At 44.9% G+C, this 72,089-nt stretch overlaps 2 protein-coding genes and 1 long non-coding RNA gene across 3 annotated transcripts; 1 reads left to right on the forward strand and 2 right to left on the reverse strand.

Moving 5' to 3' along the window:
• The first annotated feature begins 6,028 nt into the window (after positions 1-6,028).
• Positions 6,029-16,606, forward strand: RpS20 (ribosomal protein S20). Its single transcript, XM_045770026.2, has 3 exons — positions 6,029-6,185; positions 11,927-12,042; positions 16,331-16,606. The coding sequence occupies exons 2-3, from the start codon at positions 11,928-11,930 to the stop codon at positions 16,582-16,584; spliced, it is 369 nt and encodes a 122-aa protein (XP_045625982.1). The 5' UTR covers positions 6,029-6,185; position 11,927; the 3' UTR covers positions 16,585-16,606.
• LOC138359701 (uncharacterized) lies at positions 8,862-10,367 on the reverse strand. Its single transcript, XR_011226007.1, has 3 exons — positions 9,591-10,367; positions 9,321-9,449; positions 8,862-8,940 (listed from the first exon to the last, which is right to left on the reverse strand). It is a non-coding gene; the product is annotated as an uncharacterized lncRNA (long non-coding RNA).
• A 4,718-nt stretch (positions 16,607-21,324) lies between the features above and the next one.
• LOC123775127 (splicing factor 3b subunit 1) lies at positions 21,325-38,657 on the reverse strand. The gene is given in 13 exon segments (XM_045770023.2): positions 21,325-22,631; positions 22,912-23,624; positions 23,627-24,290; positions 24,292-25,317; positions 25,319-25,507; positions 25,509-26,084; positions 26,086-26,184; positions 27,970-28,049; positions 32,723-32,752; positions 32,755-32,848; positions 33,902-33,985; positions 36,484-36,683; positions 38,521-38,657. Coding segments are annotated over 13 exon segments (3,963 nt in total). The 5' UTR covers positions 38,549-38,657; the 3' UTR covers positions 21,325-22,451.
• Between the last annotated feature and the right edge of the window lie 33,432 nt (positions 38,658-72,089).

The raw sequence follows: 72,089 nt of genomic DNA on the forward strand, positions 1-72,089 counted from the left end.
ACAGTGAAGGAGGCCCGGGCGGCAACGTCACGGTACAGTGAGGGAGGCGCGGGCGGCAACGTCACGGTACAGTGAGGGAGGCGCGGGCGGCAACGTCACGTGGTACAGTGAGGGAGGCGCGGGCGGCAACGTCACGGTACAGTGAGGGAGGCGCGGACGGCAACGTCACGTGGTACAGTGAGGGAGGCGCGGGCGGCAACGTCACGGTACAGTGAAGGAGGCGCGGGCGGCAACGTCACGGTACAGTGAGGGAGGCAACATCACAGTACAGTGAAGGAGGCGCGGGCGGCAACATCACAGTACAGTGAAGGAGGCGCGGGCGGCAACGTCACGTGGTACAGTGAGGGAGGCGCGGGCGGCAACGTCACGGTACAGTGAAGGAGGCCCGGGCGGCAACGTCACGGTACAGTGAGGGAGGCGCGGGCGGCAACGTCACGGTACAGTGAGGGAGGCAACGTCACGGTACAGTGAGGAAGGCGCGGGCGGCAACGTCAGGGTACAGTGAGGGAGGCGCGGGCGGCAACGTCACGGTACAGTGAGGGAGGCGCGGGCGGCAACGTCACGGTACAGTGAGGGAGGCAACGTCACGGTACAGTGAGGAAGGCGCGGGCGGCAACGTCAGGGTGCAGTGAGGGAGGCGCGGGCGGCAACGTCAGGGTACAGTGAGGGAGGCGCGGGCGGCAACGTCAGGTTACAGTGAGGGAGGCGCGGGCGGCAACGTCACGGTACAGTGAGGGAGGCGCGGGCGGCAACGTCACGGTACAGTGAGGGAGGCGCGGGCGGCAACGTCACGGTACAGTGAGGGAGGCGCGGGCGGCAACGTCACGGTACAATGAGGGAGGCGCGGGCGGCAACGTCACGGTACAGTGAGGGAGGCGCGGGCGGCAGGACGTGGGACACGTGGGAGTTATTTTACCCCAGGGAGGCAGTGGTGCCAGATTCGGCTACAAATAGCGAATTGGGCTACTTTTGTGAGCCCCGCGCTCCCAAATTTTTAATTTCGCTACTTGCTACTTTTTGGGCTAATTTAAAATCAAGTTGTGCTAATTTGGGCTATTAAAGTTAAAAATGTACGATTGCGAGTTACATGAAAGTAACTAAGCTATAAATAATTGTAATTAATAATAATTGTAAATATTAATTAATACTAAATAATATTATTTAATAAATTAGTCCCAATTTAATGCAGAGTTTTCTTCCAAGCACAGAAACTTGTAAATATAAATACAAGATAATAGATAGATCGATAAATAAATAGACAACTTTCAAATATTGCACCAAGTAATGGCGAGAGGAAAAAAAACTAGACAGTATACATTACATTTAAAATTAATAATGGATGAATGGTAATAAATTGGTGTATGTTTGTATGTATACCAGACAAAGTCCATTTAATGGCAGAATTTAGCCATTTTGTGTAAAAACTTTTATATCTCATATTATTAATTATAACAGTAATCGAAAAAAGTCATAATTTGTATATACAAGAGATGAAACAGAGAGCCATGAGCTAGAGCGATGTGCTGAGTCCATAAGGAGGCCGAGCTTCCAGAAATACCTTCCTGTGATTGGCTGTTGCGGGGAATACCAACACTCTTTTATGAATAAAATTTAAACTAAGAAATAGGTCCTTGTGCACAACAACAAGGTTGTTGTGAAAAAGAACAACAATTTCTGATTTGCACCTGACAGAAATCTCCATCTAACTGAATAATTTACTCGAATAAGAGAGCAGAGCAGTGTATCATTATTTGTGTCAAGGCAACCCCCAATAATAACGTCTCAAGTTAGGTAGCCAGCCCATTTTTATATAACATCTGTTATATCCTGCAATATTTAATTATCATTTTATTAACACTTTAAATAATTAACACTTCACTTTTTTGGGGTAAATTAAAGTTAAAGCAGAATTCCATAAGCAGGACTAGTGGGCTGAACTAAGATGATTTACTAAGTGAATGGCACCCATAGCTGATTCCTTCCTGTGATTGGCTGTTGTGTGAATGTCAACAAAGAATATTTATCAATGATGTGCCATTTATTATGCACCCCATACCATCTTGTGGGCGGAGCTTGGAACCTCCTACCCGAGCACAATAACCCGCCTTATGGGTTGCTGTTTGGCTATTTATAGTGCGTTGGAAAAAAAACAGATGGCGTTAGTTGTATTTTGTGGGGTAATTTGTTATTAGTGTAATTTGATGTCAACAGATGGCGTAAGCTGTATCTTATGGCCACTATTGACCAGCCAGTTGATAGTGTTCTTATCTGCCGACAGATGGCATCAGCTGTGTTATTATTATTTTAATAATATTATTACATTAATAATAATGTATTATTATTACTTTAAACACTGATCTATACGTCTGGTAGCTTATAATAAGGTTTTATACCAGGCTGGTATTAGGTAACTAGAATTCTGCAATTACTTTTTTTATCAACTGTTGAGGATATGTAAGACAAATGTAAGGTTTTGAGGCTAAATAATGAAGATAGTTACAAGATACGACCCAGATGGTGTTGAGATTGCAAAAGGGATTATGATAAGAACTTAAGCCAAAAAATCAATGCATAAATGTACGCAAATATGAGACTGGGATTTATTTCTCGAAAGGTTAGCAATAAAATACGCTTTCTAGTTCTTTATTTTTAAAATTAAGAATGGATTCTGTCTACCGAAGCTGCAAGCTAAAACACCGTTATCCTATAATGTTCATCTGTAGCTTGACCCTAAATACTTGTTTATTAAACGAATTTATTGTTAGAGTTCATTAGGAATCAACTTTGTTGAAGACAGAGTTTCCAACAAATACCTTCCTGTGATTGGCTGTTGCGGGGAATGCCAACTCTTATATGAATAAAATGCAAAGTAAGAAATACGTCCTTTTGCTCAATAACCTTGTTGTTGTACAAAAGAACAACAATTTCTGTTCTATACAAGACAGAAATTTCCATCTAAGTGAATAATGTAGACCAATAAGAGGGCGGCGGCATTGTATCGCCGATATTATTTGTGTGAGGCAACTCCCACTGATGACGTCACAAGCTAGGTAGCCAGCCCATGTTTTTGTAACACTCGTTACATTCTGCAGTATTTAATTATCACTATATTAATACTTTTAAATACTTAACATTTCACTTTTTAGGTAGATTAAAGTTGAAGCAGAATGTCATAAGCAAGAATGGTGTGCTGAATAAAGATGATTTATTAAGTGGATGGAACCTTTAGCTGATCCCTTCCTGTGATTGGCTGTGGTGAATGTCAACAAAGAATATCTACCAATGATATGCCATTTATTATGCACCCCATACCATCTTGTGGGGCGGAGCGTGGAACTTCCTACCCGAGCACAACAACCCACCTTATGGGTTGCTGTTTGGCTATTTATAGTGCGTTGGAAAAAAAACAGATGGCGTTAGTTGTATTTTGCAGGGTAATTTGTTATAAGTGTAATTTGATGTCAACAGATGGCGTAAGCTGTATCTTATGGCCACTGTTGACCAGCCAGTTGATAATGGGTACAAGAATTCCACCAACTACGAACCACTTAGTTTGATGAACGGGGGCGGTAGAACAACAGAGGTGCACTTACATCGCATCAGGCTTGGATACCCATGTGCATGGGAAATAGGCTTACGGGTTCCGGAAGGTGAGAGGAAATGTCAACACTGTGGAGAAATGCCCGACAGACCACTGGAACATTATCTAACACAGTGCACAGTTACAAACCCGTTAAGATTTCACCTTCGATTCGACAGAGCAGAGGAAGTTGTTCAACACATATGGCAAAATCTTACTGAAGCGACCATACGGGTCATACATACTCATCCTCCGCCCAGGTAAAACAGAAACGAGCATCACTTAGTGGGCCAGCCAGAGGCTTAGGGCCCGCGCAGGATTATCCCTGCTAAAAAGAAAGAAAAAAAAAGTTGATAATGTTCTCTTCAGCCGACAGATGGCATCAGCTGTGTTATTATTACTTCCGAATTTATGATACCATTATGATATGATACCATTATACCATTTATGATAAGTATTAGATAACTGGAGTTCCGCAATTACTTTTATTAATCAACTGTTCAGGGTATCATCATATAACGTCTGGTTAGGACGTACTGCTCTCGATTGAGCCACCCAAGAGGTGGCAGGGGCATGAATATCCCGTAAATACTGCTCTCGTAATATTATTCAGGGGGGTGGGGGAACTATCAAGTGAAAGCGCCAAGCCATTACGATTATATATCACTCGGAAGGGGTCAGGATACGGATTTGGGATGGAACGGGGGAAAGGAATTTTGCCCAACCTTTTGGGCGGTCGGGGATTGAACGCGGACCTGTAGGAAATGAGACCGTCGCTCTACCGTCCAACCCAAGTGGTTATAAGCGTAATATTATTAAAACAACAATTTATGCATATAATAACAGCATTTCACACTAAAAATACTTGTATATATTGAAATTTGGTAGTGAATTCCAATCTAGGAATCTCCTATGACTAAACTGTACTTTTTAATCATTTTTATGTACTTACTACTTATTATTAAATTATTAAGTACTTATTATAATAATTAAATAAATTATTTTATTTAATATTTAAATTAAATGATAAAATAATAGGTAATAATAAATCATTGTGTAGGGGGACAGGCAGCCAGTGTATATATACATGTTAGGCTTATACCAAGGTGCCACAAAGGTGCCAAATTAAAGACTGGGTGCTGCCGGGGCGGGCCCAAGGGCTGCTGGCGGCCCTGGCCAGGCTGAACTTCCGCGCCCTTATAATCACCATTGTTTAATAATCTTCACAGGGAGAAACAACTGTAAATATAGGAATAGTTTATTACAACATACACGGTAAAGAAAACAGCTCGGAAACTAAGGAAATAAAGCTGCTGAAAAAACATTAAAGTCCACTTCAAGTTCAAGTATGTTTATTGAGACAATAAAAAAATACATCTCAAAGGGATAGAGTAGCTTAGGCTATTTCTACCCCCCCCCCCTCTACGTCAAGTCCCTCAAGGGGCGCACAAATTCAGTGAGTACAAATACACAAATCACAATACAAGATTCCCATTTAACATAGCAGGTTAAAATAGGAAGCCCAGCATATAAGTGTTGCAAGAGAGCTACAAGTTACAAGGGAACAAGTGATATATATATATATATATATATATATATATATATATATATATATATATATATATATATATATATATATATATATATATATATATATATATATATATATATATATATATATATATATATATATATATATATATATATATATATATATATATATAATATGTGTGTGTGTGTGTGTATGTATGTGCAGAAATAATATTAATAAAACAATTAACATAGTGAATTGATAGGATAGATAAAGACAGACTATTTAACTCAAGGGGCATACACACACACTAGGGAACACAGGTGGAAACTAAGTACCCAAATGAGCCATAGAGACATAGTATATTTTTTTCAGCGTCAGAGAAGTTGACAAATGGAATGCATTAGGAACTGATGATGTACTAGGGGGCAGACTCTATACACAGTTTCAAAAGAAGATATGATAGAGCACAATTGGTTCAGGAACCTATACATCAATTGATTGACAGTTGAGAGGCGGGACCAAAGAGCAAGAGCTCAATCCCCGCAAGCACAACTAGGTGAGTACAATGTAGAACTGAGAACAGGAGGTGCCTAATCACCTACAGGATTAACCCGTGGAGCCGCTTACCTGCCATAGCCGTAAATGCCAAAACTCTGTTGAATATTAAAATTCAGCTGGACAAAAATTATCAGGTCAAATGAGTGTACTTTTGATAAGCCGCCGGCTTCCTTAAGTGTCCCTCAGGTAAATTAAGGTAAAGGATAAGTTTCAAATAAACCGCGTAACGGCGTCCGCGATCATTCAGAAAAACTATAGTAATTCAGTAAAATATTTTTAATTTGCAAAACTGCCTATAAATTATATAAATAAGATTATAAAAATCCAATGAAATATTAAAATTTCGTGTTGGCTAAGGGTAAAAATAAATTATAATGTGTGTAATATAAATATTAAATGTTAGTGTTGAGGGGAGGAGCTTGTGTTGGTCTTTACCAAGCTGAGAGCGACCCAGCAACACAACTCCGGTTCAGCGCTGATTTTATCCAATTATCTCGACCGGAAAACCAGCAGGTAAGTTCATTTACTAGGCCAGTACTAGGAGCCAGTGATGGTTGTAGCAGGTGGTGGCGCGGCAGGCCGCCAGGGCCAGCTGGTAGATGGTATAGGTGCCAAGATATGGTGGAGCCACAACACGTGTGGGCGCCATGGCTCCCATAAGCCTTAATTTTATTTACACTTCAGATTCAAATCATTAATCTTTTTTTAAGTTTGTTCATGTTTACATGCGCACCGAGTAATTCTTAATTTGTTGTATTAAGGTGCCATATTTAATTAGCTTGTTGGGTGAAGCTAGAGCAGGGAACATTACCCTAGGGTAGGCCTAGGGGGCATGTAGGGTGAAGATAGACCAGGTACATTACCCTAGGGTAGGCCTAGGGGGCCACACTGAACCTGAATGGTACTAGAGAACAAGAGACTGGTACACTACTCTCACACACTACAAATGTTTATTTTTGCTAGGTTTGTTTGGCGAGGCGGCTCGAGGGCCTCCTGGCACCACTCGGTGTGTACACACATTGGCTCTTTAATACAATTGTATTATATAAGCTGTATACGTCAGTTGGTTAGGCCACGATGGGTTACGTGGGTTTTAAAATCTGTTGATGAACCGTGTTGAGTACGATGTGACTTGCTGTGTCTTCAGGTTGGGGTGAAGGTATGCCAGGTTATGCCTGCAGGTTGGGGTGAAAGTATGCCAGGTTATGCCTGCAGGTTGGGGGGTGAGGGTATGCCAGGTTATGCCTGCAAGGTAAGTAGGTTTAAAGAATCAAAAGTTATTCCTTAACCCATAACATAACATAGCCACCAAAACTTGGTAATATATCTTTAATGTACACTGAAACACTCGAGTGCTCCCACATCAATTATGCTCATCAGTTCCACAAATCAATGACCTTATTTCCAAACCAGTAACTAAACTACCCAATTGTTTCCTAAATCTAAACTTACCCAATGTACAGTACTGTATATGCATTGTTTGTTCTATTTTATGTTGACATCTTTAACACCTTATTAAGTACTTACCTGGAACACTATGTGTGCTAGTAGCTGTTCAAGAATGTAAGAACTCTTGTATATATAATAAATAGAAAAATGTATTGAGAAAATTAGTAGGAGCCGCCATTCTCTTGGCTGCTGCTTGTTTTCTCATTAATACATACCGTTAATGTGATTTCATTGTGCATCTTAACGAGAAGCATTGGAGATATAACTACAGTACTGACAAATGGGGGAAAACATGTGAAACCCTGATTGGGAGTCTGTAGGCATCTTGGGACCCCTAGAGGATTCAATGGAATCTAGGGTCATAAGGGATACACATTTCTTATCTGCTTGCCATAGAGTTGGCACACTGTATGAGGTGAATTACTAGGTATTTCTCTGCTTTGAATGTCTAAACCATGTTTTCTTGCATAACCACTGCACTGTGCACCTGGTTTCGACAAAAACTAAATAGTACAATTGTCCAGGGCATATTTTTGGTTTTATAAATGTTCAGATAAAGTTAATGTCAATGTTTCCAACTTAACTACTTCTATTTCAAAATGGTGGTGAAAATATTAAACATTAAAATATAGCCTAATTAAAAAAAAATAGTACAACTCACAAGAGCTCCTTAGGGCACTATGCGCAGTACAGTGGTTAAATTGGCACAACACTGGGATCTCTGTTATTTGCAATATATATATAGATTATTTAGATTTAGGTTTAAGCAGCAATATTTGCAAATTTGTTGATATGAAAATCGAGATAGCGTAGTTTACCGACTGTGTGGCCACCTGTTATTGCCTGCATTCACCATACCAGCTCAGTGGTTCTCTATGGTGAACACAAATGTAGATACTTGTATATAATGTGTGTATTAGTTTAATAACAGCAAAAGGATTATGTTGGGAGGAGCCATTTGGGTGACAGAGGTGGCGTCGTCTGCATGACTTGTTTAGCTGTGTAGAGGGTGGCCACTATGCTCTTTGGGCACCCTACAAGCTTAGGTGTACAGCTATGGTGCACACAACATGTAGATACTTGTACAGTATATAATGTGTGTATATAGTGTAATAACACCACAAACAGTATTGTTGGGGGAGAAATTTTAGTGTGCCTGACCTTGAATGAGTGAGGGAGGCAGCCGCCAGCTGACTGTGTAGCGACGTCTCATAATGCCTGAACTAACTATATCAGTTTAGTTGTACAGTTGTGGTGAACAAAACATGTAGATACTTATATATAATGTGTGTATAGTGTAATAACAGCAAAACTATTTGTTTATTGTTTTATGAACGTAATAATTGATTCACGAATATGAACACCATACTTTTGAGTATAACGATGATTTACACATGTTATTATATAAATCTATCACACTACATACTATTGAATATTACTGCAAAAAAAAAAAAAAATTAGGTAACAATATCTTTGTGGCAACTCCCACCTGACAGCTCTGGTGATGCTGATCGCCTCTGACGACTGCTCTGTCAACTCCCACATTTTGCCAGACTTCCTCGGCCTATTGCGCCCAAAATATGCCACCTATGATTTTTTTTATTCCGTGCTCAGGGAACACAAATTAACATTTTTAGAAGACTAAAAAAATGTTATAAATTTTTTCTTGTGCACAGTGGTGTAAAATCTCCTCAGGTCCCCTTAGTAGCTTAAGGGGGCGATAGTTAGGGTTCATAAAAGTTGTTCTAGTGCAATGAAAATTTATTGACGTGTTACACGTGAAGAGCGCTGCAAGTGGTCCAAGTTTCAGCATCGCAGCCTAAATAGAGAGGGAGAAAAAAAAAAAAAACTTTTTTTAACCATTTTTTTACATGTTTTAAAGTTGATATAACAAATACAAATATCAACTGATATTATTTCTATGATACTCAGCTATCACAATACTATATAATAAAGGTTGTCTAGTGGCATTATTATCCCAAACCTATTTAGTGCAATAATACAAATTTTCAAAGTTCACCCAAAAAATTATGCAACAAAATGATGTTTATAAATATATATAAAATCAATAAATGATCTTAGGGGAAATATATAACTTGAGTTTTTAGAGGCACAGACTCTACATATAATGTGCAAGTTCCATGTAAATTGAATAATAAATAAAAAAGTTATTCAACCATATAGTTGCAAATTAGTTACCTGTAAAAAATGAAGGTCAAAGTTCAGCCACCTTTGGCTGAGGTTGATGAACTACCAATTTCAATCAAAATTACCACCCTTGTAGATTGGCATTCCTTCAGTAAGGTGTGTAAGTTCCATGAAGATCGCCTGATAAAAAAAAAAAAAAAAAATTATTAAAAAAAAAAAATAAAAAAAAAAAATAAAAAAAAATAAAAAAAAAGACAGCAGCTTTATATTTACAATTATTTATGATATAGTATCAAGATATAAAACATAATACATACTAACCTAATATAATTGGTCTGAAATATGCAACATCTTGCAACATCAAGAGGGAGAACGTCTTGAGTTGCAGGTCTAAGATCTTGAGTGGCAGGTGCCGCAGGTGGTGTGGCAGGTGCCGCAGGTGGTGTGGCAGGTGCAGCAGGAGGTGTGGCAGGTGCCACAGAGGTGTGGCAGGTGCCACAGGAGGTGTGGGTGCCTGGGTGTGAGGCGAGGTAGTGTGTTGTGGGGGCGGGAGGCTGCCCTCTCTCTTCACTCAAGGGAACTCTTGTTTTGCCTCAGTGTGGCTTTACGCTCCTTCTTTACTTGGCTAACGCGTAGAGCTCTTGCCTTTAGAGCCTTCTTCTTGTCCGATACTATATCCATTGTGCAATATATGCAAGAAAATACGATCTGTGCGAGCGCGTCAGGCATGCGACCGCCGGCACAGACACTGAGAGGGTGACTAAGCCAGAGTAATCGGATTATAGCCCCTCCCTCTCACAGAAGACAGTTGCCAGCGAGTGTGTTTATAATTTGTATATGCATAACAAGATATTCTCCACTCTATTGCGAAATACTAGACGCTTACAACGTATGACGCATCACCCTACGGCGCACCCGAGCCGCGAGGACCAGATTTCGGGCAATTGCGGCTGGAAAATTTGCTCTAATTACGTTATTTATTATCATAACATTAAACGGTTTGCACCACGGTGTTGCCAGAACGTTGTAGTATTTTTATAAATTTTTCGTGTTTGGCCGAATTTTTTCGGCCAAACAATTATAACGCCACCTTAAGGGTTGAAGTATCAACACAAGACAGAACACAAAACAATGTGTATAAATTTGATAAGTTTAGATTTAGGAAAGACTTGGGTAAATACTGGTTCGGTAACAGGGCTGTTGATTTGTGGAACAAATTACCACGTAACGTGGTGGAGGTGGGGTCCCTCGATTGTTTGAAACGTGGGTTGGACATGTATATGAATGGGATTGGGTGGTTACAGGAGATATCTCATATGGGCCAACAGGCCTTCTGCAGTTACCTTTATTCTTATGTTCTTAACACTTATTCGACCACACACGCCTCTATGCAAGACGCTGCAGACTGGTCTCCAGTGTCCTCTTTTACAGAGGCATGGATACTTATTGAGCGCTGGATTATGTACTGTGCACACATTACTTGAATCGATGCAGGAATGCTAGTACTTTTATAATATTTAATTTTAAATTCTAAAGGTTGATTAAACAACAGTATGTGGTAAGCCTAGGCCTGCTTCTTCCAAATTTGTGTTATGCTCAGTGGCCAAAATTAGCAGTGTCAAGTCAGCAGGCCACATAACTCCAAAGTTTGACTAATATGGGCACATATCCCCAAAAATCAAACGTGGTCATTTGTTTGTACATGGCACAGAAGACAAGTATCAGTAGTCACATTCACCAAAATCATAAAGGTTTTCATATTTACTACAGTGTTAGGAAAGAACAAGACATTGTATGGTTAAGGGGTACATCCCATAAGTGGTCTGTTCCTTTGTGTAAAGTCCTGGTGTATATGACACTTAAACTGATGTCAAGCTATGCTGTATTTGCAGTTGCACATGGACAACGAGCTACATCAATAGTTCGTATTGAAAATATTCATGTCATACTTAATGTTAGAACTGGGGATACACCCATTAGTCACAAAAGTCTAAACCGTCATCCGAGAACCATTATTTAAAATCCCATAGGTAATCCTGCAATAACATACGCGCGCGTGTGTGTGTAGGGTTAACGAACTGCAAAACAATATACTGTATTAAAATAAGCCTCCTTGTTCCAAATACAGAACCTCAAAACCCCCAACATTCATCATAGGATATAATGGTTGAGCACTACCTATAAGTGTAAGCAGCACAGTGGTTTCATACTCAGCTGTGTTAAATATGGGGCTGTAAAATTTGTGTATGTTAGGATATTTGACAGGATAGTACCAATATCCTGCTACTACATAATAAAAGCTGGAGAGTTTGTAGATTCCCAGCATACATTTTCAAAATTCTATAGTGTATAGTACCTAAGTGCTATATTGTACATTACAGCTTTCAGGGCTTGCTTTCTTATGGCAATTGGTGGCTTTTTCTGTTGCACATTTCCTTAATTCTAAACTCTTGCAGAAATTAACGAAAAAAGGTATTAAATTTACTCTTGGAACTTTACTGATGGTAAAGTACAAACCAGTAATACTCTCATTAATGTCTGGCTCATTCTTCATCTGTTTTGGACTACTGTACTAAAATATGCAATATCATTAGGCATGTAAAATTTATATTCATGTTGCATTATTTTTCTGAAAATAATTTTTGTATCATTACTAGGATGGCTTCAATGTACGATAAAGGTGACATGAAGGGGGGGATGATGGATGATGGAGCCCCCATCCATCGCATCCGCATCACACTCACGTCCAGCAATGTCAAATCACTTGAGAAAGGTGGGTTGGTTACTGCATGTCCTCCAGCCAGTCTCTCTAGCTTCATGTAACAGGGACCACTTCCTGTGATCTTGAATTTCCCTTTAACCTACATAATATTACATAAAAATAGTAATAATATATGTATAATAAAATAGTACTTTAACTAACAATATAACTACTATATAATGCAATACTAAAACTATTTACTTAAATTGGTAATACCTGCACTTGTTCCACTTGCCACACCCCCAGGTACTTTAAACGTTGTTGGAAAAGAAACACTATTGGTATGAACTCTCTTCACTGCAAAGAAGCCCCCACCCCCTTACACTTGAGTACACCCACTCTCTGGAGTGGGTGAGAAGCTATTAGCTTCTCACTGGCAAGGGCGTTATCAACTTTAGTCCATCTCCACTTCTAACTTTCTCTCTGGATCTTTCTCATTTTTATTCATGGGGATACTAATTAATTTTGACCTGATTCTAACAAGTGTTGGGTTTAGCATACCCACCATTGTTCCCCTCTGCAGGAGGCTGGGGAGTGGCACACCCCTCCAGCCCTTGCCTACTCTGCTGCCCTAGTGTTAGTCTCTAAATTGTGTACCTACCTTACCTTACAAGTCTCCCCCACTTATTAACCTGTCAAATGTAAACTTTTAAACACTGAGAGAAGTTAGTTTATTACTATTGCATGTGGTATTTTAAGATTAACTATACATAACCTTTTTTGTCAATTTTTAAACACTTCAATGACCAGTTTGCCTGTTAAAGTAATATGAACATGTGAAAAAGATCATTGGCTTGAGTTGGCATGGAAAGGCAGTATCTAGTCTGTCAGTACAGGTAATATATATTTATAGTACTAATCAAGTGCACTTCTCGCACTATTCAATAAGAATACAGAAAGCTGCAAAAGGTCATAATGACCTATGGTAGGCAGCTCCTATTTATTGTAAAACTCAACCCATAACCTAAACTTTAAAATATTTAGTGACCTGCTGGCATTTGTTAGCTAGTAACATGTTCACAGCTTGTATCTGAATCTAAACTTGGCCAATTTGTCCATTTCTGTGGATATCAAAATATCCATATTTTGAACCATTAATATTTCCTTTGTTATATTTTCTTTTGCTATATCAGTTCTCCCTGTACTTCCTCCCTCAAAGGTCTACTCTTGTCGGTGTGAACAGGGCTCTCGTAACAACTCTTTGGCCTGGTGGGGAATTATCTTGGCACCCTTTCCATGATCCATGCACTGTTTGGCCTCGATTTTTTATCATATAAGCACCTTATTGACTGGAAAACTGTGTTGCTTTTAGTCCCCCAATTGGTCTGGTGCACACATTTTGCAGCCCCTTCTAAAGAGGCAGCCAGTCACCTAACTGCTTTGTCCTGCACTAGTGTGATCCCAGTTCATGTCTCCAAAAATGAGATGAATTGTATTTCCTGAGTAGGGATTCCTTATTTTAATTTATCTGTAGACTTTCATTCTGCAATATGTGACCATTGGCAAGGTTGTAGGTCTGGCATAAGATATCAAACTGTGCACTTTGATGATCTTGCTACTTGGGCTTCCCACCTACCACCATAATGGACAGTGGGAAATGGTTGTGGTTTGGCTGTGTATCAGCCGCATATTAACTCATGGATACTTTTGGAAACTGTCCTGCTCCTTGTTGACCGAACCCCATTGTCCCAATTAGTCTTACACCTTGTATGTCCTGATTTTCAGGTTGATGAGATATCTTGCTTTCAAAGTCATTTGTTTAATTGGTGAATCCAGTACCTTTGATGTTCAACTTTTGTCCCTTTGTTCTGGTATTGGCATCCTGAGGGATATTTAGTATCTTTTGAACATCCAGTGACATACATGGTGGCATAGTCTTCCTGGCTCGGCACCTTCTTTTTGATCATTACTTACTTACCCCTTTTTTTTGCCTCTTAAATACAAGTTAAGCTTTCTTTGCATACTTTAAAGCTACACTTGTCCATTATATAAATTGTAAATAACATTGCAGTGAATGAGTTTTAGAAAAGTTACCAAAAGGAAAACAGGTTAAATTGCATGTGTAGATTAGACATCACTAGGCTTAGGTGGTGGGAGTGTCCAATGCCAACAGCTGTGACCCAGTTATTGTGATTATACAATAGATGAATTTTAGAGCACATTTAAAAATAATGTTCATACTCGGGGAAACTATTCTTAATTATTAAATTTAAATTTATGAACATTATATTAAAGGCTCTTAATTGAGAAAAAATGCACGTCTTTTATAAGCGAATTATCGTAGAAACTTTTAAATTCCTTAAAATGAGAATGGCATGGGAAGTAGACAAATAATGTCAATATGTCTGCTGTTACACAAGCAGACTAGAATAGTTACTAGAGAAATTTTTATAATAAACTAATAAACCTTTGAGGTGCACACATCCTTGTGTGCACCTCAAAGGTTTGGACCACCAAGCCTTGACAAAGTATGTTCAGAACTTGTTTTAGGGTTGCTTATACTGTGCATAATCGGTCCATTGATGCTAAAAAATAATCTTGTAAGGTGATTTCAGGGTGGCTTACTTTTTGGCTACAGTATATAGGTACAGGTATATAATTCAGAAACCTCGGTATTTTAGGACAATAAATGAGGAATGGTTAAATGTTTACACTTTGGTAAATTCTGCAACTACTCTATGAACTGAAATGCATATACAGGTACAGTACTGTACTGTACCATTTTTTATTCGTCTTTAGAACTTCATTTCGGTTTACTGCTGGGTGCAAGGCGATGGGATGGGTTGTAAAAGTGCTAAGTTAAACAGTAGAGCACAGTGCTGAGATCCCCCCCCCCCCTTCCTTGGAGGGGAAGGGGGGTGGTACTGTAATAATGGTTTTTAAATAGGTAATAAACCCTCAGCTTTAAACTAGTTAAATTTGTGTAACATTAATTGTGGGAGAAATAATTAATGAGATCATTTACAAATGACTTTTGTACATTTGTCACATTAGCAGTGGAGCAAGGACTGTGCCCTGAGGTACATCTCTGTACCTTGGACTCTTCTGTGCTTGGAATAGTCTTTACCTCTATTCCTGCAATTTGGTACCACTGTGCCAAATGCTTGTACTATATTTTATTTGATCAACTGTTGCTCTTTTGTGTTCTGTTTAACAAAATTTAATATCCAGTGTCCTACTTTACCTGTTATATCTATTGATCTCATTTTATGGACTATCACTCCGTGGTCGCATTTATCAAATGCCTTTGCAAAGTCTGTATACCACATCTACATTCTGTTTTTCCTCTTAATACCTCAAGTGATTGTCATATTGTTCGAGTAGTTGCGAGAGGCATGATCTGCTCTAAATCCATGTTGGTCTGGATTGTGGAGGTCATTGGTTACTGAAGCTGCTGATCACACTACCCAACCCATGTACCATACACTACCTGTTTTATGGCTGACAGACCAACAACAGTATAAATATCTTGACCCATGCCTCATTCTATGTATTCCTGCATTACATAGATGGACTCATGAGCATCTGCCCTTGATATATATCTCATTCTGGGCATATCTTCATTTATTTTACAGCTTCACTCCATGAGCTGTCTAGATTCTAGTGAAAGGTGCTAATGTAGAATTCATCCCTTTGTCTCCAGTAAGGGTTTTCAATCCAATGGCGATTTGAGCACAGGAGGATATAGCAAATAAGTGGTGAAATGTAATGATTAAGTTAGCAGTTGTCCACTATTTCTAAAAAATTCTTGCTTCTGCATTCCTAATTTTATTCAACTATAATTAGTCACCTACAGTGGAAACTTATTTAAACCTAGACATTTGTTCCAATATATGCCTTCCATTCTGTTAGATTTTGTAAGTCTCGTAGTTGCTGTTTAAACCCCCCCACCCTTTTAAATTTCCTCATACCAAAATTACCCTTTCTCCATATCTAATTTTGTCTATACATGTACATATCTTTATTTAGTATTTAAAGTGTTTATATTCAGTGATAAATGGGTGGACTACTATACAAAGTGTATTGCTACCTTGGAATGTTAACCCTTTGGTGTTTGTTGCAGGCATAAAATGCAATAAAAGTTTATGGCTCCCACATTAGTGTTTTTTTGTGGTAGGAAAGGTTGTGTTTCCTGATGACTTATTGATTGGCAATAGTGAGAGACTGCTCCATTCCCTAGAGATAGAGTAGTCCTGTTGAGGTATGATTGAATCTGAGATAGTGTGGAAACAAATTATGCTAACCTAAGCTAAATGAGCGAAATGTTTCATCTTGTAATAAGACTTTCTTCTCCCAACAGTGTGCTCCGAGCTAGTGCGAGGAGCAAAGGACAAGCAGCTGAAGGTGAAGGGGCCAGTGCGCATGCCAACCAAAACACTGCGAATCACCACTCGTAAAACCCCCTGTGGAGAGGGTTCCAAGACCTGGGACCGTTTTCAGATGAGAATACACAAGCGTGTTATTGATCTGCACTCCCCTTCAGAAGTGGTGAAACAGATTACCAGCATCAGCATTGAGCCCGATGTGGATGTTGAAGTCACCATTGCAGAGTAAAGCCGATTAAAGAGTCGTACAACCTAATGTATCATTATCCTAAATTAGCAAGCCTCTGAAAGGGAAAGTTTACATACTCTCTTGCAGTGTTCATGTCTGCAGCAGCCATTCTGAGAATACATAATCCGTATAGTACACAAGAACAATCTTGTTATCCCCATCTGTCCTGTTCGTTGTCAGCGTGAGGGGGACTCTTTTTGGTTTTTGTTTATGTGCAAGAGTTTTAGATTCTTGTAAAGTCAGTATCACGCATATCGTTCAGGGCAGGTTCTTAACCAAATTTTCCCCGGAAAATTACCCGGGTTAAACCCGCCAAATTGTTTAACCTCCAGGTACCCATTCACTGTGCGAACAGATGCGTATAGTTAAGGATTAGCTCCTAGTTAATCCTTCCCGGCCAGGATCCGTAATTTTCCTTTTCCCCCCTACCTATTTTGTCTCATTCCTCTGCTGCTCGTATCTTTGTGAATAAATGGTACACAGTCTGTTCCATTTATCCCCCTAAATGTTCTGCATTCTTTTCCAGATCTTAAACATTTTGCCTGTGCACCTTTTGGGTGATTTTAAGTGCATGCCCTATTGGGTGATGATCGTGGCCGCCTTCTCAAACCTTTCGTCCTGTCCTTGTCTTCTGAATTCAGGTGAGCGAACCCATGTTGATGCACACATCTGCACTTTTCCTTTCTTCATCTTTCTCTCTCCTATATATTTATTTATTTATTAGAGATCACTTGGAGAATTCTTGATGACCTATAACAGTGACCATTTCCCCATCCTCGTATCCTTTTCTTTCCACTCGCCCATATCTTCCTAAGTGGCGGTTGGAATCTGTTCATCCTTCACGCTACTCTTGCTGACCTGTTTGATAATCTATCTCCCTTGGGCTCTCCTTCATGACGGCGTACCCTCAGCTCTGTTCCCTACTACCTCGCGGGGCACACAGAATTTGCTTCCCTGCTGGAATTTGAACCGTGCTCGGGCTGTAAGCGTGCAGCTTGAAAAAGACGCCGGCTCCGACACATGATTCCTCCTATTTGTTTCAGGAGGCGAGTGCAGTGGCCCGCAGGGCTGCACTCGCTAAGCGCGAGCTGGAAATCGTGTGTCTACCCTTACAGTTGACACCGCTTTCACTCAGATCTTTAAGAAAATCCTAAAGCTAGCAGGGAAGTTTGTTCCAGGTATTTCACCTATCCTTCACCTTCATGGTTCTGTCGTAGCGGATCCGGTGACGGTTGTAAATGAATTGGGTTCTCACTTTTAGACTTAGTTCAGGTTCTCATCTTCTTAATTTTCTTGCTCGTGAGCCCTTTATTGAATCTCGTCCTTTAGACTTTTGCACCCATCTATTGTGCTAAGCTTTTGGGGTTGATTTTTGACACTCGTTTGTCTTGGTCACAAAACAAACAACAAAACGCATAATTCGGGCTATATCAAAGTTATCAGATTCAATCGAGGAACAGTAGGAAAGTAAGAAATAGGATCGGTCTGAAAATCTGGACATTCTGAAAGGTGGTGCACGACTGTAAAGAGGGACAATGCAGTATTGACGGTTAGGAGCAGGGTAGTGTTTGGTCAATACGTAACATCTTCAAAGCGGTTTATTAATATTAGTTGGAGGAGGAAGGGCCTGGAAACAGATTACCTTTAAGAGTGCACAGGTTTTTACCTAGCACACATGCACAAAAAAACCAACCTGCCAGTGGTCTCAGATTGAGGAATGAACGGTTATATACTAATCTGAACAAGGAACGCCTTTCAGGGAAACTGGACAAGCACGGACTGCCTCCTTAGCATTAATACCAATAAGGCTAGAGGTAAAAGCTACTAGAGATAGTCAATATTAGATTTCTACTACCATAGGGTTAAATGACAAATGCCATGAGGGTACTGAGTCAACCACAATGACAAAAGTACTGACATCGGGAAGGCAGTTGACAAGTGTATACAAAATTACATAATGTTCAGCAGTGAAAATGCTAGTCTCCGGAGGCAGGAGAGAGGTGTTAGGAAAGACAAGTGTTGCCAAAATTAGAACTATCTTTGAATACGGCAATGAAATGCGAGTGCGAAAATGTGTTTGAGAAGTTTCAGAACTATAGGGTTGATAAGTCTTTATCGTGTTGGGCAAGGTCTTGCAAAACATGTGCGATTGGGGGGGGGGGGGAGAAGGGAAAGAAGGTTAGGTTGGAATGACATGAAGATATATATTGCAAGTAAGACATCTGTACAGAAAATGTTAGGTGGTAAAAGAGCCCACACGAAGTGTAACAGTTAATGTACAACATAAGCGCGTGAGGGTGTTGCAAGGTCACGAAGGTAGTAACTGTCACGACAATCCTATACAAAAATGATACCTATTTCCAGACAAAAGGAGTACAAGCTCAGGGTAGTATTATAGACTGTGGGTTGGTTGGTGTTGTCGTCGTTGATCCTTCTCTACGGACAACCCAACCCACAACTAGGTAGAGTGCTTATACTAGGAGATCACCCTTGGCGCTTCTGGCTCCTGGAGAGGGGCTCAACGTCACACGTTTAGGGGATGCGGCTCCAACACTTAGCCTCGTTGTCACGTGCACACACCCACTCGAGCCGCTGCGACTCCCCACTCTCTCCTTATGAGATATGATCTCCTCAATCCCCTATGACTTACTAGTATTACCTCCTACCCTGTCCACAGCAGTGGTTCTTGGTTCTTTCTCTCTCCTTCTTTACTACCTCCTGGGAAGCCTCACTAGGACAAGGGCAAACACCAGCAAATTGTGACACATTTACTGGACAAAGCACATACACGATACATACACACATATAATAATAATGAATCCTATACTCTATGATATCACAATCAGGTTGCACTCCAACACCATCAGAACTCTATTATCAGCTTATCAAGTGGTATCCTATCTCCTGGTTCACCACCTGATACTATCAACCTCCTCAAGTTGATCAAGCCTACGTACACTGTTGCACCATCAGCAAGATAACATATATATAGAAAATCAGCATTTGAATGCAATAACATATACCAGTATAAATGTTCATTGATACTTCAGTATAAAAAAACTCCTTGACATAAGAATGCCAACAGTCACTCACCTCTCACTGCGTCTTGCACGCTAATGACAACCAAACACTATCAACTCCCTACTAGTACTCCACCAGAACTTCCCCTTCCACCTCTGGAAGTTCACAACCCTAATATCCTTAGGTTCTTCCGGGCTTCACTACCAGGATCCTCTGCAGCTCCTCCAGGCTGCTATCATGAAGTTTCCTTGTGCAACTACGGTGCTTCACCCTTCTGTTAGGTTCTTCCACAGCTCTCTTGGCTGCTACACCACCTCTACAGAAGCACGTGACACTCCTCTTCACTGCTGCTTCTCCTCACAGCTCGAGGTCCTCTGCTCCACTACCTTGGAGTCTCATCAGCTACATCATCTGCTGGCTTCGAAGTTCTCAGCAACTTCTTCCCCAAAGAACAAACCTGCAACCCATCGACACTCCAATAAAATGTTCCCCTTTAACACATAAACAAAAATAACCACACAATATGCTTGCCTCAAACCTCTATCTGTCCTCTACATACAGTGAGAGTGGACTCCCCCGTTTTGGGCGGGTCCATACTCCACCTCGCCTGGCGGCGGTCCTCACTCGCTGGGAGGGTCTTCCTCCATCCGGAGCCAGGCTCCCTCAGTCGTCCGCCAGCGCTCAGAGGGGACGGACGTCGCTCCGTGTTCCTCCCTCTCCACTCTCTTATTTCAGGCTTTCTGCCTTATTAAAATATGTCTAACTTATAAATAAACATCGCTACTGTCGCTGGGCACACGACCAACTACAAGCAATCACTATGAACTGGCGTTTATCGTGCTTACCACAGATTAATTGGTCGAGGGCGCTTTCCCTCTGACGGCGTCTGGTCAGGGCGCTCCACACAGCCCACAATAATGCTTCTGGGCGATTTAATATCTGCTCGTCGACCAGGACTTGAGACCACAACGTTCCCAGCTCGATTCCACAGCTGGTACGTCCGCACACTTCTCTTCTCTTAGAGATATATCACTAGGGGTTCCCTTCTGACGGGAGCTCAACGGAGCGCGGCTTCCCCCTGCGATGTCTGGCACTCAAGTGAGGTCAAGGTCCTCCAGAAGCGAGCCTCACGCCTCCAGCAAAATGTCCACATCTCCTAGCCAGTCATTTATCTATTTTCTTCTGCATTGCCCATAATCTCAAACTGTTACACATATCCAACCAACTATTTTACATATGCGTTATCACCTCAATACTTGCTAGACCTTCTAATCAGGTCAGGCTTGACGAATAACTCTCAATGAGGGAGACTCGTTTCTCCTGTAGGCTGAGATCATAACAGTAGTGGACGAATGAAAGGTACCAAAGCATGGTGCAGAGCATCAAGACGACGGTAACAACCAGTCACCTCTGGGACACCATGCGTATTTCTGAAGGTTGTACTAGAAAATAGTAGTTATGGAATTCAACATTAGTCCAACCAGGCTTACCGTTCCTATACATTTGTTGGAATATGAATGTTATTAAGTTGAGCCTTAGCAAGGATAACTGTAATCAGTGGTTAGGTAAGGTTTGGAACTCTCCATTCCATTATAAAGTTTGTCGGAAGACCATTATCTAAGGGTTGAATTCCAACAAGGTTTCTCAACATTATTATAACAATCTAATTATCAACTGCTGCAAATACAGTAAAACATTTTGGTAAAATTAAAAAAGTGACCCACATATTTTTTATTAATTCAAACAAATCTGGTCATGTAGAGAAGTACAAGACAGGACTAAATGTCACCAAGTTTATATTTGAGATAAACATATAATCCCAGTACTGAACTCTCTTCTGGTACATGTCACCCCCCCCCCCTCCCTCACATACACACACACATTTTCTATATTACAGTACTTCAATCTTAAATGTGAGTATCTAATCAAAAATACAAATCATCTATAAACCTTATCCCAAATCTGAAGTTGTATTTACAATACAACAATTATGGACTTTAATGAACCTTGAATTGCTCTCCGCACATGGAAATAAAATTGGTTGACCAATATGAATTTAAAAATGTGAAAAATTGTAAAAAGAAAACCATTAATCAACTGTTACAGGAAAGAGTTTTAACCATATATAAATATATACAAATGACCAGCAATTGAGTGGTCACTTCACAAACCAATGATGGATGTGATAAATTAATGTTTTGTATGGACCTGTCAAAAATAGCACAATGACCAGGACACCATGGTAACACCTACATTTCTGTAACATGAGTAACAGTTTTCTGTAATGAGTGACCATACAAAATCTATGAAATAAAGTACAATAAACTTACTTTGGGAGAAAAGAACATATTTACAAAGGATTTTCGTTTAAAGGAGTGTCTTGAAACATCAAGAATTATTATTTCAGTGCTCTCTAGATGTCAAGTTTGTACTCGAGCACATCTGACACTAACTTAGTGCCTGTTTTCTTTCAAGGGCAATTAAAATTGTAAGATGGACAATTATATATTACATAACCGAGCATCTGATGCAGTGAGACACAGTACAAGCACACTGCACAAGGTACCAATGTTACGTTATGATAAGCCTGATGAACTATACGTTATTTACTTTTTTTTGTACAAAACCACAAGTTGCTAAAAATTTAAGTCTTGTATTGCTTTGAGGGGTAGAAACCCCTCCATATCTATGGTGGCTGCTGCCTCAAATGGCAAGTTAAATGGGGGAAAAAAAAAAATCACAGGAGCTAACATGCTAGTTCCAGCCTCAGCTTCATACAGTCTCAATAGACAGATGTACAGATGTCACACACACTACAGCTTATTTTAAATAAGAATACTAGCAATTTACAGAATAATGTCCAATTCGTCTCTGGTATAAACATTACTCCCCATGTTCATTATCCGTGGGTATCCAGCCACAAGGGCATCTTGTGCACCAATGTAAAGATTGTTGTAAATTTTCCAATAGACATCACGTACTTTTCTGGCTGGGTGGAAGAGTCCTTGCAGTACATACTGTAGAATCTGCAAGCAAAAGAATTTTCCTTTAGGGATATGTATTGCTTACAAATAATTAAGCTACAAATTTTGATATAGTTAATAGTCCACAAGAACATGTACTGTCTGGATGAGAAAGTACATGTTAGGTAATTCTTGACTAAAAAAAAAAAAAAAAAAAGCAAGTGGAACAGAATGATCTTTGCCACAATTGTGAAATGTTTGGAAAGAATGGTTTAAGTAGGAACAAAAAATAGCAATTACCTCTAACACTAAATACACAAACAAAAACAAACAGCTCACTTACTTTCTGAGGTCCTAGTGCCACACGAAGCCCCTCAATGCTATCCATGAAGGCTTGAACCAGGTGAGGAGAAGTTTCAAATATATTGGGCCAAACATAATTCAAGAGATGAACCATTGCATCTTCACAACCAAATCCATAGACTCCAATAGCCATGTGCTTGATAGCAGCACAAGCAGTCTGTCTGTGAACCAGGTCTCTATCCATGAGGGCATCTTCCAGCAGGGATGTGACAGCATATATATAATCTTTCCCCATTTCTCCAATGTATTCAAAGAGAAATGAGAGAGATTTCAGAACACCATTTTGAACATTCAGCTCAGGAACTCTATATTCATTCATAAGTCCAGGCAGGACAGTGAAAGGGGAACATGTCTCTGCAACTATGGCAATAGCAACAGTTGTGCACACACGATTTTGGCGTTCCTGAACTTTGAGATTGTTTAGTAGTGTGGCTAACACATCATGTGGGCCAATAGCTTTGGCAATATAACCAAATGTGTTGACAGTGGCTCTTCTGATGGCTTTCTTATGAGCCTTCAGAAGTTCTAACAACTCGAAACAAATCCTCATCCATTCGCGAGGACTCACATACTCTGGCCCACGATCTGCAATGCGTCCCACCAAATCAATACAGTTTTCTTGCACTTTTTCATGTCTGTTCTTGAGAATTGGAGTGAGACGAGGTAACAGGTCCTTGATAGGTGGATTCATTTGTGCATGCCAATGACATTAACAATGCCTTTTAGGGCGCCCAAGATAGACCCGAGTACCTCTGGGTACTCCTCACCGAGATACTCATACAACACAACTCCCAAATGACCCATCAGTTTCTCTTCCTGACATGTTTTCATCACGACGGCAATGCGGGATATCAAATCTGCAGCTTGCTGACGCACTTTTGCAGATTTGTTGTTCAGTCGCCACAAAATTGTACCACAAATCTGAGGGAGGTAGGCCTTAACTCGAGATCCTAGTGCATTCACAATTGTGCCAAAGCCATTGAGCATAACAACATCTTCAGTTGTCTGCTCTTGGAAAGCATACAGAATGCCATCAATAAGTTGTTCTTCAAGTCGGGAATCTATATCGGCAGCTCCAAGGTTTGCCATAATTTTTTCGATAGTTTCCATAACCATTTTTCGGTACTGTTCATTTTCATCCTTTAGGTCATCAACAATGCGGTTGACTATCTCTGACGTCCCCACCTTATTTGCAATTTCAACCGTGGTGTCAACGAGCTGGCGATAGTTACGACGATCAAGAGCCATTCTGTGGTTCCAGAAGTGCTTAAAGAAGTGTGGCAAGATCTCTTCCTTAATGTACCCAGGTTCAACACCATCAGTGGCACAACACTGTTTCACCACTTTTAACACAATTTTTCTTCATCTCTTCGTCAGGACTCTGAAATTCACGGATGAGAATCAGCATCACTTCCCTTGTGTAGTAATCAGCATATTCTCCATCCATAAGTGGAATAAGGTATCCAATTGCTTTAAGGAAGGCAGCAAGACCTTTTCCTCGGTGCTGACGGATACCACGCCACAGAGGTTTCAAAACAGAATCAAAGCTCTCAATACCATATGGAGTAGCAGCTTCAGCCAGAGCCGCTAAAGCCAAAGCAGTGATTGTACGTACTTTTTGCTGCTCATCAACTAGACCATGTTCAATAATTTCCACAAGAGAACGAAGGTGGGGCAATATAGCACAACCCATTAAAATGGCAATCTGCTGCACTATTTTGATGCCTGTATGCCGAGCCTGCCAAGATTTCTTGCTTTTGCACACAGCTTTTAAGAATGGCAAGAGGGAAGGAATACCTAGAGCAGATGCCACAACAGCAAAAGCTCGAGCAGTTGTATTACGTACATATTCATCGATGTTGTCAATATCAGGCCTCATTGTGGAAATCATTGTTGCTAAACCAGCTGCCTTGGCTAAATTACTGATAATTTCACGGCCTTCTACACGAGCATAATAATCTTCATCAATAAGCAAAGGTTCAATAACCACCAAAATTTTGTGAACGTAAGGACGAACAAGATCATCCAATTTGTAGAGAACTCTGTCAATGACTTTAACCAGAAGATGGCGTTCTTGATCTTCCAGTGTTGGGGACATCAGAAGTGGCAAGATCTGGTTGAACAGAGGACCAGCACCAAACTCACGGGCCTTATCTGTAATCTGGCGGAGAGCTGCTTTACGCATAGGTGGTGTACCATTCTTTATCTTCAACAAAAGTTTCATAATTTTCCTTTCTTTCTGTTCTTCAGGGCTCAAGCTTTCCTCATCAACATCCTGAAGTAGCTTATCAAAATACTGTGCATCCTCAGGTTTTAGCAATGGAAGATTTCCCTTTGGCTGAGAATCTTCGTGTTTAGGAGTCATGCCTTCTTTCTGCATGAAAAAAGCCTTGTGGTGTACCCATCATAGGTGTAGGCGTTGCTGTGAGTTTACGGGCTGGTGTCCTGATAGGTACATATCCCTGTGGAGGGGGTAGAATTTCATATCCTGGTGGAAACAATGCATCAAGTTCCTCATCTGTCATGGGGCGATTTCTTTCATCAATTTCTCTCTCCCAACGGAAGGCATGAATCTGTTTCAGGAGTCATGTTCACCAGCTGTCCAGGTGATGGTGTTGCCATTCCAATGGCTTTAGGTCCTACTGGTGTTGTTCCTCCTGGGGTGATAGCACCTGGAGTCATCATTCCTGGAGTCATGCTAGGAGTGTGGGGTGTGGATGGAGTCAAAGCCCCTGATGGTGTGGCAACTGGAGTCTGTGCTGCAGGAGTTTCATCCCACCTTGAACGTCGCTTGCTTGCACTTGGAGTTGGGGTTTCTTGAATAAGATCACCAGCTCCACGATCAGTGCGAGGAGTCTCGGCCCACCCACTATTGTGTCCTGGAGTTTCTCCTCTATCTGTTTTTGGAGTTTCATCCCACCGATTTCGACGAGCAGAGGGTGTCAACTTATCATGACCCGGAGTTTCATGACCAGGGGTAGCATGTCCAGGGGTAGCATCCCACATGCGGGTACTTTGCCCAGGAGTTGCTCCAGGTGTTTCGCCCCCCTTAGCTCGACCAGGAGTTTCATCCCAACGAGCAATGGATGGAGTTTCCGCTTCCCAAGTCGATTTCTTCTTCGGTTGAGGAGTGTCGTCAGCTGTCTGATCCCAAACGACCGCGCTTTCTAGGGGCAGCTTTTGGAGCCTCACCATTGGTCGCCACAGCCTGGAGAGTTCCTTCTTTTGAACGTTCTTGCATTGTCTTCCGAATCTGAAATAAAAATATGTAAAGTTTTCTGAATTAGATGCAATGAACAAGTAGTTTGTTATAAAAGACTGAATGATAGGCATTTTATCTTGACAATTCACGCAACATTATTCACACTCAATCTTAAATGGCCAAGATGTGTCCAGATATACATAGCATGTGTGGGGGGCACTATTTGTGTGTAATACTACTGAATGAAGAGGGCATCCATCATGGACAGTGTGGCTCTCTTGGGAAGTGCCTCCCTATACTATGAAAAAGGGAACAAAGTAACGATAGTTAACTTCCAACACTAGTTCAAGCAAACACTGGGCTATTAACTACAACAGCACTTGTTTACAAGATAATGCAAGAGATACTAATACGCAAGTCATGCCTCAGAAGGACATACCAGTCAAGGACAAGCCTTTAGTGCACACTAAGTTTTGCTCAGTGAAGAGTTTTCAGGTTCAGTTACTTTACTAAATATTTCTGAGATTATAATGTCTACCACTTTTAATTAACATGAAAGCATTAAAAGTGGCCCAGTGTTCTAATAAACTCCTGGATGGTCAGAACAGGTTGTGTTCATATTCAATGCAAATTGTTTAAAAGAAACAAATAAATTTGAGTTTTAGCGAGGCGTCCTCGCCTCAGCCACCACTGTGCTTGCAGCTTACAGAATCGAATTGTAACCTACAGTATTGCAGTGCACAAAATCTGAATCTGCCACATAGAAATAATTCCTCATGAGGCAAGTTTGCAAATTTGTAAACTTCATCCTGGAGACATTCATGTAACACCACATTAAGCAGGCCATGAGAATGAGGGATGTTTCATCAATACTCGACTTATTCACCAGGAAAGAAAGGTATTTGACATCCAGTACCTCCCTCCCTTGGGAAAGAGGTGACACTGCCCCTGTTGATAATTAAATATGCAATGTGAAATAATCTAGAAGAGAATGGGGAATTGAAATAGTTAAAAACTTGAGTTCAAGAGAGGACACCATGGGGAACTTAGCAAATTCTTTAATGAATTTTAATTAGAAAGACTTGTTGCTAGGCAAGGAAGTAAATGAGATGTATGCCAAAATCTATGAAAATATACAATGAGAGCACAAAATAATTTATACCAAAACAGAGATGCAGAACCGGATAACAGGTTCGGTTCATAGAAATTGTGAAAGGCCTAAAGGGGGGTAAAGATAAGACAATCAGTAAAATATAGGAAAGAATCTAACCCTCAAATATACCAACACTACAAACAATTAAGAAAAATACACAGCCGCGAGTAGAGGCAGAAAGGATTTTTGAGAAAGGGTTGTGGACAAATGTAAAACAGATCCAGGCCTTTTCTATAAACTCAATAAAAGCAAGCTGCATGTAAAGGAGTAACTGCAGAAATAGAGAATGGGGAACGGGTTCACAGAGAATGAAAAAGAAACTTGAAACACTAAATGAACATTTCCACATTGTGTTTGTGCAACAAGAGGTTTTCAGAAACCCTGACACAATACCAATTCCAGAAAACACCATAGAGTACACAGAAGTGTCTCGAGATGTAGTGGAAAATTACTCAAAGGCTAGGAAGAAATAAAGCTGTTAGACCAAATGGTCTAACACTTTGGGTGCCGAGAGAATGTGCAAATGAGCCGAGCATTCCAAAATTTCAAATTCCAGAGAAATTCCAAATACAATGAGTCGGCTTTGCGATAGTTTTGTTTGAGCGAGTTCACACTGTATTATGGGCCTCCAGATATACCATGCTGCTAATGCAATTTCACAAATGTGGTGAATTAATACTCACTAGTGCTTCTTCTCCCTTGAGACGTGCTTCCTGCATGATGTGGGCATAGGTGCGGGCATTCATGTCTGGTGTCTTCCCTCCTGCAAGATACACACGGCCAATGCATTAGTACTTGATCATCAATTTTAAGTATACGCTTTAATTATCTAAATTTTATGTCCTAAATGTGAATGTAATAAAGACTGATTCAGGAAGAAATACAAAAAAAAAAAAAAAACTAAATTATGGCTATACAAAATCTCTACACAAATTTGGAATGAAGGCAATATTTGTATCAACCCCTCAACATTTGATATTTATAAATTAAATCGACACAGGACAAATTAAAGGGCTAAAGTCTATCCAGTGTTATCTAGGGTCTAGAAGTAACCTGCAACAATAAAATGGCGGCACACTGGTGTTGGGTATGTATCAATAATTCACACCGAGCTGGTGCAGGCGACACACAATGGTCAGCTTATGCTGAAACACCTGCTTGGTTAAGAAATAATTAAGAGGAGCCTAAACACTGATTTGTTTGATACATTACAAGTGACAAATCACAACAAGAAGGTGGAGAGCATTATAAAAGTAATTTAGCATTGTGTGGTAGGGCAGCACACCTGAATGTACACACACACACACAACACTGCAGACTAAGAGCATGCAAGGACTAGAAGGATATACTGTGCAACACTCAGGCCATACCATGGCACTCAACCCACAGTTTTTATAGACACATCACGTTCTTGTGATATTGTGTACTGTAGTCATCTTCGGCATACATGTGTGTGACCGTAAGTAGTCGGCTACATGGATCAACGACACCCAAGCTGCTCCACTGCTATGAATTTTAAGATCAATGCAATCCAAAATGACTCCTTTTGCTGTTCACCAAATAGTCCATGATAATTTAGCACAGAAAATTCATGTAATGCTTGCACATATTACTAAGAGTTCTTAGTACTGTAATATGAGTAGTCAAACATACTGTAGTACAGTATTTTTGTTTCATATAATAACCTGCAATTGCCCTCAACACATCAACTGAATAATTGTATGCATGGAACTCAAATACACTAAATTTTATGTAACAAGGAAATACTTGTAAAGTTGGGTGTTGTTCTTGGTAAAACCTTAAGACATGGGAATGCACATATTTTTAGGTACATAAACACACCCAAAGTGTATGAATGTCCAGCATGAGAACGACATGAACTCCAACGTCTACTACATGCTAAGAGAATGACAAATAATGTCTATCTGTCCCAATCATACTTTTGGAGATTCGTTTCTTCCTTAACTTCCCTGGTAAAGTGGTTGAGGGGGGACATTAGCCTACCTGATAAAAAGGGGGGGGGGGCATCCATCCTGCTGAGGAAGGGGCAACACTACCTCCCCACTGCAGAGTGGGGAACATGCCCTCCCATCTGAGGGGAGGGGGGAAAATACCTCTTTATTGAGGGAGTCAGGACACATTCTTCCCACTGAAGCAAGGAAGCAGGGAATTAAGTGGGAACTCCCCACTTAATGGGGGAGAATTTATTCCATGCTGAGGGGGACACAACCTCCCTACTCAGGGAAAAGGTGTACACAATCTCCCCACTGAAGGGGTGGGCCATGACCTCCAAGAATAAAGGGAAGCATGACTTTCCTATTGAGGTAGGGCCATGACCTTCCAGCAAACTGGGGGACAGGTAATCCTACTGAGGTAGAGGACATGAACCCCTGTAGAGGAAGTGAGGGGGGTACACGACCTTCCTGTTGATGGGTGTACCTCCATACATACGCAGGGACACAACCACCATCTCGCTGAGGGTGGGGGACACCACCATCTCACTAAGGGAAAGGGGTCACAACTTTCCCGAAGAGGGAGGGTACATGACCTTCCCTACCGAGGCGAGGGGGAAGAGACTACTTCCCTACTGAAGGGGGACGAAACTTCTTTCCTGCTGTAAGGGTAGGGACACATACTCCCTATTTAAAGGATGGGGAGGAACTACCTCCCTGCTGTGGGGGAGGACACCACCTTCCCACTAAGGGAAATAGTACATGACCTCCCAGCAGAGAGGATGAGGGGGGAACATAACCTCCCCACTGAGGGGTGAACACAACCAACTCACATAGTGGAAGAAACACTCATAGCTTAGGGGAAGGGGAGGGGAAACAACCTCCCTGCTGATGGAAGAGGACATGACCTCCCAGTGGGGGAGGGGGGGGGGGGGAGGGGGGGGGGGAGGGGGGAGGGGGGGAGGGGGGGAGGGGGGGGAGGGGGGGGGGGAGGGAAACCGTCCCTTTGAGGGAGATGACTTTATCGTCTGGTGAGATGGATACGAATCATCTCTTGTGAGGTGGACATACAGAGATGCCTGCCTGACAGCCGTATTCACACAGAATATTCTAGCTCATTACATTACCCTCGTGCTGTTTTAAAGTTTTTTTTACATGTACTCATGTATCTCCCCTTTTCAAGATTATTTTAGGCACGTATTTTAATTCAGTAAATCTTGCACACTCATTTAGCCAAGACCAATGATGTATATAGCACAGTAAAGACCGAGTTAGTTTATACAATATTCAAACTAAGACTGATTCAAGAGCCTTAATGCACATGATCTTGATAGCAAAGAACCTTAAAGCGTATTATCTTTATAGCAAAACTCAGCTTCAAACTTGGCCATCTGAGGGGGTTAATGACAAACATATTGCTTTCTTAGTTAATTTTGGAATTTTATACAATAAAATCTTGAGGACTTATTGTTGATAAAATTGTACACCTGAGTCCATGTTAACAATGAATCTATGACCTAAAAATAAACTTAATGAACAGTGAGTCAATATAGTTCTTTAAGTTTGCAAAGTATTACATCAAATGATAATGTAACAAGATCCTGCTATGGGAATATTATATAGTACAATATGAATCTCAAGCCAACTGCTCAAATCTTTAAATGTATATACTGTATATATATATATAAATAAATCTATGCACATGGACCCAGGGTATGGGCGTTATACGTACGTGGTAGTGTCGAAGATTACTCTAGCTGCCGCACCCTTATGTCAAGGAGGAAGAAACCCTAGAAATAATCTCTGTGATTAGTGGCTTTCTGTAGTACCTTTCACACACAACACACACACATAATGAAACAAAGCCCCCGCTTGTGTTTCTTCTGGGTCTTCTCTTTACCGTGTATCTCCACCTTCACCGCTGGGTTACCTGGGAGCCTCTCTCTCTCTTTTCTGTTTTAACATCATCTTTTTTCTTCAATACTCTTGTTCTTACTGATTTTAGATAGTAAGCCCCACATTAACCCAGATTTCAACAGCCACCACACTACTCTCATTGTTACACTACCCAGAGCCCAGATGCTGCCATGTATTGCAAATACAGTCATGGCAGCCGGGCACAGCAGTAATAGTTTTGACCAAACACATCTCGACAAAGAACTTGATATGTTACAGTAGAAAATGAAAATGGCGTAGAAATACAGGGTTACTGGGGGTTATTTAACAGTATAAATTCCTAGATTTTCAGGTATTATCTAGCTTCATATCCTACATATCAAATTCACAATAACCACTAACTACATTCTAAACCTATATAAATAAATATACATACATACACATATATGCATGCATGCAGGCATTTCATATTAATATATATACAGTAGTATATATATATTTATATGTATATATACTGTACAGTATATATAAACTCTGACAAAGAAGATATGAAGACAAAGCATGCGAGCTTTTATACTGCTGGAAAGACCCCATCTGGGCAACTCAAACTCCTCACAATGAACCAAAGTTCTCATGCCATTTGTTCCAATTTCTTTGCGAGATGTGAACGCATGCACATACACACATACAGTACAGTTTATGTATGTGTGTATATATAAACACTAACATGTATGTATGACACTATATGTAAATCTATGGACATTTTTTTCTGGAAATAATATCCATACAGTAACTGCAACAATGTTACCAAGTGTTGACCAACCTTTTCCTGTTAACAATTACCTCTAAGTTTTTGACAGCTCTACAGCACAGTGGAAACACTGTGCCAAAACCTGAAGCTATGTATATCACCAAAATCCTAACCTAGTATTGATCTGATCAGTGCAATGTACATCTACAGGCTACGTCTTGTAATCTTATTATCTTGTAATATTACGTTTGAGAGGCTCATGATCACGACTCTGGTGAAACTTCGCAGGAGAGTCGGCCGGTACACTCCGCAGGGGGAAAGAAAACAGATTGTACATTAGTAGAGTTGGTGATTCCTGGCGGGCTGGTCCCGTGGCAGTAGAGGTAGTGGATGTGCTTTGTGGTGTTCCTCTGATACTCTCACGCCATTACTGGCCCCATTGCTTATAATTACCTTTGACAGTGATATGTATCCAATATGATACTACTGTAGTTATAACAACAACACTTATGAAAACATCTTGGATTTAAGCAAATTTTTGGTTCCCCTCCCTTATGATATACAAAATGGACATTCATACATCCACATATACACCAATGCAAGGCCAGCCTCAAAGTTAAAGAAACCTTCAGCAAATCTGATAGTCCAAAGGTATCCAATTTAAGGTTAAGTTAGTACAAAAGATCCGGCTGAGTAATGGTGGATTTGACAGCTGACCGAGCACCTCACACAGCCACATGAGAAAGCAACACACACAAGAGATGAAAGGCTGAGCCTTCACCATCCTAACATGAGTATCTTACAAGAGCCAGAACAGCAAGGTACGCCACCACTTACCATCGGCAAACGGGTCAATGCGCTCGGGGAAATGACCTGCATAATACGGCGAGCACGGTATTCATCTTCTCTGTCAGCAATGGTGGGCCTCTTGTACTGAGCCATAGGGTCATGATCTTTATCGACCTAGAATAACAAACAACACACATCAATACTGTGTTTAAATCATAGTTGTGTAAAAAATGTATTTGTGTATACTTAGTGTGTCATTGCTGTGTTTTCATAACTGTTTTAAACACAGTAAACACAGCAATAACACACTGTGTAAGTACACACAAATACATTTGTATGTGAATGCAAGCATGAGTCCCCTGCCAATTAAAAATGTTATAAAAAAAATTCTAATTAAATCTAATATTTCACATTCATACTGGCTCATACATTAGTGTGCATTTATTTATTAAGGTTTAGTCAGTTAATGATTCCAACAGTGTACCACCGTCGAGCAGGATGACTGCTCCTGTCAATCTATCATTTCAGCAATTGCAAGTTAACCTTTGATAAACATTGCTCAGCAGCAGCAAGATGTACCAGCATTAATACTGATATTCAACAAATAATTGTAATAATTTTATTTAAAAAATATATGTAGAAGAGCATGATACAATGGTTAAATCAGTAGTCACATAAATGTATATTTAATAAAGCCACTAGAATACAAACACTGCCTATTCCCTTGACCGCTACTTATTAATGATATCACACCTGTTCCATTACCTGGAGGGTGTCTCAGGAGCTCTTCTACTCCCCTAGTGCAGCCTGGGGCCAGTCCTACATAATAATGCAGTCATCCCACAGAAAAATGCTGTATGACTATATTCATCTCGGTAATTAGCAGGTGGTAGGATGACAAAGATGCATGACAAACTCTATTGTGGATATGTTTACACTACTTTTCTTTGTGTTAGACAATTTAATTGATTTCTACTGTGTATATGTTACCAGCAGCTTCCAAGGTAGAAATTGAATGATGTGAAATTTGAGTGTGTGTGTGTGTGGGAGATGTATATAACCTATATGATCATATGGTCCAACATGCCTAAGTGTCACGGTTCAGCTCGGAAGCATGCCGCAAACCATTTTCTCTTCTGGTTACTACTTTTACTTAAATATCTTTGATGCTTTGGTCTATCTTGACAAGTGTTAACTTTCAAAGGTAACTTAAAGTAGCCCACTTACCATTTCATTAAGGAAGAGCTGGGGGGCTGTGTATGCATTACCCCCCTTCTTCCCCAAGGTGGTCCCTCCATCATCATCTTCATCCTGGAAAATTGATGCTTTCTCAATTACTTAGTTTCAGACATTCATGGGTAAGGGGAAGACGGAGTCAAGAAGACAAACACAGGAGGGAAAGTTGGGGTTTAAAACACTAGTTGCAAAGGCTGAAAAAGGAAATATCTTTTAGGGGAAAAAAGTAATGTTAAATACAGGAACAACCTTAAATAATTGCCAGTGTCGACATGACCCTTACCTACACTGTATTGTGTATTATTACATCTTATTATTAAACTAAATACTAAGCAAACTGTTTTATATTTTATTCTTGTAGTTGGCATATTCCTGGTCACTACCAATTTTCACACTTTGTTGACGTGCAAGTCATGAACGCATACTGAATGTATCCGATCATTTTGGCCCTCTTTTTTTCTATCTTCATATTTACTCTAACACACTTTCTTCACTACTACCATACTCAATTTATTTAACATGACTATATATTGTAGCATTATATTCTCAATCTTACATCACAAACATTTATACTTCCCACCTTTCCTTATTCTTCTTGTCTCATGATAATTGCATGTCTCACATTGTTCATCCCTTGATGTTTTATAATCAAACTACACCACCTTTTTACATCCATTACAGTTGGAACAACTGCTGCTTCTTGCACCCTTCTAAGCTTATCTTAAGGGGTTCCAGAATTACAGTCGGGTTTGTTCTCGACAGACAATCGAGAATTCCGGATTCGAATCCCGGACGGGACGGAAATGGTTGGGCACATTTCCTTTCACTTAATGCTTATGTTCCCTAGCAGTAAACAGGTACTTGGGAGTTAGTCAACTTGTAGAGGGTTTGCATCCTAGGCAAAGTCAGTAATTCAGCCTTGGGGGAGGGAGGAGGGGGGGGGAGGGAGGAAAGACCTCGATAAAAGCACAACGTGTATGAATACATCCTGGTTTTCTGTCCCCCGACAACGAATTAAAAATAAAATTATTATTATCTATTTGTACTTTTTTCCTAACTAGTATTTCACCAGCTTCATTCAATCTGCTTTCAACTTCACTTGCACAAATTGTCAGCTCACAACCAATTGGATCCCTACGTTCAATATTTAGATAGGGCAAGACATCTGTGCACCCAAGGCCTCTGTTTACCTAGCAGTATACAGGTACTTGGGAGTTGGGTAACTATTGTGGGTTACATTTTGGGGCACTAAGTCATTGGCCCCGTACTCGAGCTTAATAGGCTTCTTGTCCCCCGACAATGAGAGAGCAAAAATTTACATACCTAGTAACCTAGTATAATATTGTACTTTCAAGCATAATTGTTTAACAATCATCTTGGTGATACAATTACTACCAGAAATTGACAACAATCATGTTGATATTAATGTACTTACAGTAATTCTGTATGAATGCAAATATTACACATAAGAACAGACACAAAATAAATATTGCTAGTACTGTACAGTACTATCTGTACAGTATACACTATCGATTACCCAAATCTCCAGATTAGTCAACAGGTATCTGATTTAAAGTTCTCCTGGTTATTTGCCAACAGGTGAAACAAGTTACAACGCAACAAGAGAGAGGCCAGCCTATCAGATACCTTTATTTACATTAATGTACAAGGGCTGAACTGAATGGAAGGGTTCGAATCCCAGGTGGGACAGAAATGGTTGGTTGCATTTCCTATCACCTAATGCCTCTGTTCACCTCCTAGCTGTAAATAGGTACCCAGCTTGCTGTAGGCTGGAAAATGAAGACTTGCATACTGGGAAGGGTCAGTAATTCAGTCCTGGGGGAGGGGAGGGGGGGCGGGGAGGCCTCAATATATTGAATATATCCACACAATGAATTGTTATTATTATTAATAAAACAGTAAAAAAAATTTGAAGCATTTCTTAAGGGAGGATTTTTTTTATAAAACTATAAAATCTATTGTTCATTGTATAAAATCTACTTTATAACAAATTTATAAACAAAAAATTATACTGTATTTTACCAAATAAAATGATTTTAATTTGTTCAAATGCATCAGGTAATGCAATTGAACACAATTAGAAGAAAAAAATTTTCTCTTTAATTTTTTCCTGCACACTGTCGGGAATGTCTGGTATAAACAGTGGTACTGTACTGGGGTTAAGAGACCAAAACTTTTCAACACTTCCACAATACACAAGGGGCATAACTAGCCGAGCTCTCATAGTGCTCAAAACAGAACTTGATGAACAAGTACCAAAGGGCACTTGATCAACAGGCTGTGATTCATGTGTTATACAGTAAACAGCCGAGTCTAACAGCTCGATTGACCAGACTGTCAACTAGGAGGACTAGTCAGAGACTGGACTGTGGGGGGCATTGATTTCTGGAACCAACACTAGGCAAAAGTTACAGTAATTATGCATACAAAACACTAAAGTTATTTAGATCCAATTAGTTTGTATAATCATGTAACACTATATAAAACATGAGTATGGTTGTACATGAGCTTTCAAAATAATATAAACAAAATTAAAAATGTACAGTACTCACATCCAGGTCATCCACACCAATAGACTGAACATAATTTGCATATTTATTTCCATTTGAAATATCATAAATATCACTGTCGAAGTAGCCTCCACCATCGAGCCTCACACGCTCCTCGTCCTTGCTCAGTCCTTCAGGCAGTTGTGTTTCCTTGGCCAGATTGGCCTTTCGGTTTTGAATGTCTTTGATTTGGGCTTCAACATCTGCAATTAAAGATAAATTCTAGTAAGTAAATGCTAAAGACTCTTTTTATATAAAGTGAACAATGGCTTTTATCTAAAAATCAAATTAGGTAGTGTACAGTTATATCAAATTAACTCCTTTGAGTGTTAAGTGTTAACATATGACATAACTAAGACACTCACAAAGGGATTTTATATTATCCTGTAAGTAATCTCACCACAATAAATCAAGTAGAAAGTATGTAAATTGGTGGAACAAAATCTGAGGTTTGGGTGTACAGTACTACCCGATCAATCTTGACAAAATAATATATATCCATTAACAATAAGAAGCAAGTGTACAAAATGTTTCTACATGGGAATGTTAGCTCACAAGAGAAAGTAAAATGCTAGCCAAGTTTTTTCCTAGTCTGCACTAGAAGTGTTTTCACTCCTTGTAAAATCACCTCTCTTAACATGAAGCTTGCAGAAACTACATTCCATAGTTGCAGGTTATGTTCCAATAAATATCCTCCTAATACAACCCCTGCTTTATAGGGATGGGGGTGGGGGGATGGGAGTATCCATGCAACCTGTGTGAACCAAGTAATTGTGTTTGTAACGTATGGCATGTGAAGAGCCTGTGTAAGATTTAACCAAACTTCACTGATGATTGAGCTCGGAACTAATTTTTCACCTTTAAACTAGTCTGGCAACCTCTCGGCAGACTGTGATAAGCCCTAAATAACAGCTCAAAACGCCCTTTTGTCAACCAAAGCACTTGAACTTTTTCTACCATGTTAAGGACTCCCCCCCCCCTTTTGCCGACAGACAGAAATTTGCCTTATTAGACGGCCGCCACTCTCGGTGGCATGCCAGTACTAGTCATCCAATTAATGCGGTAATAATTCCCTTGCTGTAATAATATTCTTCTCACAATACTGTAGATACTTTCAACACAGCACCCATTAAGAATAACTATCATTAATACTCACTTTGAAATTGTTATATGAAGTTCACTCAGTAATGATATGACCTAGAGTATAGAAAGTTCCAATAAATGAAGTTGCACAAGCTGGAACCAGGTTTCAATCTCGCCCAACTGTGCCACAGCCACCACATACCTCAGAAGTAGTCAGCGGCGGCACACCTCAGGCCCTTGAGAGCCACTTTTTTATATTAACACATTTAGGTACATTGGCATTTGTACAGCTAACTGTAGACTATATGAAGGGGAGTACAGTGTCAAAAAATTAGCTATGTGATATTAAAACTCATCACACAGGATGGTTAGTCATACAGAGGCATGTGATAAGTAGACTCTGGCAAACTCTTGGTGCATTATGAGGATATGATGAACACAAGAGTAAATAAGGTAGCTAAAAGTCTAAAAAGTCCCCCATTTTGCAGGATGGTCAGTCATACAGGGCCATATGTTCAGTAGACTCCATTCTACTGCCAATTTCTACTCTGGCAAATTTTGGGTGCATTATGAGGATATCGTCAAGAACACGAGTGAATAAAAATAATGGCAAAGCTCCAGGTGCCTCATGCCAGGGTCTGAATGGTCTGATAACTGGGCATTCAGTGTAATGTGGGAGATCATGCCACAGTTCCTGCTCACAAAGTTTGCATCTGGAGTGCTCAGGATTGCGAGAGCCGTCGTCTCGGCCCACATCATCAACCTCTAAACTATACTGACGTATCATAGGGGTCATTGTCAGCCGCCGCTGTTACCCATTCCTGTCACCCCCGCAACACTTGTCATCCATATCACCAGGCACCTCGCAACACCCTTCCACACCTTCCCACAACATCAACTGTTGCTTCCTTTTGGAAAAATTACCGCAAGACGAGTAAATTCACCATAAACACCTACCTTCCGCTGTGAATTTGCGAGCGGCCATTTTTGTTTACACTGAGCGTAGTATTGATTGTGTGCGCATGCGCGATGGTGCGGGCAGGGGGCGGGTGTGTAGCGCGCCGCCAGGGACCCGCCACCACACACACTCTCACTTAACACTACTCTAACCTAACAACTCCACTTGCCTTATATATTTTGTTAAAAAAATCTTAACTTATATGTTTAATAAACAATTATACAAAAGCTTTATTATGAACCAAAACTAACTTAATAGCTTGATCTCTGCTTATTCCACTAACAACTAACATATGTACAACTACGTCTACAAATATTTATTCAGGTAAAGTACATACATACAAGGTAAGATACAAAAGTTGATGGATTTATAGATAGAGCTAGTACATACAATGTCTAAAGCCACTATTACGCAAAGCGTTTCGGCCAGGCAAAGCGTTAAATTAATAATTAATATAATCGTTAACTTAATCTAACTTTAATAAGTGCAGATTAATACTTGCCGAGATGAGAAAATAGAGAAAACGCACTATAGGGCTCTCTAGTATTCAGAATGTATAAGAACATAAGAATCAAGGAAACTGCAGAAGACCTGTTGGCCCATACGGGGCAGCTCTTATTTATATCCACCCAAACTCATTCATATATATGTTTAAACTATGCTTGAAACAATCAAGGAATCCTATGTCTATTGATTGACGTGGTAATTGGTTCCACAAATCGACAACCCTGTTACCGAACCAGTATTTACTCAGGTCTTTCCTAAATTTCAAAAGACGTAATACGCCACTCTAATTTACGGGCTATTCATGCCCGTGTCACCTCTTGGGTGTCTTAACCTTCATCAATAGGACCGACCTGGAGTCTCTCGAAAGTTACAGCCCCGATCCTCTGCCAAGTAAGTCCACTACGGGCTCACTATAGCCCGTGCTGCTCTGAACGTTTCGAGCAGCTGAATCTAAAACGATTGATTGATTGATAAAGATTAAGCTACCCAAGAGGTGGCACGGGGATGACTAGCCCGTAAGTGGTACAATTTTTTGTTCAGTAATTCTTTTCAGTATTCTGAGGTTGCATTTAATCGTCAAGCTGTTATCGCGGGGGAGGATACTGCTTGACAGTCTTTATGAGGGTGTCCAGCTGCTGGACACCTTTTTTGACTAGAAGAGTGGCTGTGTTGATGGCTTCAGGGTGGTTACTGCAAGATTCAAGGACTCTTGAATCTCTTAATCTCTTGAATCTTAAAGCTCTTCTAAGGTCGTTGGTTGCTTCACATTCCAGAAGATAGTGAAGTAATGGCTTTTCTGTGACAGTTTGGCAGAAGATGCACTTTCTCTGTCGGGGTTCACTAATCTCCCAGTTGCATCTGTAATCTAAAACGACAATGGAGTCTCTCAAATAAGGCTTCGTGGGGGATAGAGAGGAACCAGCATTGTGGCTGCCTCGGCAATTGCAACAAGATGGCAAGAATTTTTCAACTTTTTCAATCTTGACTACACTGTCGCGAGTCATACTTCTTACCACAGTACTGACACCTGGGGTCAAATTGGCATTTCAAAGCCATATATCCCCAACGAGAACACTTCATGCATAATGTGGGCTCCTCAGTGTATTTTGCAACTTAGACAGAAATCACAATTGCGTGATGCATCAAATGAACAAATCCACAAGGGCCATGACGAGGATTCGAACCTGCGTCCAATGCTCTCGGACGCAGGTTCCAATCCTCGTCACGGCCCTTGTGGATTTGTTTATTTTGCAACTTTCCTGTAGCCTAGCCCTTGAACACAAATTCTTTCTGGAGCCTGACCCTTTACTAAGATAACAATCTGACTTTGTTTTTCACCACGAACACTGTTCCTCTTAGCCCATACAACACTATAATGGTTGAGAAGAAAATCAGGATCCAAATAAGTTGGAAACTTAAAAACTATACACACATATATCACAATAGCGTGATACATCAAATGAACTAATTCAAAACTATGATCTAAATCATACCTGCTTCTAGAGTATCCATCACAATATTCCTAACTCCAAATGTCGTTAGGTTATCTATAGCCTCTTCTGTCACAACTGTTATGTAGGTCCGGTGAACACCCTCCTTAAATAGCGGCTTATGTTCATCCGACCCGCTCTTGATACTGGTAATGGCTTAAAAGGGCCACCACTTACGGGCTATTCATGCCCGTGCCACCTTTTGGGTGGCTTAATCTTCATCAATCAATCAATCATCATCCGACCCCACGGGGGAGACATCTCCCGTCATGCAGGGTGCAGTCGTACCTCCACAGATCTCCTCAAAAGGGATGGCTCAAAAGGGCCACCACTTACGGGCTATTCATGCCCGTGCCACCTTTTGGGTGGCTTAATCTTTATCAATCATCAATCATCCGACCCCTTAGTCAGACGAACCGTCCACTTCAGCTTTTGATCAAAGTCCAGTTGACACGTTGTATGTACAACGAGTTGAAGTTACAGCCCCGCTCCTGTGCCAGGTAAGTCCACTACGGGCTCACCATAGCCCGTGCTACTTGGAACTTTTAGTTCCGAGTAGCTGAATCTAAAACAACATAACACGCTGTAGGGAATAACCGCCGCTTCCGTCGATTAATCTGCGTCTCTTGCGTCCTGCTGGTTAGGGTTTCCTGTCGAGAATGTCTGAGAGTTTGCATCACTGGATTTATTTCGAAGAGTTTGTATTACTTCGACTTACTTATCGAAGCGTTAGTAATAAGGCGCATGAGGTAGTTTTCGATACTTTTGATGTCCAAAAGTATGAACACAAGGCAGAACACGGAACAATGGGTATAAATTGGAAAATTTAGATTTAGAAAAGACACAAGAACATAGGAATAAAGGTAACTGCAGAAGGCCTATTGGCCCATACGAGGCAACTCCTATTTATTCCACCTGCACTAATACAAATAATGGATTTGTTCCCATTTCCAGCCATAATATCAATCATGTTGCCAACAATATCATCAATTCCAGCTTCCGGATAGCAAACCCTTTACCTGTTTCCCCTAATCTCTGGCACAAAATGTTCTGTCTAAATACCTCACCTGGGAATCTCCCACAACCAAAATTCGCTTAGTTTCTTCCTTTACCTTTTGAGCACTTTGAGGGACCTGCGCTTCGTTGCTCTTCGTTGCTTTGCCTTTCGAACGAACTGCAAGCTCACCACAGCACTCGTCCTCCAACACGGAAATGCATTAGAAGTCCCTAGGATATCAGTAGGCGGCTTTGTCAAAGTCTTCTTAAGGCCCCTGTCCTTTGCAACTTGCCAAGACGAGGTCTTTTTAATACTGATCTCCTCCTTTGTTTCATCCTGATGTTGTTTCAGCTGATCTCATATCCAATTCACAACCATTCCACAGTACGGCAACCAAAACTGAACTGCACAATCTAAATGAGGCCAAACCAGAGCACGATATAGCTGAAGAACATGAACTGAAGAAGAGTTCGCAACAACAACCCCAGCCCTCGTTAGATGCACCCCATCCCGTGCATACATGTCATTTCTTCCATAGAAGTGTTCCCGGTTATCTATGAAAGATATTGCATTTGATTTGCAATATCTTTCCAGCCGGCAATTGACACCAAGTGCCCTCGACAACCATTCGTTTCCAACTCCCTTTCTTAGAAGAATGCCACATATGATCGGGATTCCTCCCTTGCTCCTAACTAATTCTATGGCTATCTTAAACCTCTGTATCAGTTCCTCACTCCTAACTGGAAACTAAGTGTCTAAGCAGATCTCGTATCTCATGGAATGTAACGGACAGGGCAAATGTAGTTTTATTAATATTCATCATAGGAAGAAAGTAGAGTGAGGATATACCTATGAGAGTTTGGAAGCTGTGATGAACAGACTGTTGGGTCAATGTCGGAAGAGATTACAACCTCTGAAGGCCTTCAAGTTCAAGTTCAAGTATGTTTATTGAGATAAGCAATAAATACATCTCAAAGGGATAGAGTAGCTTAGGCTATTTCTACCCCCCTTGAAGGCCTTGGCATGCTGTGGAAAGGGAGTGGGAGTCCCTGTGCTACGAATGATTGAGTACTGTAAGATCCCTTATTTATTATGCTGCGCCTGTCATTTCTTGTTTCGGTAAAGGTAGGATGGGCAAGTTAGAGAAGGCACAAGATGAAGCCATGAGAATTATCTTAGGATGCCTAAGAAATGTTATGATTGAAATGATGAGGATGGAGTTGAATCTGCAGAGTATTGGGGATAGAATTTCAGAGATAAATGTAACCTCTGCCATTAGATTAATAGGAGGTGGGGAGTTAATGCATTAATCCTCTCAGATCAAAAGGTGGGAGGTAACGAACAATGTATAATAAAGTATAATAAGAGATGAGTAACAGAGTCTATTCCAGGCACCTGCCAAACCCCCTGTTTATGAATGAAAAACTGTTTACACACGACTCATAACTGATGACGTCCGAACACTTCCGGAACAAGTGCTTCACTGACCAATTTAGTTCGAACTACAACGCTATAAATGCTTCACCCACGTACTACAAATACAAATAATTGCCAACAGAAACTATACTCCTAACAGAACCTAACCAGTGCCTAAATATGCACAATATGCTAATATACAATAATATTAATATATATTCGAAAAAAGTTCTGTTTTGAATGAACAGTATATTAAAATTGATAAATGCGTCTTTGGGGTCGACCGCTGGATGGAATGGACTTGGTCTGAGGACGGGTTGCTCAAGACCCCTGCCTCGCCCCAGCTGTCACCACACGTCATTACATCTCCAACAACCAACTGCTGTAACCAAAACTTAAACAAATATTAAAAAAACATTCTATACCCTTTGACCAATGTCAGGCAAACTCGTATACGGTACAGACAAAATAGTACCGTATACCGTGTTGTTAGAGAAAACGAGGGAGCCCTGGAGGGGATGAAGGGGGAACACGTAAAAACCGTAAACTGGGTCGTCTGATGGGGGACGTCATAGACCCATATGTGAACTCATCTATTTGTGTACGTATATATTTGTTTAAAGGCTTTAGTTCATGGGTCCCAGTCAAAAATACTCAAGCTATTCCAACTTATTCTAATAGATATTATAGTAATTCATAACATCATCAATGTTCCGGTGACACGAAGATTTATGGTAAAGTGGGGAATAAAAACGAGACAGAAGCTTTACAAAGAGCTCCACATGCACACAAATGGTCCGAAGACTGGCAAATACTTTTTAATATCGGAAAATGTAAGACCTTGCATGAGGGCCATAACTACCCACCTTACCTGGCGGTGATTCCAGGGGGCCAAGGTCCCCTGCGGCCCGGTCTCTGACCAGGCTTTCTCCTCCCAGGTCACAACTATCAAATTACAAAAATTCCTTAATTGCATCAGATTCATGAAGAAAAGGACCGAGGAGTCAGAACCATCATTCACTGACAAGTGCACATCAGGTTAGAACAGTCACAAAGCTAGATGACCAGACCACACACTAGAAGGTGAAGGGACGACGACGTTTCGGTCCGTCCTGGACCATTCTCAAGTCAGTCACAAAGCTAAACAAACCTTAGGAATAATCACGCGGACCTTCGACTTTAAGGAACAGAAGGTTCTGATTCAACTGTATAAATCTCTGGTGCTACAACAAGGGCTCGCTCCACCAAGGGAACAAGGGCTCCCTCCACCAAGGGAACAAGGGCTTCCTCCACCAAGGGAACAAGGGCTCCCTCCACCAAGGGAACAAGGGCTCGCTCCACCAAGGGAACAAGGGCTCCCTCCACCAAGGGAACAAGGGCTCCCTCCACCAAGGGAACAAGGGCTTCCTCCACCAAGGGAACAAGGGCTCCCTCCACCAAGGGAACAAGGGCTCGCTCCACCAAGGGAACAAGGGCTCCCTCCACCAAGGGAACAAGGGCTCCCTCCACCAAGGGAACAAGGGCTTCCTCCACCAAGGGGACAAGGGCTCCCTCCACCAAGGGAACAAGGGCTCCCTCCACCAAGGGGACAAGGGCTCCCTCCACCAAGGGAACAAGGGCTTCCTCCACCAAGGGAACAAGGGCTCCCTCCACCAAGGGAACAAGGGCTCCCTCCACCAAGGGAACAAGGGCTCCCTCCACCAAGGGAACAAGGGCTCCCTCCACCAAGGGAACAAGGGCTCCCTCCACCAAGGGAACAAGGGCTCTCTCCACCAAGGGAACAAGGACTCCCTCCACCAAGGGAACAAGGGCTCCCTCCACCAAGGGAACAAGGGCTCCCTCCACCAAGGGGACAAGGGCTCCCTCCACCAAGGGAACAAGGGCTCCCTCCACCAAGGGAACAAGGGCTCCCTCCACCAAGGGAACAAGGGCTCCCTCCACCAAGGGAACAAGGGCTCCCTCCACCAAGGGAACAAGGGCTCCCTCCACCAAGGGAACAAGGGCTCCCTCCACCAAGGGAACAAGGGCTCCCTCCACCAAGGGAACAAGGGCTCCCTCCACCAAGGGAACAAGGGCTCCCTCCACCAAGGGAACAAGGGCTCCCTCCACCAAGGGAACAAGGGCTCCCTCCACCAAGGGGACAAGGGCTCCCTCCACCAAGGGAACAAGGGCTCCCTCCACCAAGGGAACAAGGGCTCCCTCCACCAAGGGAACAAGGGCTTCCTCCACCAAGGGAACAAGGGCTCCCTCCACCAAGGGAACAAGGGCTCCCTCCACCAAGGGAACAAGGGCTCCCTCCACCAAGGGAACAAGGGCTCCCTCCACCAAGGGAACAAGGGCTCCCTCCACCAAGGGAACAAGGGCTCCCTCCACCAAGGGAACAAGGGCTCCCTCCACCAAGGGAACAAGGGCTCCCTCCACCAAGGGAACAAGGGCTCCCTCCACCAAGGGAACAAGGGCTCCCTCCACCAAGGGAACAAGGGCTCCCTCCACCAAGGGAACAAGGGCTCCCTCCACCAAGGGAACAAGGGCTCCCTCCACCAAGGGAACAAGGGCTCCCTCCACCAAGGGAACAAGGGCTCCCTCCACCAAGGGAACAAGGGCTCCCTCCACCAAGGGAACAAGGGCTCCCTCCACCAAGGGAACAAGGGCTCCCTCCACCAAGGAGCCCTGAGGGCAAACCTTCACCCTGGGGAAACTATGAGAGTGTTCTCTAAAAACACATGTGATCATCCTCTCCAATGTTGTGGTGTGACACTCTGGTGTGGCACTCTGGTGTGGCACTCTGGTGTAACATGCTGGTGTGACAGTCTGGTGTGACAGTCTGGTGTGACAGTCTGGTGTGACAGTCTGGTGTGACACTGGTGTGACACTGGTGTGGCACTTTGGTGTGGCACTCTGGTGTAACATGCTGGTGTGTCAGTCTGGTGTGACAGTCTGGTGTGACAGTCTGGTGTGACACTGGTGTGACACTGGTGTGACACGGGCCAATAGGAGCTGCCTCCTGTAGGTACACAGTCTTCCTAAAAGAGCGCCTCAAATTCTTATTACTCAATGTGTTGGAAGAAAGACGTATTATTATGAACGATATCCATAGGTCAGACAATATCCCCAATATTAGCCCGAGCAGCAGACTTGGCCAGAACCATAGAACAACATGACCTTGCTCTCAGTCTCGGCTCCTCACTCTCAGAACTCCGTAGTTAAAATCAGTTGCAAAGTTCCAGTAGCAAGAAGTGTAGATACGGGTGAGATACCAGAAGCACTCAAGTCAGCAGTTACAGCTTCCCTACACACTGTAGGAAGCAAGGTTGGCTACATGTTATTGACTGGTTATCGGAATATCAGCAGGGAGATGGATTTTCAATCTAATGTCAGAGAGAACGCAAAGAGTAATAATCAATCATACTGAAGTCCTAGCGCAGCTCTGTGTCGCAGGGCACAGACCTGCCACCTCCGCTTGTTATCATTCCCACATCTGATGTACACAAATAAGCAAGTGTCAGCGCCATGTCATTCTTGGCTGAAGATATCAAAATCAGAATGAAATTGACCTCTGTGAAAGACACTGAAAAACTACAATCCGATATACCTAAAAGTCTTCGGATGGGAAGCAGAAAATAATATGATTTTTAACAGTGATAAACTCCAGACAATCAGATATGGTCAAATTGAACCTGAACGCAGCACAGCGTACAGGACACAATCACATCTACTCACAGAAGGAAAGCTACACGTGATGGCTCTGGAGATAATGATGTCACACGACCTGACCTTGAGTGAGTACATCACATCAAAGATATGGTCAGCCAGAACAATTATTGCCTGGATTTTGAGAATCTTCACATCGAGGGATCCCAGCACAATGCTCATACTATTCAAATTACTTGTGCTTCCTCGTCTTGGTACCTGGTACCAAGTGCTTGGTAATCACTCTCCCTTTGAGAGCAGCAGAGATTTCTGAAATATAAGAAAATTAGAGAACGTATACGGCACGTATAGATACGATAAGGCACCTAAATTATTATAACCCTCTCAAAGCAATTACAAATGTACTCTCTAGAAAGGAGAGAAGAGAGGCATCACAAACCCTACACACACACACATGGCTCCCAATATACACATCAAAATACAAATATATCGGAACAAAAGATATGGAAGGAAATGCAGAAAAGAGCCAGTGAAGACTAGAGGAGCCAGAGCCACACTCGCCACTATGTGAGCATCAGAGCTCCTTAATATCCTCCCAACACATATATGAAATATTGCCGGAACAAAAGTGATGTTCATAAAACAATTAGATAAGTTCCTGCAAGAAGTGGTGTGCCTGCGGGTCGCTGCAAGCAACAACCTTCTTACTCAAGTTATCACAAGATAAGCCCCAGGGCTAGAGGAGTAGAACTCCCAGAGGAGTAGAACTCCCAGAGGAGTAGAACTCCCAGAGGAGTAGAACTCCCAGAGGAGTAGAACTCCCAGAGGAGTAGAACTCCCAGAGGAGTAGAACTCCCAGAGGAGTAGAACTCCCAGAGGAGTAGAACTCCCAGAGGAGTAGAACCCCGTGTAAGTAACTCCCAGTGAGTGAGCGCACGTGCAAGACCAACCTTCACCTGGTCAAAAACAGATGTAAGGGAACGCGTGTGAGGGCGCGTTCAGCGTAGAGGTGCTCCTCATACACGTGTCCTCACACGTGTGTGAGGGCGCGTTTAGCGTAGAGGTGCTCCTCATACACGTGTCCTCACACGTGTCCACACACGTGTGTGAGGCCCGTGTGAGGGCGCGCGTGTGAGGAGAACCTCACCACTAAACATCGCCCCAACATTTGCTCGCTGGCTTTCACTGAACTTTTTAGAGCACAAGAGTTGTGTGTAAGTGTGGCCGGGTGTAAATGGTCCCTTAACCCACCCGTGTCACTACACGTCTCACTCTTCTGTATGGCTGGAGAACATATGGGAGTAGATTGTGAAGTAACCGGGAGTAAATGGAACAGGTTATATACTGGTAGTGGTATGTAGGATGGTGGCTGAGGAAAATAGCTGTAAATGATACTTGCTGTGACTTATACCATACAGCTGAGGTGATGGTGTGCAGTGTTCGAGAGTGCATAAGGCGGGTTGGTAATATATGCCAACATTTAGGTAGTGTTGGAATGGGTCTGTGGGGTGTTATTTGAGAAAAATTATTGTACATTATACTTTTCTATAATTTATATCCACAAATAGGGCGAGCACGTGCTTAATTAGGTCTATGAGGCTTTAGACGTATGGCGGAGCTGAGGTTAGGTGAGGTTGTAATGGGAGGAGATGACGGGTGAGTTATAGAAATGGTGTTCATAATCTAGGGATACGAGATCCTGGATGTGTGTGATTGGGCGAGAATAAGATGGGATCCAACACAGGAATGTCTGCAAGAAGCAGACTGCTAACAAGATCACGAAGAACTCTCTCGACACCAAACAAATCACCTTGAAAGTCGAATGTCATCTATGACTTTACATGCCCACCTGGGGACTGTCAGCCTCAATGATCTCAATATATAGGCAAGACAGCAGGCTCTCTTGCAGTGTGTAGGACAATATGCACACAGCAACGCTCCAACAGAACATGTAGTTTCTACACACAACCACTCTCACACACACAATGGGGGCAGAGTTTCTTTTACCCTGATGTCCCTGTTACCTAGCAGTAAATAGGTACCTGGGAGTTAGACAGCTGTTACGGGCTGCTTCCTGTGTGTGGGTGTGTGTGAAAACAATAGTAGTAACAATTGATCGATTGACAGTTGAGAGGCGGCCGGAAAGAGCACAGTTCAACCCCCGCAAGCACAACTAGGTGAATACAACAAGGTGAACACACACCCAGACATCCAGCCAACACACCACAACAGTCTACAGGTACAGCGACAAGAGAAGAGTAGACATGAGCCAAGCACCACACATCAAACAATGTGACTCAACTATGAGCAGCCAGTTAAGACTCGGGAACACTCTACAATCCTCAAGATCAAGACGGTACACACGGTTCCAGCCATAAACGATTGGGCACTATCTAACTTTCTTACACATCACCTCTGCTTTAACAAAAGTTGACGTTATCAACAAAACGCTTCCCTTAGCGTCAGATCACACAATTGTAAAATTAATATTGTAGAATAAAGTTTACAACTTCTGAAGAGAACATAAGAAACCTGTGTTAGTTAAGCTTCTCCCCCCCCCAGCCACTTTGACTGGACGGTAGAGCGACGGTCTCGCTTCATGCAGATCGGCGTTCAATCCCCGACCGTCCAAGTGGTTGGGCACCATTCCTTTCCCCCCGTCCCATCCCCAAATCCTTATCCTGACCCCTTCCAAGTGCTATAAAGTCGTAATGGCTTGGCTCTTTCCCCTGACAATAAAATAATAATAATCTCTCCCCTCCCCCCCTTAAGCCTATAATGGTAGATGAGTCCCTTCAGCTCAAGGACGAGCCAGCACCTCTAAAAGTCACCATTTCACAAGTGTACAGGTGAAAAAGTGGGTAATTGGTGAGATCCGGGGGCAAGGAGAGCGTCAAGAGGGCCACGAATCACCAGAAGTAACCTTGGAGAAGCTCAAGCACAGCGAAATGTCTCGCGCCTTATTCTTAACCTGTTTCTTCCTCCAAGATCTTTCCTTCAACCCAGCCCGAGTGTTTCCTCTCAACCATAAGCCATTTTCCTCTCAACCTTCCCTTCAGTTGTCTCGTAGCTACAGGCACAATAAACAGTCCTGCAGTGCTTGAGGTAGACACTTTTGGTTATATGTAGATACGGTTCTTCTAAGATGTTGTCACTTTCCCCACCAAGATCACATAAGTTTAAGGCGTGGTAAATGTTAAGCAACTTGCTAACGTTTCTGCCAGAAACGTTGTGCCTGTTAGTGGCTCTGAAAGACTGTCACACTACCAGTGTTATGTACACTTATAACCCAGCCAACCTTCTTCTATACCAATACATAAATAAGTAAATAAGTAAATACTGTCACTATGGCGGTGTGTCCACTCACAGGATGAGTGGCGCTGCCCAATACTGTCACTATGGCGGTGTGTCCACTCACAGGATGAGTGGCGCTGACCAATACTGTCATTATGGCGGTGTGTCCACTCACAGGATGAGTGGCGCTGACCAATACTGTCATTATGGCGGTGTGTCCACTCAGGATGAGTGACGCTGACCAATACTGTCATTATGGCGGTGTGTTCACTCACAGGATGTGGCGCTGACCAATACTGTCATTATGGCGGTGTGTCCACTCACAGGATGAGTGGCGCTGACCAATACTGTCATTATGGCGGTGTGTCCACTCACAGGATGAGTGGCGCTGCCCAATACTGTCACCATGGCGGTGTGTCCACTCACAGGATGAGTGGCGCTGACCAATACTGTCATTATGGCGGTGTGTCCACTCACAGGATGAGTGGCGCTGACCAATACTGTCATTATGGCGGTGTGTCCACTCAGGATGAGTGACGCTGAGGTTGGGGTGAGTGAAGGAAGGGTGGGGATGAGGGTTGGGTGAGGTTTACTTTAAGTGGGTGGGGTTGTAAAATATTACACCCCAACCCCTACAACACTCCCAATCACAACCCTCTTCCAAATCATCCCAATCACCTCCCTCACTCATCCACACCACACTCCCACACCCACACAACCACACAGGTTCATAGTTTTGAACCAAAGTCAGGTTTAGGTTCAAAGGTTTACCACCAGACCAGTACCCGAGCTGAGAGGTATGAGCTACGAGGAGAGACTACGGGAATTGAACCTCACTTCGCTGGAAGACAGAAGAGTTAGGGGAGACATGATCACCACATTCAAGATTCTGAAGGGAATCGATAGGGTAGATAAAGACAGGCTATTTAACACAAGGGGCACACGCACAAGCGGACACAGGTGGAGACTGAGTGCCCAAATGAGCCACAGAGATATTAGAAAGAACTTTTTTAGTGTCAGAGTGGTTGACAAATGGAATACATTAGGCAGTGATGTGGTGAAGGCTGACTCCATACACAGTTTCAAGTGTAGATATGATAGAGCCCAATAGGCTCAGGAACCTGTACACCTGTTGATTGACGGTTGAGAGGCGGGACCAAAGAGCCAGAGCTCAACCCCCGCAAGCACAACTAGGTGAGTACACACTCACCACACACACACACACACACACCCCCAAACACACCCCCCCCCCACCCCCCACCCCCCACACACACACACACACACACCACACCCCCCCCACACACACCACACACCCCCCACACACACACACACCACACCCCCCCCAAACACACCACACCCACAAACACACCCCCCCCCACACCACGCCCCCCCACACACCCACCACACCCCCCCCACACCACGCCCCCCACACACCCACCACACACCCCCCCCCACACACACACACCACACCACGCCCCCCCCCCACACACCCACCACACACCCCCCCCCCCCCACACACACACCACACCACGCCCCCCCACACACCCACCACACCCCCCCCCCCCCTACACACACACACACCCCCACACACACCACACCCACACGTAACTACCCTCACACTACACAAGTAACAAGGTGACAAAGGTGAATGAGGAGCAACAATTAACCTCTCAGCTGTTATCAACGATGGTAACCCCAACACTCACCGATCAAGCTGGAGAATGATCTAATTACCGTTCCTAACGACCAATTCGCCTCCAATTATCCCCCACACCAGCGGCGGGCGTGCCTGTGACAGGGCGGAGAACGAGACGAAAGTAACCATTGGAGTTGTAATTGATGACGCCGATGATTTGGGTAATTGATGTTACTGGCAATTTCGGTAATTGATAAACATGAATTTAGTGGGTCATGGGTTATTACTGCATTTGTTTCCGGCGAGCAGAAGCGGTTGGGCACGTGTTGGTTGGCTTTATGTTAACTGCTGCTTCCACTCCCTCCACCACCCGCCACCTCCACCCCCGGAACTCCCCACCCCTCCCTCAACCCCAGGAACACTCAAGCGCTTGTGGCAGCAGGTGGACACACAAGAGCTTGTGGCAGCAGGTGGTCACACAAGAGCTTGTGGCAGCAGGTGGACACTCAAGAGCTTGTGGCAGCAGGTGGTCACACAAGAGCGTGTGGCAGCAGGTGGTCACACAAGAGCGTGTGGCAGCAGGTGGTCACACAAGAGCTTGTGGCAGCAGGTGGTCACTCAAGAGCTTGTGGCAGCAGGTGGACACACAAGAGCTTGTGGCAGCAGGTGGTCACACAAGAGCTTGTGGCAGCAGGTGGCCACACAAGAGCTTGTGGCAGCAGGTGGTCACACAAGAGCTTGTGGCAGCAGGTGGTCACACAAGAGCTTGTGGCAGCAGGTGGCCACACAAGAGCTTGTGGCAGCAGGTGGTCACACAAGAGCTTGTGGCAGCAGGTGGTCACACAAGAGCTTGTGGCAGCAGGTGGTCACACAAGAGCTTGTGACAGCAGGTGGTCACTCAAGAGCTTGTGGCAGCAGGTGGTCACACAAGAGCTTGTGGCAGCAGGTGGACACTCAAGAGCTTGTGGCAGCAGGTGGACACTCAAGAGCTTGTGGCAGCAGGTGGACACTCAAGAGCTTGTGGCAGCAGGTGGTCACTCAAGAGCTTGTGGCAGCAGGTGGACACTCAAGAGCTTGTGGCAGCAGGTGGACACTCAAGAGCTTGTGGCAGCAGGTGGTCACTCAAGAGCTTGTGGCAGCAGGTGGACACTCAAGAGCTTGTGGCAGCAGGTGGACACTCAAGAGCTTGTGGCAGCAGGTGGACACTCAAGAGCTTGTGGCAGCAGGTGGTCACACAAGAGACAGCGCCACTGAAGAGTGACCTTGCCCCGGGGGAGTGCCACTCACTCGCTGCCTATATAAGACATGGGTGAGGCAGAGTGAGGGGCACTCATTCACTCACCCTCCGTCAACACTCACCATGCGTACTCCATGGGTAAGTCATGAGTCTATGATGGCGCCTCGCCGTGTAGCGTCTCAACTTCAACTCCTGGGCCCCGCCTGTAGGCTTCACGTCGATTACAGCAAAATATTCTGAATTCATTAATCATGTTTTTAATTGTTTTGATTATGTGAATGGAGTCTGCCTCCACCACCAGTGTATGGAGTCTGCCTCCACCACTCCACCACCAGTGTATGGAGTCTACCTCCACCACTCCACCACCAGTGTATGGAGTCTGCCTCCACCGCCAGTGAATGGAGTCTGCCTCCACCACCAGTGTATGGAGTCTGCCTCCACCACTCCACCACCAGTGTATGGAGTCTGCCTCCACTACTCCACCACCAGTGTATGGAGTCTGCCTCCATCACTCCACCACCAGTGTATGGAGTCTGCCTCCACCACCAGTGTATGGAGTCTGCCTCCACCACCAGTGTATGGAGTCTGCCTCCACCACCTGTGTATGGAGTCTGCCTCCACCACCAGTGTATGGAGTCTGCCTCCACCACCTGTGTATGGAGTCTGCCTCCACCACTCCACCACCAGTGTATAGAGTCTGCCTCCACCACCAGTGTATGGAGTCTGCCTCCACCACTCCACCACCTGTGTATGGAGTCTGCCTCCACTACTCCACCACCAGTGTATGGAGTCTGCCTCCACCACCAGTGTATGGAGTCTGCCTCCACCACCAGTGTATGGAGTCTGCCTCCACCACCAGTGTATGGAGTCTGCCTCCACCACCAGTGTATGGAGTCTGCCTCCACCACCTTTGTATAGAGTCTGCCTCCACCACCAGTGTATGGAGTCTGCCTCCACCACTCCACCACCTGTGTATGGAGTCTGCCTCCACTACTCCACCACCAGTGTATGGAGTCTGCCTCCACCACCAGTGTATGGAGTCTGCCTCCACCACTCCACCACCAGTGTATGGAGTCTGCCTCCACCACTCCACCACCAGTGTATGGAGTCTGCCTCCACCACTCCACCACCAGTGTATGGAGTCTGCCTCCACCACTCCACCACCAGTGTATGGAGTCTGCCTCCATCACCAGTGTATGGAGTCTGCCTCCACCACCAGTGTATGGAGTCTGCCTCCACCACTCCACCACCAGTGTATGGAGTCTGCCTCCATCACCAGTGTATAGAGTCTGCCTCCACCACCAGTGTATGGAGTCTGCCTCCACCACTCCACCACCAGTGTATGGAGTCTGCCTCCACCACCAGTGTATGGAGTCTGCCTCCACCACTCCACCACCAGTGTATGGAGTCTGCCTCCACCACTCCACCACCAGTGTATGGAGTCTGCCTCCACCACCAGTGTATGGAGTCTGCCTCCACCACTCCACCACCAGTGTATGGAGTCTGCCTCCACCACTCCACCACCAGTGTATGGAGTCTGCCTCCATCACCAGTGTATGGAGTCTGCCTCCACCACCAGTGTATGGAGTCTGCCTCCATCACCAGTGTATGGAGTCTGCCTCCACCACCAGTGTATGGAGTCTGCCTCCACCACTCCACCACCAGTGTATGGAGTCTGCCTCCACCACCAGTGTATGGAGTCTGCCTCCACCACCAGTGTATGGAGTCTGCCTCCACCACCAGTGTATGGAGTCTGCCTCCACCACCAGTGTATGGCGTCTGCCTCCACCACCAGTGTATGGAGTCTGCATCCACCACCAGTGTATGGAGTCTGCCTCCACCACCAGTGTATGGAGTCTGCCTCCACCACCAGTGTATGGAGTCTGCCTCCACTACTCCACCACCAGTGTATGGAGTCTGCCTCCACTACTCCACCACCAGTGTATGGAGTCTGCCTCCACCACTCCACCACCAGTGTATGGAGTCTGCCTCCACTATTCCACCACCAGTGTATGGAGTCTGCCTCCACTACTCCACCACCAGTGTATGGAGTCTGCCTCCACTACTCCACCACCAGTGTATAGAGTCTGCCTCCACCACCAGTGTATGGAGTCTGCCTCCACCACTCCACCACCAGTGTATAGAGTCTGCCTCCACTACTCCACCACCAGTGTATGGAGTCTGCCTCCACTACTCCACCACCAGTGTATGGAGTCTGCCTCCACTACTCCACCACCAGTGTATGGAGTCTGCCTCCACTACTCCACCACCAGTGTATGGAGTCTGCCTCCACTACTCCACCACCAGTGTATGGAGTCTGCCTCCACCACCAGTGTATGGAGTCTGCCTCCACCACCAGTGTATGGAGTCTGCCTCCACCACTCCACCACCAGTGTATGGAGTCTGCCTCCACCATCAGTGTATGGAGTCTGCCTCCACCACCAGTGTATGGAGTCTGCTTCCACCACTCCACCACCTGTGTATGGAGTCTGCCTCCACTACTCCACCACCAGTGTATGGAGTCTGCCTCCACCACCAGTGTATGGAGTCTGCCTCCACCACTCCACCACCAGTGTATGGAGTCTGCCTCCACCACTCCACCACCAGTGTATGGAGTCTGCCTCCACCACCAGTGTATGGAGTCTGCCTCCACTACTCCACCACCTGTGTATGGAGTCTGCCTCTACTACTCCACCACCAGTGTATAGAGTCTGCCTCCACCACCAGTGTATGGAGTCTGCCTCCACTACTCCACCACCTGTGTATGGAGTCTGCCTCCACTACTCCACCACCAGTGTATAGAGTATGCCTCCACCACCAGTGTATGGAGTCTGCCTCCACCACCAGTGTATGGAGTCTGCCTCCACCACTCCACCACCAGTGTATGGAGTCTGCCTCCACCACCAGTGTATGGAGTCTGCCTCCACCACCAGTGTATGGAGTCTGCCTCCACCACTCCACCACCAGTGTATGGAGTCTGCCTCCACCACTCCACCACCAGTGTATGGAGTCTGCCTCCACCACTCCACCACCTGTGTATGGAGTCTGCCTCCACCACCAGTGTATGGAGTACCTGAGGTACTCTGCTCTTTATTCTATGTCAGTCGGAGTAAAAAGTCCCTCATTGTGACACCCTGACTCCTGTCTGTTGGGTACTCTTACCCACGCTAGTGTTCCTCCACTCCCGCCTGTCTCTCAACCTTGTGTAGTTATCTTTGTGTGCAACTGTGCCAAAGCTTTTTTGGCAATCCAAAAATACTCAATAGTTCAGATATTCTGTTTTTCTTGCCTTATTTTCGTTATCTTACCACAGGACTTGTGGAGGTTCCTTAGAAATGGTTTTCCTTCCCTCACGTCATGATTGTTCACATACCTGATGCTGTCTAAGTGCTCAGTTAATGATTGTTCACATACCTGATGCTCTCTAAGTGCTCAGTTAATGATTGTTCACATACCTGATGCTCTCTAAGTGCTCAGTTAATGATTGTTCACATACCTGATGCTCTCTAAGTGCTCAGTTAATGATTGTTCACATACCTGATGCTGTCTAAGTGCTCAGTTAATGATTGTTCACATACCTGATGCTCTCTAAGTGCTCAGTTAATGATTGTTCACATACCTGATGCTCTCTAAGTGCTCAGTTAATGATTGTTCACATACCTGATGCTCTCTAAGTGCTCAGTTAATGATTGTTCACATACCTGATGCTCTCTAAGTGCTCAGTTAATGATTGTTCACATACCTGATGCTCTCTAAGTGCTCAGTTAATGATTGTTCACATACCTGATGCTCTCTAAGTGCTCAGTTAATGATTGTTCACATACCTGATGCTCTCTAAGTGCTCAGTTAATGATTGTTCACATACCTGATGCTCTCTAAGTGCTCAGTTAATGATTGTTCACATACCTGATGCTCTCTAAGTGCTCAGTTAATGATTGTTCACATACCTGATGCTCTCTAAGTGCTCAGTTAATGATTGTTCACATACCTGATGCTCTCTAAGTGCTCAGTTAATGATTGTTCACATACCTGATGCTCTCTAAGTGCTCAGTTAATGATTGTTCACATACCTGATGCTCTCTAAGTGCTCAGTTAATGATTGTTCACATACCTGATGCTCTCTAAGTGCTCAGTTAATGATTGTTTACATACCTGATGCTCTCTAAGTGCTCAGTTAATGATTGTTCACATACCTGATGCTCTCTAAGTGCTCAGTTAATGATTGTTCACATACCTGATGCTCTCTAAGTGCTCAGTTAATGATTGTTTACATACCTGATGCTCTCTAAGTGCTCAGTTAATGATTGTTCACATACCTGATGCTCTCTAAGTGCTCAGTTAATGATTGTTCACATACCTGATGCTCTCTAAGTGCTCAGTTAATGATTGTTCACATACCTGATGCTGTCTAAGTGCTCAGTTAATGATTGTTCACATACCTGATGCTGTCTAAGTGCTCAGTTAATGATTGTTCACATACCTGATGCTCTCTAAGTGCTCAGTTAATGATTGTTCACATACCTGATGCTCTCTAAGTGCTCAGTTAATGATTGTTCACATACCTGATGCTCTCTAAGTGCTCAGTTAATGATTGTTCACATACCTGATGCTCTCTAAGTGCTCAGTTAATGATTGTTCACATACCTGATGCTCTCTAAGTGCTCAGTTAATGATTGTTCACATACCTGATGCTCTCTAAGTGCTCAGTTAATGATTGTTCACATACCTGATGCTGTCTAAGTGCTCAGTTAATGATTGTTCACATACCTGATGCTCTCTAAGTGCTCAGTTAATGATTGTTCACATACCTGATGCTGTCTAAGTGCTCAGTTAATGATTGTTCACATACCTGATGCTGTCTAAGTGCTCAGTTAATGATTGTTCACATACCTGATGCTCTCTAAGTGCTCAGTTAATGATTGTTCACATACCTGATGCTGTCTAAGTGCTCAGTTAATGATTGTTCACATACCTGATGCTCTCTAAGTGCTCAGTTAATGATTGTTCACATACCTGATGCTGTCTAAGTGCTCAGTTAATGATTGTTCACATACCTGATGCTCTCTAAGTGCTCAGTTAATGATTGTTCACATACCTGATGCTCTCTAAGTGCTCAGTTAATGATTGTTCACATACCTGATGCTCTCTAAGTGCTCAGTTAATGATTGTTCACATACCTGATGCTCTCTAAGTGCTCAGTTAATGATTGTTCACATACCTGATGCTCTCTAAGTGCTCAGTTAATGATTGTTCACATACCTGATGCTCTCTAAGTGCTCAGTTAATGATTGTTCACATACCTGATGCTCTCTAAGTGCTCAGTTAATGATTGTTCACATACCTGATGCTCTCTAAGTGCTCAGTTAATGATTGTTCACATACCTGATGCTCTCTAAGTGCTCAGTTAATGATTGTTCACATACCTGATGCTCTCTAAGTGCTCAGTTAATGATTGTTCACATACCTGATGCTCTCTAAGTGCTCAGTTAATGATTGTTCACATACCTGATGCTCTCTAAGTGCTCAGTTAATGATTGTTCACATACCTGATGCTCTCTAAGTGCTCAGTTAATGATTGTTCACATACCTGATGCTCTCTAAGTGCTCAGTTAATGATTGTTCACATACCTGATGCTCTCTAAGTGCTCAGTTAATGATTGTTCACATACCTGATGCTCTCTAAGTGCTCAGTTAATGATTGTTCACATACCTGATGCTCTCTAAGTGCTCAGTTAATGTTATCATTATTATTCTTTAGCGTACCTTGTATAGAAAGGTTATCAGTGATCCTGGTCTGTAGTGAAGTGACCTTTTCCATGTTGGTGTCACAGTTGCCCTCGTCCTGCAGCTTGGCAACTCTCATTTACAATTAAATCACTAAATATCATAACTATAAATATACTGAGAGCCTCTGCAGGTCTTTTAACATCTATGGTGATACAGAGGTCCAATAGAGTAAGTGTCATCTAGTAACGCTAGTTCTCTCGTTACCTCTACTCTTATTGTATTATTTGTTGATCTCTCATCTAGGGGATCCCTCTTGTGTTATTACTGGGAGCCGGTCGGCCGAGCGGACAGCACGCTGGACTTGTGATCCTGTGGTCCTGGGTTCGATCCCAGGCGCCGGCGAGAAACAATGGGCAGAGTTTCTTTCACCCTATGCCCCTGTTACCTAGCAGTAAAATAGGTACCTGGGTGTTAGTCAGCTGTCACGGGCTGCTTCCTGGGGGTGGAGGCCTGGTCGAGGACCGGGCCGCGGGGACACTAAAAAACCCCCCGAAATTATCTGAAAATTATCTGAAGATAACCTGGTCTGGCTCAGCCTCTAACACTCAGTAGAAACTGCCCTCAGTTCCTCACAGATTTCTTTATCATCTCTGAGGTGTTCTCCCCTTTAGCGTAATCCAGCCCCCTTGGTTAATTATTGCCATAAAAACCCTCAGAATATAAAACTCCAAGAATTGTGAAGCACTGCAATAAGCTTGTTGACCCCATACAAGGCAGATCCCACCTATTCTCACCCGTGTACCTGTTATTTCATACATAGCTATGTATAGTAGCTTCTGTTGTGTTCTCACATGTGTATCATAAATGATGTTTATGTATACTGGCTCCAGGTCCAGGCGCCCCCCTGGTAGCAGTTATAGGTCTTTCATCACCTCTACATCCTCCACTTGACAGATCCTGGCGGCGCTGGGCCTAGCAGGGGCGGCGCTGGGCCTAGTGGGACCGGCGCTGGGCCGCCCTGACCCACCTACCACGGGATATGGCTACCGCGCTCCCACCTACACTCCTCCCATCTACACACCGAAGGAACCGATGTACATGGACCCAGAACCAACATACAAGATGCTTGAACAAGTATACAGGGCCCCTGAACAAGTATACAGGGCGCCTGAACAAGTATACAGGGCCCCTGAACAAGTATACAGGGCGCCTGAACAAGTATACAGGGCCCCTGAACAAGTATACAGGGCGCCTGAACAAGTATACAGGGCGCCTGAACAAGTGTACATGGCCCCTGAACAAGTATACAAGGCACCACAACAAGTATACAAGGCCCCTGAACAAGTATACAAGGCCCCTGAACAAGTATACAAGGCCCCTGAACAAGTATACAAGGCCCCTGAACAAGTATACAAGGCCCCTGAACAAGTATACAAGGCCCCTGAACAAGTTTACAAGGCACCTGAACAAGTATACATGGCCCCTGAACAAGTATACAAGGCCCCTGAACAAGTATACAAGGCACCACAACAAGTATACAAGGCCCCTGAACAAGTATACAAGGCCCCTGAACAAGTATACATGGCCCCTGAACAAGTATACAAGGCCCCTGAACAAGTATACAAGGCACCACAACAAGTATACAAGGCCCCTGAACAAGTATACAAGGCCCCTGAACAAGTATACAAGGCCCCTGAACAAGTTTACAAGGCACCTGAACAAGTATACATGGCCCCTGAACAAGTATACAAGGCCCCTGAACAAGTATACAAGGCCCCTGAACAAGTATACAAGGCTCCTGAACAAGTATACAAGGCTCCTGAACAAGTATACAAGGCTCCTGAACAAGTATACAAGGCTCCTGAACAAGTATACAAGGCTCCTGAACAAGTATACAAGGCTCCTGAACAAGTATACAAGGCTCCTGAACAAGTATACAAGGCTCCTGAACAAGTATACAAAGCTCCTGAACAAGTATACAAGGCCCCTGAACAAGTATACAAGGCGCCTCAACAAGTATACAAGGCCCCAGAACCAACATACAAGGCCCCAGAACCAACATACAAGGCTCCAGAACCAACATACAAGGCCCCAGAACCAACATACAAGGCCCCAGAACCAACATACAAGGCCCCAGAACCAACATACAAGGCCCCAGAACCAACATACAAGGCCCCAGAACCAACATACAAGGCTCCAGAACCAACATACAAGGCCCCAGAACCAACATACAAGGCCCCAGAACCAACATACAAGGCCCCAGAACCAACATACAAGGCTCCAGAACCAACATACAAGGCTCCAGAACCAACATACAAGGCCCCAGAACCAACATACAAGGCTCCAGAACCAACATACAAGGCCCCAGAACCAACATACAAGGCTCCAGAACCAACATACAAGGCTCCAGAACCAACATACAAGGCCCCAGAACCAACATACAAGGCTCCAGAACCAACATACAAGGCCCCAGAACCAACATACAAGGCCCCAGAACCAACATACAAGGCTCCAGAACCAACATACAAGGCTCCAGAACCAACATACAAGGCTCCAGAACCAACATACAAGGCTCCAGAACCAACATACAAGGCCCCAGAACCAACATACAAGGCCCCAGAACCAACATACAAGGCCCCAGAACCAACATACAAGGCTCCAGAACCAACATACAAGGCTCCAGAACCAACATACAAGGCCCCAGAACCAACATACAAGGCCCCAGAACCAACATACAAGGCCCCAGAACCAACATACAAGGCCCCAGAACCAACATACAAGGCCCCAGAACCAACATACAAGGCCCCAGAACCAACATATTCCGCTCCGTCATACGAGGTAAGAACCAGGTGATGTATGTGATATCAAACATCGAAATTTGCCCTTTACTGTAAATTCATCATTTTCTGTAACTTCATCAGTTTATCCTTCCGCGACTTCACATCCTCCTGAGTCTTTACCATCTATGATTTTTACCACTTTCACCAATGAACTGAAAACCAAATTTATATATATTTTGCTCTACACTTTCATCCATTCAGCCTTATTGTTTGTTTTTCTAGAGAATGTAAGTTTAACTTGACATTTTTCCTTTATGAAGAAGGCTTCTAATTCCTGATATTAACTTTCTCACCATTCTCTATATGATTTCTAGTTCATTTATGTCCATTCTATATTACGGAGACCAAGACTGAACTGCATAACCTCGTAGTTAACATGACCATGCCTCCACAGTATCAAAATTATATATTGCTGGATAATCCATTATTTTTGGTTTCAGAAGAAAATGCCGTTCGGGTTCGCATATGGCGTCGAGGACCCGTACAGCGGCAACATGTTCACCCACAACGCCAACTCCGACGGTAATGTTGTGACCGGTGAGTACCGAGTCGTTCTGCCCGATGGTCGTACTCAGGTCGTCTCCTACACGGCCGATGACTACAATGGCTACGTGGCCGATGTCCAGTATCAGGGAGAAGCCCAGTACCCGGAGCCCAAGCCCTACCAGCCTGCCCCAGCCTACGACAAGCCTGCCTCAGCCTACGGCGCTCCCCCCACAACTTATGAAACTCCCGCTCGAAGCTTCGACAACCCTTCCCCTGCTTATAGTGTCCCCATCCAGCACAATGGTGCAACTGGCCAGAGCTTCCATGTTCCAGCACCGACTTACGATGTCCCAGCTGTGACCTATGACATTCCTGATCAGGTCTACGATGTCCCAGCCAGGATCCCGGGACCACCATCTTCCTTGTACACAACGCCCACCAGCTAATCCAAGTCCCATCACCCGAATGATACACAGCTACGACACGTATATGTATATGTATATGAATACAGTGCTTATGTATACACTCTGAATAACGAACATATTTATTACATGTATAAAATAAAATTATATTGCTCAGAACTTGTCAACTGGACCAACCTGATCTGTCTATATTGTGTGGCTGTGTTGACCTCTAGTACCTGCAGGTGTGTGGCTGTGTTGACCTCTAGTACCTGCAGGTGTGTGGCTGTGTTGACCTCTAGTACCTGCAGGTGTGTGGCTGTGTTGACCTCCAGTACCTGCAGGTGTGTGACTGTGTTGACCTCCAGTACCTGCAGGTGTGTGACTGTGTTGACCTCCAGTACCTGCAGGTGTGTGACTGTGTTGACCTCCAGTACCTGCAGGTGTGTGACTGTGTTGACCTCTAGTACCTGCAGGTGTGTGGCTGTGTTGACCTCCAGTACCTGCAGGTGTGTGACTGTGTTGACCTCTAGTACCTGCAGGTGTGTGACTGTGTTGACCTCCAGTACCTACAGGTGTGTGACTGTGTTGACCTCTAGTACCTGCAGGTGTGTGGCTGTGTTGACCTCTAGTACCTGCAGGTGTGTGACTGTGTTGACCTCTAGTACCTGCAGGTGTGTGGCTGTGTTGACCTCTAGTACCTGCAGGTGTGTGGCTGTGTTGACCTCTAGTACCTGCAGGTGTGTGACTGTGTTGACCTCTAGTACCTGCAGGTGTGTGACTGTGTTGACCTCCAGTACCTGCAGGTGTGTGACTGTGTTGACCTCCAGTACCTGCAGGTGTGTGACTGTGTTGACCTCCAGTACCTGCAGGTGTGTGACTGTGTTGACCTCCAGTACCTGCAGGTGTGTGACTGTGTTGACCTCTAGTACCTGCAGGTGTGTGGCTGTGTTGACCTCTAGTACCTGCAGGTGTGTGACTGTGTTGACCTCCAGTACCTGCAGGTGTGTGACTGTGTTGACCTCCAGTACCTGCAGGTGTGTGACTGTGTTGACCTCTAGTACCTGCAGGTGTGTGGCTGTGTTGACCTCTAGTACCTGCAGGTGTGTGACTGTGTTGACCTCTAGTACCTGCAGGTGTGTGACTGTGTTGACCTCTAGTACCTGCAGGTGTGTGACTGTGTTGACCTCTAGTACCTGCAGGTGTGTGACTGTGTTGACCTCCAGTACCTGCAGGTGTGTGACTGTGTTGACCTCTAGTACCTGCAGGTGTTATTACGTTGTAGTGAGTCGATGGATTGTCCCTTCCGGACAACCCACAAAACCCGTAGTGTGCTTATACTCTGGTCAGATCACCCTGTACGCTTCCTGTTCTTGGAGAGGGGTTCAACGTCACACATTCAGGTGGTGCGGCTCCAACACTGACCTCGTTGTCACGTGTACACACCCAATTCGAGCCGCTGTGACTCCCCACTCTCTTCTTATTTGGTATGATCTCAGTCCCCCTTTATTTCGAGTTGTAACTCTGTACCACCCTGTCCACAGCTATGGTGCGTTCTCCCTCTTTTCTACTTTCTGGGAAGCCACACTAGGACAAGGGTCAACACCTGCTCGTTATGAACATTTAATATACAGAGACATATACAACACACACAGAATACAATAATGACTCCAACACTCTATGCTATTATAGTCAGGTTGCATCCAATCCCATCAGGACTCTATCAGCTGCTTATATCAAGTAGTAGCCCAACTCCTGGCTTGCCACTTATGCTACCAACCTCACCAAGTGGGTTAAATCTTGCAATACAATAAGGCACCATCAGCCCTAGAACATATATAAATATACACAAGGAAATCCAGCCTATGGCTGTAACAGTATAAACATTCCTCGATACCAAAATTAGTCAGTCACTCACCTCCCACTGCATCATGCACGCCAATGACACTCAAACACTCCATCAACTCTCTGGAAGTAATGCTGCACTGTGAAGTTTTTCTTGGATGCCAGTGGTACCCCACCACTGATTCCACAGAAGCATGTGAATCTTCACTTCACTGCTCCTTTTCCCACAGTTTGAGGTCCAATTCCTCACTATGGGGCTTGCTCTTCCAGAGTACACTGCTCCTCCAACAGGCTTGGAGTTTCATCCACTAACTCCCTATACTGGGCTCGAGGTTCCCTCAGCAACTCCTCTAGACAAACCTGCAACCCATTGACATGCCAATATATGTTTCCCTATAAACAAATAACTAAAATAAATTACACAGTAAATATCTTCATCCGATATCTCCCTGCTTCCCACATATTGTGAGAGGACTCCCCCACCCTCGGGCGGGTCCATTCTCCACCCAGCCGGGCTCCTCGCTCTCGAGGCAGCTGGTGGCCGGCCCTCAGTTGCCTCCCTGAGCTCAGAGAGAGAGGGTGTGCCACTCCTCTCCCCAGTTGGTTCCCCTCAACTTAATTTTCTTATTTAGGCTTTCTGCCCTATCAAAACATGCCTAACATATCAATAAACACTTGCTACGGCCGCTGGGTACACGACCAACTACTGGCAATCACTGTTAACTGGTTAAAATGGGTTTACCTCAGAATTTGACTCGCTCACTGGCGCTCACTGGCCGGGCGGCGACACTCAGGGCGCCTCAGGCTACCCACACAACTGCTTTAACTGCTCCACAACACCTTCTGCAGTTCACGACCTGAGCGGACACGTCCACAAACTTATTCCACTGTCAAAAAGTCTGTTCACTTCCTTCTTCTTGAAGATATATCACTCAGGGGTTCTTCCTCACCGGGGGCTCAAACGGAGCACACCCTCCCCTCACGATTTCTTCAGCTCAAGTGAGGTCAACGTCCTCACAAGCGAGCTTCACACCTCCAGCAAATTCTCCACATGTCACGTCAAGTCATTTACTTATATCCTTGTTCACTGTCCATACTTTTAAACTATTTATCTAATTTAGTCGAGTGCCTATTATATATATTTCTGGGTTTATCCCTTTGACCTCTTAGTTAGGTCAGGTCTGACAGAATAACTCTCAAGGGGAGACTCGTTTCTCCTGCAGCCTGAGATCATAACAGAGTGTGGCTGTGTTGACCTCCAGTACCTGCAGGTGTGTGGCTGTGTTGACCTCCAGTACCTGCAGGTGTGTGGCTGTGTTGACCTCCAGTACCTGCAGGTGTGTGGCTGTGTTGACCTCCAGTACCTGCAGGTGTGTGGCTGTGTTGACCTCCAGTACCTGCAGGTGTGTGGCTGTGTTGACCTCCAGTACCTGCAGGTGTGTGGCTGTTGACCTCCAGTACCTGCAGGTGTGTGGCTGTGTTGACCTCCAGTACCTGCAGGTGTGTGACTGTGTTGACCCCCAGTACCTGCAGGTGTGTGGCTGTGTTGACCTCCAGTACCTGCAGGTGTGTGACTGTGTTGACCCCCAGTACCTGCAGGTGTGTGACTGTGTTGACCCCCAGTACCTGCAGGTATGTGGCTGTGTTGACCTCCAGTACCTGCAGGTGTGTGACTGTGTTGACCCCCAGTACCTGCAGGTGTGTGGCTGTGTTGGCCTCCAGTACCTGCAGGTGTGGTTGTGTTGACCTCCAGTACCTGCAGGTGTGGCCGTGTTGACCCCAGTACCTGCAGGTGTGTGACTGTGTTGACCCCCAGTACCTGCAGGTGTGTGGCTGTGTTGGCCTGCAGTACCTGCAGGTGTGGTTGTGTTGACCTCCAGTACCTGCAGGTGTGGCCGTGTTGACCCCAGTACCTGCAGGTGTGTGGCAGTGTTGACCCCCAGTTAACACAGTACACCGTCCCCGTATACAATATAAGGAGAAAGATGCGACTGAACTACATACTATGGATATTAACGAACATTCCCAGAGTGCTGTTAAGAGACCCTCGTAGGGAAAGGATTAGTGGAACACTCCGAAAACATTTTGCCTCAAAGTATCGGACAGGATGAGTGAAGGCAGTTCATGCTTCACTAGTTTGGTGCCTTCTGTTGACAATTACTTACTCATGCTTCACTAAACTGTGAGAGGTGATACACTGATAGTGATAAAATCACTATCAAATCATAAAGGGAAGAAAAGGAAGGGCTGACTGATATTTCCTTGGCTGACAGAAAGTGTTTGGCAAAGTCCCCTCATGGAAAGTTCTAATTAAAAATGAGAACCAGGTTGGCATGAATGTGCAGGGATGTGTGGGAGAATCTCTCTCTGGTAGGAAACAGAAGGGTAATGGTGAGAGAATAGAAGTGAGAGTATGGAGGAGTGAGGAGCGGCGTGCCTCAGGGAGCAGTATAGTGACTACTCCAGATGCTCTCAGCGTCCCGACGGAGACAAGAGAACCATCTGATGCCAGTAATACAGTGGTGAGAGATGTGGAGGCGCCCCAGTGGTGGCGGGAGATGTGGAGGCGCTCCAGTGGTGGTGGGAGATGTGGAGGCGCTCCACCGGTGGTGGGAGATGTGGAGGCGCCCCAGTGTTGGCGGGAGATGTGGAGGCGCCCCAGTGTTGGCGGGAGATGTGGAGGCGCCCCAGTGTTGGCGGGAGATGTGGAGGCGCTCCAGTGGTGGCGGGAGATGTGGACGCGCCCCAGTGGTGGCGGGAGATATGGAGGCGCCCCAGTGTTGGCGGGAGATGTGGAGGCGCCCCAGTGTTGGCGGGAGATGTGGAGGCGCCCCAGTGTTGGCGGGAGATGTGGAGGCGCTCCAGTGGTGGTGGGAGATGTGGAGGCGCCCCAGTGTTGGCGGGAGATGTGGAGGCGCCCCAGTGTTGGCGGGAGATGTGGAGGCGCTCCAGTGGTGGTGGGAGATGTGGAGGCGCTCCACCGGTGGTGGGAGATGTGGAGGCGCCCCAGTGTTGGCGGGAGATGTGGAGGCGCCCCAGTGTTGGCGGGAGATGTGGAGGCGCTCCAGTGGTGGTGGGAGATGTGGAGGCGCCCCAGTGTTGGCGGGAGATGTGGAGGCGCCCCAGTGTTGGCGGGAGATGTGGAGGCGCTCCAGTGGTGGTGGGAGATGTGGAGGCGCTCCACCGGTGGTGGGAGATGTGGAGGCGCCCCAGTGTTGGCGGGAGATGTGGAGGCGCCCCAGTGTTGGCGGGAGATGTGGAGGCGCCCCAGTGTTGGCGGGAGATGTGGAGGCGCTCCAGTGGTGGTGGGAGATGTGGAGGCGCTCCACCGGTGGTGGGAGATGTGGAGGCGCCCCAGTGTTGGCGGAAGATGTGGAGGCGCTCCAGTGTTGGCGGGAGATGTGGAGGCGCTCCAGTGGTGGCGGGAGATGTGGAGGCGCTCCACTGGTGGTGGGAGATGTGGAGGCGCCCCAGTGTTGGCGGGAGATGTGGAGGCGCTCCAGCGGTGGCGGGAGATGTGGAGGCGCTCCACCGGTGGTGGGAGATGTGGAGGCGCTCCACCGGTGGTGGGAGATGTGGAGGCACTCCAGCGGTGGTGGGAGATGTGGAGGCGCCCCAGTGTTGGCGGGAGATGTGGAGGCGCTCCAGTGGTGGCGAGAGATGTGGAGGCGCCACAGCGGTGGTGGGAGATGTGGAGGCGCTCCAGCGGTGGTGGGAGATGTGGAGGCGCCCCAGTGTTGGCGGGAGATGTGGAGGCGCTCCAGTGGTGGCGGGAGATGTGGAGGCGCTCCAGCGGTGGTGGGAGATGTGGAGGCGCCCCAGTGTTGGCGGGAGATGTGGAGGCGCCCCAGTGTTGGCGGGAGATGTGGAGGCGCTCCAGTGGTGGTGGGAGATGTGGAGGCGCTCCACCGGTGGTGGGAGATGTGGAGGCGCCCCAGTGTTGGCGGGAGATGTGGAGGCGCTCCAGCGGTGGTGGGAGATGTGGAGGCGCTCCAGCGGTGGTGGGAGATGTGGAGGCGCTCCAGTGGTGGCGGGAGATGTGGAGGCGCCCCAGTGTTGGCGGGAGATGTGGAGGCGCTCCAGTGGTGGCGGGAGATGTGGAGGCGCTCCAGTGGTGGCGGGAAATGTGGAGGCGCTCCACCGGTGGTGGGAGATGTGGAGGCGCCCCAGTGTTGGCGGGAGATGTGGAGGCGCTCCAGTGGTGGCGGGAGATGTGGAGGTGCTCCACCGGTGGTGGGAGATGTGGAGGCGCCCCAGTGTTGGCGGGAGATGTGGAGGCGCTCCAGCGGTGGCGGGAGATGTGGAGGCGCTCCAGCGGTGGTTGGAGATGTGGAGGCGCTCCAGCGGTGGTGGGAGATGTGGAGGCGCTCCAGCGGTGGTGGGAGATGTGGAGGCGCCCCAGTGTTGGCGGGAGATGTGGAGGCGCTCCAGCGGTGGCGAGAAATGTGGAGGCGCTCCAGCGGTGGCGAGAGATGTGGAGGCGCTCCAGCGGTGGCGAGAGATGTGGAGGGGCTCCAGCGGTGGCGAGAGATGTGGAGGCGCTCCAGCGGTGGCGGGAGATGTGGAGGCGCTCCAGCGGTGGCGGGAGATGTGGAGGCGCTCCAGCGGTGGCGAGAGATGTGGAGGCGCTCCAGCGGTGGTGGGAGACGTGGAGGCGCTGCAGCGGTGGTGGGAGATGTGGAGGCGCTCCAGCGGTGGCGGGAGATGTGGAGGCGCTCCAGCGGTGGCGAGAGATGTGGAGGCGCTCCAGCGGTGGCGGGAGATGTGGAGGCGCTCCAGCGGTAGCGGGAGATGTGGAGGCGCTCCACCGGTGGTGGGAGATGTGGAGGCGCCCCAGTGTTGGCAGGAGATGTGGAGGCGCTCCAGCGGTGGCGAGAGATGTGGGGGCGCTCCAGCGGTGACGAGAGATGTGGAGGCGCTCCAGCGGTAGCGGGAGATGTGGAGGCGCTCCAGCGGTGGCGGGAGATGTGGAGGCGCTCCAGCGGTGTCGGGAGATGTGGAGGCGCTCCACCGGTGGTGGGAGATGTGGAGGCGCCCCAGTGTTGGCGAGATATGTGGAGGCGCTCCAGCGGTGGCGAGAGATGTGGAGGCGCTCCAGCGGTGGCGAGAGATGTGGAGGCGCTCCAGCGGTGGTTGGAGATGTGGAGGCGCTCCAGCGCCGGCGAGAGATGTGGAGGCACGAGGATCAAGGGAGGAGGAGAGGTGAGGCAGGAGGAGCCACGTTTGGGAGGGAGGAGGAGGAGCCACGAGGAGCGAGGGAGGAAGAGCCGCAGGAGTCAGGCAACCGGTGAGTTGGTCGTGAAATCAAGATGAATGGTTTAATGCTTTAATATCTTGGTGATAACCTACAGGAATGTGTGTGGTGCTCTAGAGGAATGTGTGGTGCTCTAGAGGAATGTGAGGTGCTCTAGAGGAATGTGTGGTGCTCTAGAGGAATGTGTGGTGCTCTGGAGGAATGTGAGGTGCTCTAGAGGAATGTGTGGTGCTCTAGAGGAATGTGTGGTGCTCTAGAGGAATGTGTGCTGCTCTAGGGGAATGTCTGTGGTGCTCTAGAGGAATGTGTGGTGCTCTAGAGGAATGTGAGGTGCTCTAGAGGAATGTGTGGTGCTCTAGAGGAATGTGTGGTGCTCTAGAGGAATGTGTGGTGCTCTAGAGGAATGTGTGGTGCTCTAGAGGAATGTGTGCTGCTCTAGAGGAATGTGTGCTGCTCTAGGGGAATGTCTGTGGTGCTCTAGAGGAATGTGTGGTGCTCTAGAGGAATGTGAGGTGCTCTAGAGGAATGTGTGCTGCTCTAGAGGAATGTGTGGTGCTCTAGAGGAATGTGTGGTGCTCTAGAGGAATGTGTGGTGCTCTAGAGGAATGTTGCTGCGCTAGAGGAATGTGTGCTGCTCTAGGGGAATGTCTGTGGTGCTCTAGAGGAATGTGTGCTGCTCTAGAGGAATGTCTGTGGTGCTCTAGAGGAATGTGTGGTGCTCTAGAGGAATGTGAGGTGCTCTAGAGGAATGTGAGGTGCTCTAGAGGAATGTGTGGTGCTCTAGAGGAATGTGTGGTGCTCTAGAGGAATGTGTGGTGCTCTAGAGGAATGTGTGGTGCTCTAGAGGAATGTGTGCTGCTCTAGAGGAATGTGTGCTGCTCTAGGGGAATGTCTGTGGTGCTCTAGAGGAATGTGTGGTGCTCTAGAGGAATGTGAGGTGCTCTAGAGGAATGTGTGCTGCTCTAGAGGAATGTGTGGTGCTCTAGAGGAATGTGTGGTGCTCTAGAGGAATGTGTGGTGCTCTAGAGGAATGTTGCTGCGCTAGAGGAATGTGTGCTGCTCTAGGGGAATGTCTGTGGTGCTCTAGAGGAATGTGTGCTGCTCTAGAGGAATGTGTGCTGCTCTAGGGGAATGTCTGTGGTGCTCTAGGGGAATGTGGGGCGCTCTAGAGAAATGTTTGGGGCTCTATAGGAATGTGTGGTGCTCTAGAGGAATGTGTGGTGCTCTAGAGGAATGTGTGCTGCTTTAGAGGAATGTGTGCTGCTCTAAAGGAATGTGTGCTGCTATAGAGGAATGGGTGGTACTCTAGAGGAATGTGTGCTGCTCTAGAGGAATGTGGGGTGCTCTAGAGGAATGTGTGCTGCTCTAGAGGAATGTGTGCTGCTCTAGAGGAATGTGTGGTGCTTTAGAGGAATGTGAGGTGCTCTAGAGGAATGTGTGCTGCTCTAAATCAATGTGTGCTGCTCTAAATCGATGTGTGATGCTCTACAGGAATGTGAGGTGCTCTAGAGGAATGTGTGGTGCTCTAGAGGAATGTGTGGTGCTCTAGAGAAATGTGTGCTGCTCTAGAGGAATGTGTGCTGCTCTAGAGGAATGTGTGCTGCTCTAGAGGAATGTGGGGTGCTCTAGTGGAATGTGGGGTGCTCTAGAGGAATGTGTGGTGCTCTAGAGGAATGTGGGGTGCTCTAGAGGAATGTGGGATGCTCTAGAGGAATGTGTGGTGCTCAAGAGGAATGTGTGGTGCTTTAGAGGAATGTGTGCTGCTCTAGAGGAATGTCTGTGGTGCTCTAGGGGAATGTGGGGTGCTCTAGAGGAATGTGGGGTGCTCTAGAGGAATGTGTGGTGCTCTAGAGGAATAGGGGGTGCTCTAGAGGAATGGGGGGTGCTCTAGAGGAATGTGGGGTGCTCTAGAGGAATGTGTGGTGCTCTAGAGGAATGGGGGGTGCTCTAGAGGAATGTGGGGTGCTCTAGAGGAATGTGGGGTGCTCTAGAGGAATGTGTAGTGCTCTAGAGGAATGGGGGGGTGCTCTAGAGGAATGTGGGGTGCTCTAGAGAAATGTGTAGTGCTCTAGAGGAATGTGTAGTGCTCTAGAGGTATGGAGGGTGTGCTCTAGAGGAATGTGTGTGGCTCTAGAGGAATGTTTGGTGCTCTAGAGGAATGTGTGCTGCTCTAGAGAAATGTGTGCTGCTCTAGAGGAATGTGTGCTGCTCTAGAGGAATGTGTGCTGATCTAGAGGAATGTGTGCTGCTCTAGGGGAATGTCTGTGATGCTCTAGGGGAATGTGGGGTGCTCTAGAGAAATGTTTGGGGCTCTAGAGGAATGTGTGGTGCTCTAGAGGAATGTGTGGTGCTCTAGAGGAATGTGTGCTGCTTTAGAGGAATGTGTGCTGCTCTAGAGGAATGTGTGCTGCTATAGAGGAATGGGTGGTACTCTAGAGGAATGTGTGCTGCTCTAGAGGAATGTGGGGTGCTCTAGAGGAATGTGTGCTGCTCTAGAGGAATGTGTGCTGCTCTAGAGGAATGTGTGGTGCTTTAGAGTAATGTGAGGTGCTCTAGAGGAATGTGTGCTGCTCTAAATCAATGTGTGCTGCTCTAAATCGATGTGTGATGCTCTAGAGGAATGTGAGGTGCTCTAGAGGAATGTGTGGTGCTCTAGAGGAATAGGGGGTGCTCTAGAGGAATGGGGGGTGCTCTAGAGGAATGTGGGGTGCTCTAGAGGAATGTGTGGTGCTCTAGAGGAATGGGGGGTGCTCTAGAGGAATGTGGGGTGCTCTAGAGGAATGTGGG

The sequence above is a fragment of the Procambarus clarkii genome, chromosome 92 (assembly GCF_040958095.1).
Source record: "Procambarus clarkii isolate CNS0578487 chromosome 92, FALCON_Pclarkii_2.0, whole genome shotgun sequence".
In the NCBI taxonomy this organism is placed as follows: Eukaryota; Metazoa; Arthropoda; class Malacostraca; order Decapoda; family Cambaridae; genus Procambarus; species Procambarus clarkii.

What these genes read in the sequence shown, in the direction of transcription:
- RpS20 (XM_045770026.2), top strand. Translation starts at nt 11,928, where the DNA reads ATGGCTTCAATGTACGATAAAGGTGACATGAAGGGGGGGATGATGGAT. An exon ending in TGTCAAATCACTTGAGAAAG is followed by an intron (nt 12,043 to 16,330) that starts GTGGGTTGGTTA and finishes TTCTCCCAACAG; the next exon opens with TGTGCTCCGAGCTAGTGCGA.